Here is a 72089-nt window from a genome sequence, read left to right as displayed (position 1 = left end):
CTTGTTCACACGTCTTTTGTTTTATACTCTATCGGACCGATCACCAAACACGTCCAGTACTGATGCGTGTTCGGCACAGAATGAATAGATCGATTGATATCTGAAACACTATCGATAAAATAAGTATTGAACTTAGAAGCGATTGCTTGTTCTGATCGTTCTTCTGTGCCATTAAAGGTTATGGACCGCGATTTGCAAACGCCAGGTTTCAACAATGACTTTAATATTTTCCATAACTCTTTGCTGTTATTTTTATGATGTTCAATTTTCCTCTGTATATATTCGCTCCGTGTTTTGATCAGAGTTTGAGAATATATATTACGCGCCATCGTATAGTTACGCCAGTGATCATTACTATTTGTTCTACAAAACTTTTTATACCATCCATCTCCCTTACGTTTAAGACGTAAAAGATCCAAAGTGTACCACTTGTTGGAGTTCTGCACAACAACAAGCTTTTGTTCCACTAACTGATTAGTACACGTTTTTAAGACTTTATTGAGAACATCGGTTTTATGACCAAGGCACCCCGATAATGGGAAATCCACGTTTCTCGCGACAAGATCCGAAACCTTTCGTTTCGAGTAATTTTTCCAACACTTTAGTTTAACTAAATTATCATCACTGTTTATACTCTGATTTACAGTAATAACAAGAGTCTCATGATCGGTTATTTTCAATTCAGAATTTACTGCAGCGCGAACAGAATCAAAGTTTGTATAAACATGATCAAATAAAGTTTTACTGTGTCTAGAAATACGCGTATATTCAGTAACAACTTGTTTTAAATTGCAAAACTCTATTAATCTCTTCAAATGGCTCGAATTAAAGCTATCACGCCAGTTTATGTTAAAGTCACCAGCAATCACGTTAAATTTGCGGCTATCCACAAATAACTCAAACCAGTTTTCTAGTATTTGCAAAAATCGCTGATCACTAGAACTAGGGGAATGATAAACTACACCATAGTTACCAACCTTCATGCCTCGGTCCACTGTTATGCCCAAAAACCAATTTCCTTCAATTGCTTCATTGAAACAAACATTGAATTGTACTGATTCTTTGACATAAATAGCAACCCCTCCAGTATGTCTAGAATGTGACAAACAGGCAGCAATATTGTATCCCGGAATAGAATATTGATCAAATGCATCGATATCTACTATGTGTGTTTCTGACAAAAAACTAAAAATGGACGACTCAACTCTACAATCTGACGTAAAGCTACGTAGTTTGTAGAGAGACCAGCAATATTCAAATATATAATATCTAAGCTACACACATTCCTGGAACCTGATTGCTATTTATTGAAATGCAGGCTGCCTTTTTTTGATCATACAATTTTTTATAAACTAGGCACTCTGAACTAGATGCCGCATGGTTAACGTCGAGATTCTTTTTACGATCTTTATTGTATTTAGAACAATTTACGCATTTCAATACAGTGGATGTGCATTCCGAAGTTCTATGATGCTCACTACACAAAGAGCACGTTTCATGGTTTTGCAATCTGTACTCTTGTGGTCGAATTCTCCACATTTGAAGCATCTAAGGACATTTATCGCTGGAACTATAGGGCACCGATCCCACCCAACATTTACTTTTTTCGCGGATAATAAACAGTCATAAATCTTTTCATCGACTTCTATCACAACGTTGTACTTGTTATACGTGAAACGTGGATTTTCATACGTACGCAAGACTTTGACATCTCCAATTGCAATGTCTTCATTTAGACTTTTCAAAAAGTCAATGAAGACATCTGAGGAATATTGATCGCTCATGCCCAACACTTTTAACCTTGGCACCGGAGGTGTGGGAACAACAGCTGTATAGCTTTCACCCAGATTACCTTCAATGCCATTTTTCACAACCTCCACATTTTCTTTTGTTGCACACTCAACAATAACAGAGCCGTCTTTCCCGGTTTTAAAGTTACTAATCTTGTGTGTTTTAGGATTTAATTTTGATTTTAAAAATTTCATTTAACTTTCGTTTTTTAATCTTTTTAGCTGAATTACGGCTGAGATCAGCCGGTTCAGATATCACACTATTCATCGCAACTAAATCCCTATCACGTTTATTTTCAAAAAATGACAGAGTCATATAATTCATTTTTTCATGTATTAATTTTTCAAAATCGGCAACTCTTTCCTTCAGAGTACCATTTACATTTAATCTCATTTCTTCCATCCCGATCTTGAACGCGTTGTCTATCTGAGCAGCATGTTGTTTTGCAAATCTGTAAAAGAGGCAGAAATTTTGTTAATCTCGTCTCTTATTACTTTGACATCCAAAACCGATACATTCTGCTCATCACAACACTGAACCGATAGACAATTATCACACTTGAACAGAAGATTGTCATTCGCATTGATCAACTTAATAGCCGCATTACCGATGCCTACACAGCGAGAGTGAAATCTCTGTTTGCAGTTACAACAGTAAACGACATCGTTGATCACAACCGTTTGACTACACTTTGCACATTCCATTTTACCTACACAGTGGATGCTGTACGGCGACACAACACTATCGGCAGAGACAATTGAAAAAGAAAAAAACAATGCCGACGGCAGCCAGCCGTGGCGGAAAGCAAATAAAATTGCAAAATTTATTCAAAATAAGCAGCAGATATTACTGCACTTCTACTTATCCTGATGAAGATCTTTCTATAGTACACTTCAGACACTAAATATTCTATGTGCACACACAATTTCACACGTAAAAATTCGAAAATTTCACAGCACGTTATAAACAAACTATGATGCTCGTCATTACGCACACTTTTTTGATTTGGTATTAATAAATCACAGTCATTCATGTAGTGATTTGTTAACTCATGCTGATTTTGATTCTGATCTTCTTGTAACTTTTTTCATATCCCGTGAAACTGTTTTAAATTCCACTAGGTTTGTGTTCAATTATCACAGGGCCGATTGGGATCGATATCGTACCACGATCAAAGAAAGCTTAAAATTGTGATATTGTTTTACAAAATAGTGCTGACATTGACGAGGCATTAAATGATTTGTGCAGTTTAATTCTCAATGCCCGGAACTTATCAGTTCCTAAGACTAGAGTGAAATATAATACACCAATTATTGACAACGAGTTTCAACTTCTTATACGTTTGAAGAACATACGGAGACGTCATTATTAATAAACTCGTGATCCTGCTTTGAAAGTTATTTTTAAAGATTTACAAATGAAAATCGAACATAGATTCACATTCTTGCGCATGATTGATTTCGCTCTTTTGTTCTTTGAACGCTCATTAGGCTATATTTTGTCAAGGAGACAGAATTCGAACAAGTCATATATGAAGCACATGTAGAGACACTCAATCTTTACAATTTGTCTGAACATTGTCATGTTAAAATTGCTATAGTTCCATAGCAATAGTTGTTTTATTTTCGTAGGTACCAAAAGAGCAGCTCTTCCGGTTTTTCAAGCTTGGCCTGACTTTTGCGCTGTACCTATGGCAATTTCAACGATACAATGTACGAATTCTGCCTCCTTGACAAAGTACATGCTAATGAGCATTCAAAGAGCGAAAGAGCGAAACCAAGCATGCAGTCTTGCGAAATGAAAATTTCATGAGCGAAGTTGAACAACTAAAACCATATTCCAAACCTTTCTGGAAGCTTTCGAAGGTTCTTGAGAAACCTTCAAAGCCCTATCCAGTCCTCAAAGATGGTGACCACATATTTCTCACGGATGAACAAAAAGCTCAAAAACTTGCTCAGCAGTTCAAGAGTGTTCATAGTTTCAATTTGAACGTAATGAAGTCCTATTGAAAATGAAGTATTACAAAAGTATGATCAGATCACCACTCAAGAATTTCTTTCTGAAGAGGTACTAGAAACAAATTTGGATTAAATACGAACTATTATCGAGAACTTTAAAAACATGAAAGCACCAGGAGATGATGGGATTTCATATATCCTCCTCAAAAGACTTCCTGAAAGCTCTTTAAATATCTTGGTGAGAATTATTAACAGATGCTTTGAATTAGCATATTTTCCCTCAAAATGGAAAAAGGCCAAAGTCACTCCAATTTCAAAACCTGAAAAAATCCAGCTGAAGCATTAAGTTATCGTCCAATTAGTTTACGCTCCTCTATAAGCAAACTTTTTGAAAGAGTGATTCTTAGTAGACTGATGACAAATATCAATGAAAATTCAATTTTTGCAAATGAGCAGTTCGGAATTCGCCACGGGCATTCGAATGCTCATCAGTTACTTAGAGTAACTAATATGATTCGTCCTTATAAATCTGAAGGTTATTCCACAGGAGCTGCTCTTCTAGACATAGAAAAAGCATTCGACAGTGTTTGGCATAAAGGTTTGATAGCTAAAATGTCCAATTTTCGTTTTACTCTTTACACCACAAAAATGATTCAAAGTTACTTGACTGACCGCACTCTTCAGCAATGTTATATGCAGTCCCCATCTGGACGTGTTATTGTACAACCAGAAAGAAGATGCTTCAAAGAATTCAGAATAAGCCTTTGAAAATGATATTGAAGCGTCCTCGCTGGTTTGGCACGAATGAACTACACAGGCTTACTAATGTGGTAACATTAGAAAATATGTCAAACCAAATTATCAGCAAGTTCCGACAAAAATCGTTGCAACCCTCAAACACAACGATAAGCTCACTTTATAGTCAGTAGGATAGGTGTAAGATTAGATTAAGGTTTTTTTTAAATTCTTTTTTTTTCTTGATAAGTAGGTTTACAATTTTCATACAATTATATTCACTTAACTGTGGAAGGAATTACAATCTTTAATGAAATTAAAATAAAATATATGTAATAGTGTTGATATGTCACCGTTTGTGGCAGAACACACAATATAAATTCTGAATAAATATTAGCAAATAATTAATTCATTACTAAACATCTCCTCCTATTAAAAAAAAAACACTGTCATAGAGGGACGCTCTTGGATGTCATCAAAAAAGTGTCATCGCTCGGTACTTTTTTCCCCAAGTATCGATCGCAGAACTTTACGCTCAAAACCTCCGAGGACTCGTCGATCAATTTCCTTTAACGTCCATGCTTCATGTACGTAAAGGGCCACCGGGAGTATCAGCGTCCTATACAGCGCTAGTTTTGTGCGAGCTTGCAAACTACGGGACCTTAGCTGGTTACCTAGTTCGTAAAAGGCCCTGTTCGCAGTTGCAACTCGTCGTTTCACTTTACGGCTCATATCGCTAAATTAAAAGTACCTGCCGGAAATTGCGTCGTTCATAAAGAAATATCATACCACAAGGTCGAAGACGCGATGTCCTGGCCGAATCTGGTGTCAATCCACTACTCGAAGCGATCGTTGGAGGAGATGGAACGGCTAGCGTAAGATCTGCTCCAAAAATAATGTTTTTTTCCGGTTAACTGCCAGGAAGTTGCTCACAAAGGCGTAGAATTTTTTGCAAGTCAAGTTAATATAATAACCTTCCATGGGAAATTCAGCAAACGCAATTTTGTAGTTTAGTTTTTGTTATCGTCATCCAAAAAAAGGCACCAACGTGAGTAATTGGATTGTGGCTGATTTAACTGTGAAAAATTTATTCAATGCCCAAATGGCTCCAGCAAGTTTGTTGCATAAACGGGGTGAGTTTACCAGTTTCTCAAGGGTCTATTCATTCGCAAGTCACCTTCAATTTGATCGAGCCATCGTGCACGCTCCGCTCCTCTATACCTAATGTCGGCATGGTTGCTGAAGAGTAGCGATTTCACAGGGTTGTGGTCCTGAATGCCCACGAAGTAACCAGGTCACCGCAGCGTATTGACTTTTGTCAGGTGTGAAATGGGGTTATCTTCAAGCAGTGCGTTCGCCTTCGCCATTCTCCGTCATGCATCTGTATTCCTGGGTAGATAGTCCGCAGCACCTTCCGTTTTAAAACCGCGTTGAAGTTTTCCAGGAAGGCTGTTATCTCGACTCCGTAGAGGATTACTGGTCTTATCACGATTTTGTACAGCGTCAAATTCATACGTCGTCGCATTAGTTTTGATCGAAGCATCTTCCAAAGTTAAAAGCAAGCACGATTACTTGTCTGCTTGCGTCTTTGGATCTCTATGGTGGTGTTATTATCGGTGGTTACCAATGACTTCAAATACACGAGCTCGTGGACCACCACAGGCTCATCGTCGTCTACAGAGACTTGCGTTGGGAGATTGATGTGGTTCTCCCTGGAGCCTCTCGCTCGCATGTATTTCATTTTCGTTGACATTTTCAGCCACCGATTTGTCTGGCTTCGGTTTCCAGTCGGGCGTAAGATTCCTCCGCCTATGAAATGTTTCGTATTATGGTGTTGAAGTCTTCCCCGAAGTCCAGAAGCTGAACCGCTCTTCTACAAATCGAGCCTCTCATGTGGATGCCCACCTTCAGGATCACGAATGATGTTGAATAGCGAACAAAAAGTCCAATACCTTGTCTTAACCCTCTGCGAGATTCAAAGGGAGCTAAGAGTATTCTTGAAACACGCATGTAGCACATTAATTGCGCCATGACGGCCTTGCTCAAACCCGTCAGTTTATTCGGGAATACATTGTCGTGAATGTTATCCTCCCAAATCTTCGAAATGATCCGTGCAGCACACTATCCAGCGGTTATTTAACATACTTAAAAAGCTCGCTTGGCAAGCGGTCCTTGCCGGCGACTTTGATCCCTCCGCTTTCCGATCTCACAACGAATTGCATGAATATCTAAGGGCTGGTACTCGGTCATCTCCTGCTGGTGCTCCTAGTTCCGTTTCTGCTTGTTGTATCGTTATTCAGGTGTCCATCGAAGTACTCCTTTCACCTCCCGACCACTTCGCTGGTATTCGTGAGAAGGTTCCCATTGGCGTCGTTGCACATGTTGGCACATAGCCACTGCGAGACTGATTAACCTTTTTATAAAATTTCCGCGTTTCGCGGGCCGAGACAGCTGCTTGACCTCCTCACGATCCTCTTGCTAGTCAAAATTAAAACGCAGTTAATAAATTAGTTTATACTAGCTGACCCGGCAAACTTCGTCCCGCCTATTTTAGTGTTTAATTTAATAATTTTAAACATTTCAAATTTATTGATTCCTTGCGATTGGATTATATCGTTTAAAAATAGTTGGTTTTATCGGAATGGCAACATCCTCAACTTTTGGCTTTTGTACATGACCTCTATTCCGGATTTATATTGGGTGCATTTCAGTTATTTTCGTTGTTTTCCAGAAACTGTCATCTTCTGATTCAAAATGGTGTCCAGGGTCAATGCTTGGCTTCTTCACATCATTTCGATTACGGACTTATCCATATGTAGTAGTATTCGGTTATTTGCGGAAGTATTTCCAGAAGTTGCCATTTTTCAATTCAAACTGTTGTTTAAGGTAAATTTATAGCTCCTTGCATCATTCTGGGTCCGGTGATCCGGAACCGTAAGTCGCCATCTTGGATTTAAAAATGGCATTTCGAGACAATTTCTGGCCCCTGAGCGTCATTCTGGTTTGAGAAAAACCCATATTGGGTGTTATTTGGTCATTTTCGGCTGTTTTCCAGAAACCGGATGTCACCATCTTCGAATTCAAAATGGTGTCTGTGGTCGATTCTAGCTCCTGTGTATCATTCTGGTTCCGAAGATACTCATTTTGTATGGAAATCGGCCATTTTTGGTTGTTTTTTAGAAACTGGAAGTTGCCATATTACAATTTATAATGGTGTCTGAGGTCAATTTTCAGCTTAATTCTCGTTCCAGAGATATTCATATTGGGTAGTATTTGGTCACTTTAGGCAGTTTTACGGACACCGGAAGTCGCCATCTTGGATTTCAAAACAATTTCGGCCCTCCGTGCGTCAATCTGGTTAAAGAAACGCCTCTATTGAGTGGTATTTGATCATTTTAGGCTGTTTTCCAGACACCGGAAGTCGCCATCTTACAATTCAAAATATTGTCTGAGGTCGATTTTTGGCTTCAGTGCATCATAACAATCCCGGAAATACCTATATGGCGTCGTATACAAATTACGTCACGCTAAAAACCTAGATTTCAGACCCCCTCCCCCCTATGTAACGATAAGTAACGTTAGATATGACTCTCCCCCCCCCTTAAGTTACGTAACGCTGGACAACCTGTCCCCTCCTCCAAATTTGCAATTCTGAGCAAACATCTCAGTTACGTAACGGGCTCAACTACCCCTTCCTCCCCCAATGTAACAATTACTAACGCAGACTTATCCCCCCTCCCCCCCTTCATGCGTTACGTAATTTGTGTACGACGCCTATTGGGTGGTATTTGGTCATTTTCGGCTGTTTTCCAGACACCGGAAATCGCCATCTTACAATTCAAAATGTTGTCTGAGGTCGATTTTTGGCTTCAGTGCGTCATAACAATTCCGGAAATACCCATATTAGGTGGTATTTGGTCATTTGCTGCTGTTTTTCGAAAACCGGAAGTCGCCATCTTGGATTTCAAAATGGCATTTGGGAACAATTTCTGGCCTCCGTGCGTCAATCTGATTAAAGAAACGCTCATATTGACTGGTATTTGATCATTTTAGGCTGTTTTCCAGACACCGGAAGTTACCATCTTACAATTCGAAATGTTGTCTGAGATCGATTTGTGGCTTCAGTGCATCATAACAATTCCGGAAATACCCATATTGGGTGGTATTTGGTCATGTGCCGCTGTTTTTCAGAAACCGGAAGTCGCCATCTTGGATTTCAGAATGGTATTAGGAGACAATTTTTGGCCTCTGAGCGTCAATCTAGTTGAAGAAACATTTATATTGGGTGGTATTTGGTCATTTTCGGCTGTTTTCCAGACACCGGAAGTCGCCATCTTACAATTCAAATTATTGTTTGAGGTCGATTTGTGGCTTCAGTTTATCATAACAATCCCAGAAATACTCATGTTTGGTGGTATAAGGTCATTTGCCGCTATTTTTCAGAAACGGGAAGTCGCCATCTTGGATTTCGAAATGGTATTTGGAGACATGCCAGAAGAAGGAAGGGTGTCGAAACATTATGGACATGTTTGTTACACCTAATAACATTCACCTGCTAAATTTGATTATATTTGCTTGATTGGTTCTCGAGATGTGCGTAATTTGAGTTTCATTTGTATGGGACCCCTCCCGTATAGAAGAGAGAGGGGTGTCAAACCATTATATTTGTTACCCCTAAAAACAATCACCTGCCAAATTTGGCTCCATTTAGTTGGTTTGTTCTCGAGATAAGCAGAAATTTGTGTTTCATTTGTTATGAACTCCTCCCTCACAGAAGAGGGAGGGGAGTCGAACCACTATGGACATATTTGTTACCTCTAAAAACATTCACATACCAAATTTGGTTGTATTTGGATAACTGGTTCTCGAGCTGCGCGAAATTCGTATTTTATTTGTATGGGACCCCTCCCTTGTAGAAGAGGGAGGGGTGTCAAACCATTATGGATATATTTGTTACCCCTAAAAACTTCTACCTACCAAATTTGGTTCTATTTATTTGGTTAGTTCTCGAGATGTGCAGAAGTTTGTGTTTCATTTGTATGGGACCCCTCCCTTCCAGAAGAGGGAAGGGTGTCGAACCAACATGGACATATTTGTTACTCCTAAAAACATCCACATGCCAAATTTAGTTCCATTTGCTTGGTTAGTTTTCGAGATGTGCAGAAATTTGTGTTTCATTTGTATGGGACCCCTCCCTTGCAGAAGGGGTAGGGGTCTCGAACTATCTTAGTCACCTTTCCCGGCCCCTAAAACCCATATATACAAAATTTCACGCCGATCGGTTCAGTAGTTTCCAAGCCTATATGAATCAGACAGACAGACAGACAAACAGAGCTGCATTTTTATATGTTTAGATATTGAAATCGCAAGATTCCACTATGAATCAATACTGAAATATATTTCGCAACAAATTTATTTTTCTTGGTTTTCGATTCTCTACAGGAAAACTTTTCGTTCAAGTAATTATTCATCCAACCCAAAATTACCAGGAACAGTCACTTTGTTCCTAATTAGGCGTTCAAAGTTGAAAGCAATTACTCTGAACTAGATAATCAATCACAACGCAAGGGTTACTGGAAGTGCGTGTGTGTGTTTGTTGTCAAATTACCATAAATAGCTAGCATCGCATGTTCATTAGCCAAACCGTTTCTAGAATGTGCTCATTCAGGTTCTTCCCGATGCTCGTGGAAATCCCGCCGGATTCCCGGACTAAATAAAGATAACACTTTTCCTCTTCACGGCCCATATAATCGCAACGATGACGACCACGACGTCGACGGCGAGAAAGATGAGGCAAGAGGAAGGCAATAGTAGGTACGATTCCGCTCGCGTAGGCAGCCGAAGATTTATAGACGTTAATTTACCTTCCAATAAATCACACTCTGCCAGGCAACATGTCATCTCTCGGTGTATTCGCTCCCCTTTCCCGACTCCGGAGGGTCTTCCTCGAGCGCAACATTCAGCATTCCATTTGCAAGAGATGCTATTTGAACTAAACTCTTCCAGCATTAGTTAGTCTCGGGCCCTCCTTGCTCTGCGGAGTGTTCCTCACCTTACACGACAAACCAAACCTCTGAGGAGACGAGCAAAGAAAAACGAACATATTTTATAATTTATCTGTCCGAAAAAAAAGGAAGCATCCCCGGAATGAATGTCAACAACGCTAGAACCGGCGTGGTTAGTTGGATTCTTCAAATTTTCCATCAACAGCCACCCACCTTTTCCGACTGGGTTGTGTGTGTGTGGGGGGGGGGAGGTTTTGTGCGAAGCTGTTTTCCATCGCATCCATCCTGTGCGAGAGCAGATTACTTTTCTCATTTTTTTACTTACTTTCTTATGGTCTGCTGCCTGTTGTTTCTTAAAATCCCTTGGCAGTATTTTTATTTCACATCGCACCCAATATTGTAAGCTCGGCTTGAAATAAAAGGCAAACGGACAGACGGCGTGTCGAGCAACTTCTGTTCTCCCGTACATCATTACGAATGTCATAAATTTGAAACGAGATAGCCAAGCTGTGAGTGATAGAGGGGGTAGGGGGGAGGGGATGTTGCGAATCGTTTGCGGTGGCTACGGTGGAGGTTACTGACCTTTACTTGGATTTGATGCAAAAATAAACTGAAATTTCCAAAACTTTTCAGTCGCTCGGAATTAACGGGGAGATTCTGGAAAACAATTGAAACGGAGAAAGTTTTTAATCCGGTTCTGCAAAACGAAACCATCCAACAGGCAGCACTCTACCCTAGAACTGGACGGAAAAGAAGTCCTTCGCACCCGAAGACCCATCCTGAAACGGCCAACGAAAAAATTATCATTTTCATTTATGCTCATCGTTTTGCAGTGTGTTCTTTTTTCTGTTCGCCATCATCGTGTCGCTCGGAAAGCCAACGAAGAGATGTTTTCTTTCTTTCTTTTTTTCCGTTGTAATTCTGTGCTTCTTCACCGTTCATAGCGAGCTGCCTCAGCGGTGCTGGCAAATAAAAGTGCTTGTCAGGCAGGACTGCAACATGTCCATGTTCATGACTCCGGTACAGGTCCAAGGCACGGAACACGGTGGTGGGACGAAACACGCGCTCGCGTTCCATCACAGGAGCGGCATTGCGTGGGGTGGAAAAACCGACCGCAAGCGGAATAGCGCAACATGAAAAACGAGAGGAGGAAATAAATTTTCATTTTGGGGTTTGTAAACAGCAGGTACAGCAGCGGCGTGGCAGCATTGTTAAGTGATAGCGTTCGCCTGGTTTGTTGTTGTTGTTTTTTTTTTTTGCATATGCGCCCTTTGATGCGGTTAAAATTTTCGGTCGGATCCCCACACGGTCGGACGAATTGCCGTAAGTTCAGCAACCGTTACGAAATTGCTAAATGGTTGGGCCGATCCGGGAGCGAGGTTGGGAGGTAATATTGCTCCTCACGCTCCGTCGTTTACTAGACTCTCGGGTTTCCAACGACAGGAACCATATCGTTCGCATTAGCACATATTGTGTCTAGAATTTCATCGCAATCATCGCCAGAGACCATAACCATCGTCACCGCCATCCGCCACCCACCGCCCGCCGTTATTGCCATCTCCTTTTGCGGTTTTCATCATTTCGATGCTCACCTCATAAATGCTAAAATTGTAACGTGACGCACTGTGGGATTCAGAAGTTTTGTGGTTTTACATCGTGGTTGAAGTTGTTTACCCTAGCACAGTCAGGCTGCCCTCCGCTGTTCGCCCCAGTTCTGAAGACAAGCAGTCGAAAATGTCCCACCGTGGTACGAAGAAAGTACCCACCACTTTGAGCGTCGCGTTCCTTGGCACGTGGTGTTCAGTTTCGAATTGAAATATTTTCACTGCGACAAACAGCATAGCACCACTTGGCCATCGGCTGCTCATAAAAACTTATGACAACTTCACACATCTGACTGCGTTCCTGTGGTGTTATTGTACAATCCGCTAGTGACTGCGAGAGAGACAGAATAAGATACTTAGGGTGGCCAGATGAAGCTTAGTAACTTTTTGAAAATTTTAGTTGTAAACCCGGTTACCCTAGGATTCCGTTGACTGAGTAGAAGACAATTGCAGCGAGCGTCAGAGATGCGTGACGTGACGTTCCGAACCAGGACATATCTCAGGGTCTGTTGACAGCGAAGCGACGACGGATACTGCGGATGAAATTAGCACCGCGATGGGCTGATGATCTTTACGATGTACTCGAGTACCGCAGCGGCCAGTTCGGTGGAAATGAAGCGCATTCCCGTGACCTGTGGGTGCGCTATTTTTGATTTTTAAATGTCTCATTCCGGATGTTTTGGCAAAAATTTTAGCAACGGTGACGGTTTCAAAATTAAATGAAAATAATCATGAAATAATACTAACATATTATTTTAATTTCAAAATACCGCGGTTATTTACCTTATATTAGAAACAGAATGGTTCCACCTCTCGTAGAGTGGTGAATTTTCACTGTTAAGCAGTATAAATAAAAAACAGCTGGAAAAGTTCGAGAAAGAGTGAAAACAGGTGAAAGATAGGTTACCCAGAATAAAACTAATTCAGATGTCAGTTTTTCTTGCGGTAGTGATTCAAACTGACAACACTAAAAACAGGTTTGAAGAAACTTTTGTCAACTGTGAGTATTGGAAAAGACAGCCTTTATTGCAGGTCGAAGAGCAGATTAAGATTAAAATAAATTTGGTTCAGCTTTGTTCACTAATGTGAGTTCTAAAAATATGCGCCAAACAAAAATTACAAGCCAAGATAATCGTTAATAGAAGAGAAAAAGCAAAAAAACATCGAGTGAAACTTATGTGCATCTTAAACTTAGGGTTGTGATTCGGCAACACTACAGGTACTTACTTACTTACTTTTAAGGCGACAGACCGATTATCGATCCAGTGCCGAATCCAGAATACGTCGCCATGTCCCACGGTCTTGGGCTGCTATCCTCCAATCGCCCTTAACACCAATTTCGCGTGCATCCTCATCGACAGCACACATCCAACGAGTGCGGGGTCTACCCCGAAGTCGATGACCTCCATCGGGATTCCTGCTAAATATAGTCTTCGCTTGACGCTCATCCGGCATTCTCGCTACATGCCCAGCCCACTGAAGCCTGCCGTGTTTTATCCGCTTGACTATATCCAGTGATTTGTATGCCTGATACACTTCATGGTTCATGCGTCTGCGCCAAACACCATTTTCTAGTTTGCCGCCAAGGATTGAACGCAAAGGCCTACGCACAAAAACACCAAGAGCTTTCATGATTCATGGCCGTAGAGAGCCACCGGAAGAATCAGTGTTTTATAGAGTGCAAATTTAGTACGAATTTGCAGACTGCGGGATCTTAGTTGGTTACGTAGTCTGTAAAAGGCCCTGTTTGCGGCTGCTATCCGCCTCTTTATCTCACGGCTAACCTCGTTGTCACATGTCACTAATGTTCCCAGGTAAATAAATTCGTCGACAACTTCAAATGTTTCCCCATCTAGCACCACCGCAGCACCAACCTCCGAAGGACTACCACGCACTATGTCAGCCACCATGTATTTCGTTTTGGCAGATTTCATGACAAGCCCTAATCTCACAGCTTCCCTCCTGAGAGGTCCGAAGGCCAACTAACCATCTAACGTCACGAACGAGTCCGATATCTCACCGGCTATCCTGACGCTTGATGTAGAATCTTCAAGTGTGGCACGTATCAGCCTGATCAGCTTTGTTGGGAAGCCATGTTTGATCATAATCTGCCATAACTCATTTCTCTTAACTGTATCGTACGCTGCCCTGAAGTCTATGAACAGATGGTGCGTCTGCAAGTTGAATTCTCGAAATTTATCGAGGATTTGTCGCAAGGTGAACATTTGGTCCGTCGTGGAGCGTCCCCCTCGAAAAGCGCATTGGTACTCGCCAACAAAGGTCTCTTGCAACGGCCTCAGTCTGTGGAACAGGATGCGGGAGAGAATTTTGTACACGGTATTGAGAAGAGTTATGCCCCGATAATTGCTACAGTCCAGGCGATGACCTTTTTTGTAGATCGGGCTTATGAGACCCTCCAACCAGTCCGAGGGCAATTCTTCATCAGACCACACTCACAGCATAATCCGAAGGGTGGCACGATACAGCTGTTCGCTCCCGACTTTGAAGAGTTCGGCGGGAATGCCGTCCTTCCCGGCTGCCTTGCAGTTTTTCAGCTCTTTCACTGCTTTCTTCACCTCGTCCATGGATGGTGGATCCACTGCTTGACCATCATTCTCAATAGTCATCCTGCTCCTTTCGACTCCACTGTTTCCCTCACCGTTCAACAGCACACTGAAGTGTTCCTTCCAACGCCTGGTCACCTCTGTTTTATCGGTTATCAGGTTCCCCTCCCTATCGTTGCACATGACAGGGGCTGACACGTTTCGATTCCTGATTCCGTTGACCTTCTTGTAGAAGCTCCTCGCATCGTGCCTGGAGAAGCAACCTTCCGCCTCCACAAGAATACGCTGCTGTCGTTTCTTCCGGCGATGGTGTCTCTTTTCAGCGGCTCTAGCATCTCGATATCTACCCATGCTCCGACGAGTCACAGCCGTGGCCAACATGTGACCCCTGGCGCGGTTCTTCTCCTCCGTCACTCGCTGGCACTCAGCGTCAAACCACTCATTGGACGCAGCTGCCGCAGTAACTGGTCACCAGTCCCCATAAGCACTGAGGATAATTGTATGTCTCAGTCGAAATATATATTTGTGCGGACTGAATTTCAATATTTATCTCTCAAATTTCTAGTAGAGTCTAACGGAAACCGATAATTATTTTTTTTGATATCTTAACTGAAACAAAACTTATGAAAAATGCAATAGTGAAACAATTACTTAAAATGGTGATAATGACCAAATGATTTAAATGACACAAATTTTTAAGACGGCAAAATGTTGAGAATGTTGTCAAAAATGTTTAAAATTTAAATATGTACAGATTATAACATATGACAAGAAAAATGTAAAGAAATATGAACAAAAATTTATATACGTCAGAAACGATAGATACGTCATGAATGCAAAAATGTTGAAGTTATCACAAATTATAAAAACAAGCCAAATACATTATTAAAAAAAAATTTAAAATAAATCAAATAACTAATATACTGCCAGTACCCGCATAACTGTCCCATATTGATTTTGGTCACTTTTGAGTTATCATCGGGAATTGACTTAATTGTTATCATATTTTCTGGGAAAAAAAATAAAATTTATACTTTTGTATGGAAAAACATGGCAAAAATACCTAGTTGTTTTTGTCCCATATTGAAAGTACTGCTGGTTGCTTGCTGAATTTATATGTGATGGGACAAAATATGCGAGTACTTTTTAAATGTACCCGCATATTTTGTCCCATTTGTCTATTTTTTCAATTTATATAACGTAAAACCAATTTCATCCATGTTTTTTTGTTCTCAACGATAAACTTGTGCTGCCATGAAACTGTTATGGTCATTGGTTCTGGATGTAATTGCTGGAAATTCGAAAATTTACGGATAATATTGAATCGCCGTTTTCTCAACTTGTTGTTTTTCATTATGGGACAGTTATCCGGGTACCGGCAGTATACACTGTGCCAAAAAATTTTGAATTTTTTTTAAATATCTTCATGAAAGCGTCAAAAGAGAATAAACAAAAATCAAAATGGTGCAAAAATAGAAGGAAATGTAACAAGAGGGTAAAAAAACATGCAGAAAAAATGACCAATTGACGAAAATGGACATGCTAAAAACCGCAAATGCGATGATGGTTTTTAAAAGTGACAAAAGTTACCAAAATGCAAATATGACTAATTACGTAAGAATAAATGACAAGAAAATTTAATAAAAAATGGCAAAATGACAGTAAGTAAAAATGCTCGTAACGAAAAAATTGATATAAATGACATAAATTACAGAAATGAGATGTAGATGAAATAGTAAAACAAAAGTGCAAAAGTGAGTAAGAAGCCATTTCAATTATATGTTTCGTGAGAGGAGAAAATAATAAATATGACAAAAAGAGAAAACTAAGAAACAGACGAAAATAACAAAAAGCAAAGCCTTGGCTACATTCCGATTCGAAATTCGACCTTCTGTTTATTATACACAGACTTTGCAGACAACTGTTGAGTGTACAGAACAATGGCGGGGCTAGCGCTACGATCATACTGACACTAACAGTCTCTCCCGAGCCGCGTCTCGAACTTACGACAACTGCCCAACAAGCCAGTACCTACCTACCAGCATCGTACCTCGAAACCAGCTGGGAGACCAGACAAAAATAACAAGAATAACAAAAATGACAGAAATAATGAGAGTGAGTGAATCTTACTAACAATGATTTAACCAGAATGACGAATATGATAAAAATAACTAGAAAAATTTGGAAAGTTTATATACAGATAAGACACGACTGCAACATCAAGCTAAAATTAAAACAGCCTGTCTTATGTCAATGTTTTTCTTAAAATAGTTTATTTTATCTAAAGCTAATCTTGAGCAAAAAAGGGATCGTAGAACTATAAATGAATGATGCAAATATCATAGATAGTTCTGAGTTGAACTCTGTGGTTAGGTACATAGGCGTAGCCAGAGGGGGGCAGGGGAGGGCAGGGGAGGGCCGTTGCCCCCCCCCTAAATGTTGACATTGGTGCAAAATTTTGTTTTCAATAACTCTAGTAGCACAAATTGACATCTTTAGCCCATAGAAACAACTGTGTAAAGTATCAGCCAGATCAAAAATAATTGATTGAAATGCTTGCGCTATGTTGCGTGTAATTGCACAGGTTTTTCAGTTGATCCACCAAGGATATTGCAGCGACAAAAGTACGGGGCAAATCCACCTGCATCAACTGGCTTGGAGTATTGGAACCGAGCTGTGACAATTCCTTACCTTGATTCTCTTGTAATCTCACTGGAAACACGGTTCGATGAAGATAGTGCACCTGCCTACGCGTTGTACTTGCTGCATCCCGCTAGCGTAATACGCATGTCGTTGGAAGAGTTCAAGCGCAAAACCGAAAATTTCGTAATTTTTTATGAAGTTGACAATTTTGTTGGAGAGGTGGAAGTTTTGTATTAACATTGCAGCAGTATGAGAGCAGACCGTAAGAACTTGGAAGTGTTGGATCTTAAAGATCTGCTAGCTAAAACCCGTTCTTTCTTCCCTGCGACTGAGAAAGCAGTTAAAATTTCACTTGCTCTACCATGGAAACATGCACGATTGAACGCTCGTTCAGCACATTACTCATCGGCAGATGGTCAACAACAATCTTGAAAAGACACATGAACCGCTTCCGGGACGTTTGACGTTTGATCCCGAAGATTTTATTGAGAATCTTGACTGTGTCTTCAATCTTCAAGTCCTTGGGAAGCTTTGACAGGATGTAGTTGAGATAGCGGCTGTGCGAATGGGTGTCCAGCTTCCGGAGAAGTAAAGGTACCTTCGCCGCATTATTCAGTTGGCCTGCATCGTTCTCGAAGAGGTCCTGATAGCGGTTAAACAACAACGTCCGAACGTAACTCCGTTTTCTTCGTCGAAGACAAACTCGATGATGTTCGAAAAGAGGGACTCCAAAATCTGCTCCGAGGTTTTGATACTGACGCTGCTGCTGCTGGACCGCTATCCGCTGTAAAATTTGGGTCATCTTGTGAATCATATCTTAAATTCCCGGTTGCAGCTGCTGATCAACTCTATCTTCTGCCATGTTTGTGGATTCTTGAGATCCTCGTCGCCAAAATGATATGTCCGAAGGTTTGAATGAACTTAAGAGTTTTTAGTAAAGAACATCTATTTATATTCACGGTTGGACAAAGAATAATCAAATTTTCCACTCTGATGTCAAGGACAACTGGTTGCCTTGATGTAACAATCACTAAAGACTAGTATTTATTTCTATTTTTCAAAACACATACAGTCGCATTTACGCGGGGAATACGTGCCGCGTAAAAAAACGCGTGAATTCCGGAATCCGCGTAGAAAAAACGCGTTAATTTCGAAATCCGCGTAAAAACCGCGTAAATTCCAGAATCCACGTAAAAAAAGCCGCGTGAAAAACCCGCGTAAAAAGCGATCTTAGTGTACCATTTTTTTACTTCTAAAATTTTGAAGAGCTTGCCCCCCCCCCTATTTGAAATTCTGGCTACGCCCATGGTTAGGTATGTGACTAGTCCTGTGCGCCGCTGCGCCACGCTTTTCATTAGATATTGTAAAATTTGATTATAGTAGGCCTGACACTAAAAAAAATTAAAAAAAACGTGATTTTTTGTAGAAAAGTAGATTAATAGTTTAGTTGCCGCAGATTGCCACGGTTGTGACTACATTCAAAATTTAGGTAAAAACGTAAGCTTTCAAATGCATACTACCCGCTGTAGCGCAAAACTACGCAAATTGTCACTTTAGTGAAAAAAGCGACAGCAGATTTTTTAGTTTTTATTTTTAAAATTGAAATTTCATCCAGAATTGATTTTAATCATAACCATGATACCCCCTCAAGGGAAATTTATGATATCGTACTCAATCCGTAAGGATAAAATATAAATTTGGGCAAAAATCATAAAATTTTTTCAATGAAAAGTTATAAAACAAGTGTTAAACAAAAAAACAGCAAACAAATCTTTAAGAAATTTCAATTATGTCAAACTTTATCACTGAGCGGGGGCTTAGTGTGGTTGGTAACGTCTCCGCCAACCACGCTCGACGCCTGGGTTCGAATCCCACCGCCGACATAGGTGTCGATGGTTGTGAGGTGGCGTGATCCACTCACAACCAACCCAACTGGTCTAGATTCAATCCTAGCCGACACCGGGAGATTTTCTGAGGCGAAAAATCTCTTGGATCACGCCTTCCATCGCATGAGGAAGTAAAGCCGTTGGCGCCGGTCCGTTGATAAACGGGTCGTGAGTTAGGGTCCTGGGTGTGGAGTCGCCTTCCTGGGCGTCGGTGATTGGCCACAACAGTGGCGGAACTAGACCGACGGAAAATAAGCGAGAATAAAAAAAAAATAACTTTATCACTTTCTGCAAATTTGAAATAATATAAAAAACATTCAGCCCTTTCCAATTTATGATCATGAAATTCGCACAGTAAATTCATACCATCAAACTCCGGCTAACAATAGTCCGTTTGGAGATTGCTTTTGCTTCGCACTCGTTTGCATACAAAAGTAAAGCACACATTTTGCTTTATGAGAAAAAGCAAAGAACAGTCGTCGCCCTCCGCATTTTTTCGTATTCATTTAGAACGTTGTGTCATTCCAGTGTCTTGGTTTTCAAATTCATAAATTCGTTGAATTTTATTATGGAGCCTTCAACTTCAGCGGCACCACCTAATTCAATGTCTAGTAAGTTGTCAATTCATGGTGTTATACATGTATTTAAATGCCCTCTTTCAACCATAGAAACCGGATTAGGAAGATAACATATATATATAAAACAATTAAACATCGAAAATCACTAGAAGAAATGAAAATTGCAGCGAAAGACATTTTTCCTACTGATAAGTAATTTAAGCTGATTTAAGCGATCACAGCGGAAGATGATGATGACTTTTTTAATTTGTAATTAGTTTGTATTACTTATGTTGTTTTAATTTATTTAAAAAAAAAATATTATATATATATATATATATATATATATATATATATATATATATATATATATATATATATATATATATATATATATATATATATATATATATATATATATATATATATATATATATATATATATATATATATATATATATATATATATATATATATATATATATATATATATATATATATATATATATATATATATATATATATATATATATATATATATATATATATATTTAGGTAAAATTTGTTTAGTTCGAGGGGTCGTCCATAAATTACGTATTTTTTCAATGGGGAGGACGCCCGGTGGCACTACTTGTGGTCAAAGATCATATAATTCTATAAAAAAAGCAAAAAAATGTGCCAAAAAATATTAAAAATTTGATTTCGTGCTTTATTGACGGTCCCAAACAAAAAATGGATGCCAAATTCGTGTTTAGCGCCCCAAATTTATGTAAATACCGAGTTTTTGTCGCATTTATCGACAATTTTTTTGCTTGGCCAGCCTTTGTATGGAGTCGCCCCACTGTGCGATGATTTGATCGGCGCATAGCACTATATGTGACTTTTTTAATTATTTTTTTTTTTCAGTTTAAATGTGATGTCACACTCAAGCTAACCCCCCTCCGTCATATGTCACAAAATGTAACAATAATTGAAATAATTCCGAAAATATTGTATTAGTTGGTATTTGGCCATTTTTAGTCTTTTTCTAAAAACCGGAAATCACCATTTCGGGTTTCAAGAAGGTTTTTAGAGTGGTTTGCCGGTCTCTGGGCGTCATTTCGGTTAATACCAAAAATACCAACATTGAATAGTATTTGTTTATTTTATTGTTTTTTTGGCCACTGGAAGCCCCGGTGAAAATAATTCCGAAGGGACCATTTTGCGGGAATATCACCAAATTACCTCAAACCATTCGAGTGGCCTGTGGAAGTTAATTTGTGAACTTTGAACCGAGATTTGTAGGATTCTGTTGAAATACTCATAGAAATCCTCTGTCTCGGAACATACCCCGGAAAACGGATTTCCGAGAGAGAGAGAGAGAGAGAGAGAGAGAGAGCACTACCTTTCACGGAAGAATTATGTGCTTCGACTCTCGACGACAGGTGGGGGAAGTTACGTACGCCGCAACCGCGGCAGTAGGTGTCCGACGAAATTACTGAAAGAGCTTGAAAAACTTTCTAAGCATCGCCACAAGAGAGAACGCGGCCAAACACCGACGAGCTCGAAATGAGTTGACCACGATTCTGAGGAGGACGAATCGCCAGCAGGAGGACAGAGATCGTGAAGAGCTGGAACAACTGTTTCGGGCTAACGATACGCGCAAGTTTTTCGAGAAGGTGAACCAATCCCGTTAAGGCTACACACCGAGTCCAGATATGTGGTGGGACGTGGAGGGAAACCTGATCACCAGCAAGCGCGAGGTGGTTGACAGGTGGCAGCAGTTCTTTGAAGGGTACCTGAATAGCGGAGCAACAGAAGGAGGCGGAAGGAAAGTTATCCTTGGGGTGCCTAGGAATGACAGTAGTGTTCCAGTTCCCGATATCTTGGAGATCAAACGGGAAATTGGGTCACTCAAGAATAATAGAGCCGCCGGCATGGACAGGCTACCGGCAGAGCTCTATAAACATGGAAAAGAGGTACTAGCAACGGCACTCTACTGGGTAATCTCTAGGATTTGGGAGGAAGAGAGACTCCCGAAGGAATGGATAACGGTGATCAACGCTGCCTACAAAGTTCTCTTCCAGATTCTAGTCGGCCGTCTATTTCCTTTAGCGAAAGAATTCTCAGGGCAGTACCAAGCGGGCTTCACACAAGCACGCGCTGCTACGGATCAAATTTTCACTCTCTGGCAGATTCTTCAGAAATGCCGGGAGTTTAACGTGCCCACACATCATGTTTTCGGGGATTCAAGGCAGCGTATGATACAGTCGATCGAGACCAGCTTTGGTAAATAATGCACTACTGCGGTTTTGAGCATGAGCATGAGCATGATTGACCGCCCGTGGTTGCTACTCCGTTATTGCCAGATCAGCTGTAATTACACAGAGAACCAATGGGTGATGTTTGGGACTAACATTCATCCTCAATGTGTAAAAACTGGTGATCTTATCTTTATGTTAGGCAATACCAGCGCCGGCCGCATCCGAATGCAGGTCGAAGAAGGAGTGTGTAAGGGAATATGTTGACGTGATACTCGCTTTATTGGAAGCCGAGAACACCTCTGCACTTCCACGAGAAATCACTGGGATGTTGGAGAAAAGGGTAGGGTTTGCAGCAGATTTCGTTTTGGTAAACGATGCGCTGAATTCGGGTACCGGGTTCATAGCAAATATCAAACCTACAAGTTCATATTAACCTCCGCGAAAATTATTACGCGATTCGAACTCGTTCTGTTTGATATACCACCGAAAAAAGGGCACGCGAGAATACCGGAACTGCGATTAAATTAATACAGACTAAAATATTCGCACATTCCCTCAACAAATCATCATGCAACTACCGAAGAGAGTCTTCCATTGGTGTATCTCAGCCGACTACACAATGTTACGAGAGCTACGAAAGTTCTATCCACGTTAACGTCTCGACACTTCTATTGTTTCCTCCAAGAGGTTATACCGAAAACTACATCGCGTTGATAATCTATCTGTAGAAAACACGAACTCATGGAAGGTATCGACGTGACATTCGGACATCTGTTTATGAAGTCCTTATACAACTACCGAAACGTATCTCCCATTGATTTATCTCAGCTGACTACACGATTTTACGAAAACTACTGGAGTTGAGTCCACGTTAACGTCTCGCCACTTCTATCGTTTCTTCGTGAAGGACCCTCTTTATACCGAAAATTATAACGGTAGATATTCGGTCACCCGGAGATATGGCTTTCTGCTTAACAGGTCGACTAACGACATTCGTCTGTTCTTAAAAAGCGATTTCCTGACTTTAAGGCAGAACCGAAGCATCATGCACGACCGCTCTATTCCTTTCTACCGATGTGGACGCGTATGGACGCGGCGTTTCACGTCGATTTTCTTTTGTTTGTCTACGCAAGAGTCGCCTTTCAAATACAAAAATTGGCGAAATTCCATGCATCCAAAGCCCTAATAATTTGAAAAATGCAGGTACACATATTTGCCAAAACGTAGTCTCAAATTTGCGAACAAAACGCCAAACTAGCAATAATTATAAAATAATATTCAAAACGACTATTCAAAAGCTAGAAAAATCGAAAAATAGTTAGCATCGATTCTGCTTAGTAGCAAAACTTACATTTCAAACTCTCATAATCCATGTGCATGTTTACCAAAACAACTTTAGCTATTTTGTTTAGTCACTGTTAACAAATTATGATCCAATGGGGGTCTCTATCACTAACGCTATTTTGTGTAGAACAATACGCGTGAAGCCGGGTATTCAAACTCTACTTCTAACCGTGGTTTAGTTTCGACTCCATGAATTTTATCCCAAAATGGCTACTTCTAAATATTAAATGCACGCGAACACGAATAGACTGCTTGTTTACTATCCCATTGATCGAATCCTCCAGCATTTAAAGAAAAATATGATAAAATATAAAAGGAACGCTCTCACCTATGTCATCCGGATCAGATTGGGAATAAGTTTAGGCTGTTGCCTGTCCTTACTTTTTCTCACACAATATTTAACCGACACTGTGGTTGATTAGGCGGAAGTTTCACAACCGATCTCAACTTCTAACAAACACTTGAATTGAGCTGGCTCCTGGCTGCAGCTGAAATTGAGGCCGCACCAAAAAGCACCCTTGTCCAGCGCACTAAACTAAACTAACATACACAATTTTCTTCCTCTTTCCTGGTGCTGATAGACCAGAATTGTCACAGTTAGTTGCTTATTAGTCACTTGAAGTCTGAATTCACAATTTCCGGGCTGATTTTTGCTCGACTAGCAACTTTACCTTTGATTTGATTCAGTTTACGATTACATTTATGAAACACTATCCGAGAACAATAAATTTAAGTATATTCAACGAGCAAATTGTGACACAGCGAAAAATTGCGTCCGTTCGCGTTCGTGGTTTACTTCGATCTCTCAAATAATGCACTACTGCGGTTTTCCGGATAAACTGACACGACTTGTTAAAGCTACCTAAGACCGACTGGTGTGTTACAAGTGCGTGTTGGGGACACTCTCGAATCCCTTCGAAGCAAAGGGTTGAGATTAGGAGATAAATTATCCTGCACGCTGTTCAACATTAACTTGAGGGTGTAATGCGACGAGCGGGTAATGAAACGAGAGGCACGATTTTCAGCAAACGTTATCAACTCATAATCTTCGCAGCCGACCTGCACATTATTAGGAAAAACACAACGATGGCTGAGACAATCTACACCAGACTAAAAGTGCAGCCTTGAAAAGTTGGACTAGAAATAAATGTGTCGAAAACTAGGTATATCAAGGGAAGAGGCTCGAAAGAAACCAATATTCGCCTCCCACGGACGGTGATCATGAACGGCGATGAACTCGAAGTGGTAGAAGAGTTCGTATGCTTGGGATCGCTGGTGAACGCCGACAATAACACAAGTAAGGAGTTCCAACGACGTATTCAAGTTGAAAATTGAGCTTACTTTGCCCTGTTCAAAACCCTAATTAGACCCGTAGTTTTCTATGGACTCGAAATCGTGCGCGGCTCACGGAAGACATATGCGCACTGGCCGTATTTGAACGAAAAGTGTTGCGGACAATATTTGGTGGAGTCCAAACCGAAAGCAGGAAGTGACGTAGGCGTTTGAATCACGAGTTGCAGGCACTATTTGAAGAGATTCCCATTGTGAACCTAACGAAGGTCTGTAGGCTACGATGGGCCTGGCATATCGCGAGGATGTGTGGTAAAATCGTTTCTCTTCAAGGACCCCACCGGCACCAGAAATATAGGGGCCCAACGTGCTAGATGGCTTGACCAGGTTGAAGCGGATCTGCGAGTATAGAGACGTCTAGGAAATTGGCGACGAGTATTCCAGGACCGAGTAGAATGGAGGGAAATTCTTGATACGGCACGAGCCACTACGGCTCTAGGCTGCTGAAGTAAGTCAGTAAGTAGGGAGAAAGATAATTCTTTTGGGGAACCGCTGACTAGAATAGAAAGTAGATAAGTTATTGAATTTCTACTGAAAACTATGAAAATCGAATTAAGAAAATCTATAACGAGCGTCTTAGCAGAGTGATTGAGAAATCAAAGAAATAGTTATCGGTTTCCGTTATACTCTACTAATTTTTATTTATTTTTTTTTTTTTGGAAATAAATATTGAAATTCAGTCCGCAAATATATATTTCGACTGTGACGTACAGTCTTCCTCAGTGCTTATGTGGACTGGTCCACATAAGCACTGAGGAAGACTGTACGTCACAGTCGAAATATATATTTGCGGACTGAATTTCAATATTTATTTCCAAAAAAAAAAAATAAAATAAAATAAAAATTAGTAGAGTATAACGGAAACCGATAACTATTTCTTTGATTTCTATGAAAATCGGATGAAAATTGCAAAAGTTACAAGAATTCTAATTTGTGGATACATACCGGCAAATGGGCCGCGAAGTTCATCAAAGAATGCTGCGAAGCTCTTGATGAATTTTACAGGTAATTAAGATCCCTTTCTCAATATCTCTGTGAAAGTGGATTTGCTACTCTTCTGCGTATTAGGATCAAAACGTGAAACAAATTCGGCTTGCAGGACGACATGTGACTAGAAAACACAGTCTCGTATTACAAGCTTGTATCTGAAACTCTTTTGGGGGGCCTCGAAGCTTTCTGTGCTTCGCAAACGGAACCGCAGGGCTCTTTGTGTTAACGAAAAGGGGCCGCGGAGCCAAGAAGGTTGGGAACCACTACCCTGGATAATCCCTGTGAAATTTATGTGTTCGTCCGAGCGTTCCCAATTCTGAGAATCCTTTGAAGTGAAAGCTTTCTAATCCGACGGATTCTCATAACACGATGCTCATTCAAGAATCTCGATCGTATAGGCTGGGCAGTCTTGGGAATTCTTCTTCAAAATTCCTTATCGAGGACGCCCACGATTCCAAAGTGAGGAATCCTAGGGGAATCTATGCAAAACTTATGTATTCGTCAACTGTTTTTGCCCTATTCTGGTCCGACTGGTGTTATACAGACATCACCAGTGTCATTTTTGTTTAGTGGCATGAGAAAAAAACTGTTTTTTCACCGGCCTATCGATGGCAAGAGTAAAATTTCGTAGCGACCTCTGTGTAACTTCTCGTTGTCGAATAAAACAAAACACGAACTTTATGCATAATAATAATATAATATAAAAGATATATTTGATAAGTCACGATGAGACATCACTAACCCCCGGTGGAAACTATGGTCATATGCTGAATGGGAAGGTGGATCGTACGCGGCTGTAGGGGCACCGTACAACAGCGTCTGACTCGGAGCGGGCGGCTGAATTACGAAACGCGGTGCCTCGCCAGCTATATCAAATCCTGTACTGCTCAATACCACTTTTGTAATCTGCTAAATGCACGGGCTAAGGTGGAGTAATTTTCTTCAGCACGTATTGCAAAACACTAAACACGTAAGGGAAGACATTCTCCACAAGAATATCCTAGACTACAACCTTAGAATTTGCTTTTTCAACAACGACCTTAAAATCGGGGTAAGTAATGGATGGACGTCTCCGCCACTCTCCATGCAGCATAGAAGCTGTCTGCGGTCATAAATGTGTGCCCATATTCAAAATACTTGAGAAAAATATGACAACTCCTACACAGAGCGGTTGAGAGTTAGACTTGTATGGTATTATTTTCTTACTCGATGGTCTAAATAATCGCATAACCCTTAGTCTCTACCTCATTTTTCATTGTAATTTTCAGATGAGACTGATATGCGATTATGGGCAGTGCACACAAAATCAAACCGATGTAAGTTATTCGTTTTACCAGGTTACCTTGTTATAGGTTCTAATTTTAAAACTACGAATTTTGAAACTACGATGAAGTTTTTCTTGTAGGATGTAAAATGCGAAAGATTTTGCTTCTGTTACCTACCAATCTGTCAACGGCGTGAAACTCGACTGCTAGAAACTCTTGAATCTGATGAGATGACTCTTCACTCTAGTCAAAAACTGTCAAAAAACACTTTCCAAAAAGTATTGAAAAATGAAGTGTCAGAAATTTATCAAAAATGACTTTCGGCGCAATCGATCATCTATCGCACTGAAAGTCATTTCCGTTCGAAACAAAACAAATTCTTCCGGTTCAAAAAGGAGCGGCTACTCATCAATGAATCTCCAACCACGGATATCAATGCTGCAGGTAACGATGACTTCGGGATTCCATTGTACTGTTGTTCCGATGCCGATTGATCCCGAAGACAGACGCGGTCCTTACAAAAGCAACTCGTTACGCTTTCCGTACAGATGGGTTCTAGCAATTGATTCGTTCCAACCATTCACAGATGAAGAGGAACAGACAGGTAACAAGTTTATGAGAAAAGTCAGACACCGCCACGGATGCGTTAGAAGCAAACTGTCGGTCAAATAGATACTGGGATCCTGTCCGGGGGAAGATTTCTTATACCTGTAAGTTGTAATTTTTTCCTCTAGTTTACCTGTTCACTTTTTAAAAATATTGCCCTACAGTTGTGTACTTTTGAATGAATTTCACTGGGACAAATTTATGACTTGCAATAAAATTTGTTTTTGTTGGCTGATATTTACGAAACTGCCTCTCTTCACAACGGGTAGGTTTACTCTTACTAAGGGGAGCGTGAAAGTTCCCATATCTTCGATAGGTTGGCCTAGATCCTAACAGAAATTGCTTGAGGTAAGCTGCTTCGACTTTTACACATTCAATGAACAGGAAGCTTTTATTTACGCAAGTTATACATTATGGTGTGAAATTATGCGTTCTCACCTTACTGAGCTAACGAACAATACATTTCCTGCTTCCGCTTCAACCATCTGCTGTTGACTTGCTGGCACAAGAAAAGCGTTCTTACCTAACTCCCGGCATAATCTTACATTCGTGATTGAAAAGCTGAGTGATGAATAGAAACGAAAATATTAATTTAAATCAAACGGTTCATCTGATAATAATCCATCGTTCATGCAGTCGCGAAATGATAAGCAACCTACTAGAAAATTACCAACACGCCAAAAGTGATCACTCAATCTGGCAGATGAATAAGCGCCGATAAGCCTAATTTTGGCCGCGTCTAGCCAATTTAGAAGCTTTCCGATAATCGAGGCACTCCATTTTGTGCCCGTGAGTGGCAGCAATTTTCCAACTGGCGAAGTCGCGCTCCACTCTAAATTGGATTATTGTCTGGCAGTGGAGGCTTTCTTCGGAAACTGGAGCGTGCTGCTCTTCCTAAGCAGCAATCCGTTATTGATGACAGATAATCCTACTAATACTGCGCTCCTCAGTGCTGCTGCTGCATCATAACTCACGCTCAAACGGACGACGGCGGTGCGGCCATTCATCTTCCGAATAAGGACACTCGTCGCTCGTTGTCGATTCGAAGCAGCAGAGCTGATTACGCATTAATTATCATTAATTTCACTCAACGCTGTCGGGCGGAATCTCCCAAAGGATCCAATGCTCGATGATCTATGTTCTACAGCTGGCCTACCCTTGCAGGGAGAAGCACGTCTTCCGTTCGGTCCCTTCCTGCTTTCCCGGCCGCACTCAACGAATTATGAATCGATACATCGGAAAACAATCAGATCATTACCTGCTGGATGACCAAACGCTCGCATAACGGCCGGGCAGGTAGGCCGGGTCCCGAACCGGACCCATCTGAACGGAGGCTAATCCAATAATCTTGTTTCTAATCATGAAATATGGTGCCTCACTTCGGTCAGCATAAATCACTCCCCGGTCAGGCTGCGAAAAGCGGTCATCCCAGGTTTGTTGCAAGGTTAAGATTTCTGGACTCCTCCTCGCTGCTGCCGAAACGCCAGTAAATCTGGCCGCGCCGTGATGATTTATCTCTCATTAATATGCCAAGAGGCTAGGTTTCTGGTTCGGATTTCGGCCCTCACCTTCCTCACGAGCGCTATGAATGGGGTAATAATTGTTGCGACAAATATTCGCCTTCCTTTGACGGTCATCCATTGTGTGGTACCGAGGCGAATTACCGAACGCCAGGGAACAAATGATGGACAAAATGCCGTCCATTGTTTGCTCTTCTGCTTACGGGATTGGGGGCCGAGGGAAAGAGTGTAGGCGGTGGCCACATTGTGATTGCTATCGGTTCAGTTGGATTAATTGGTTGTACCGGGAAGGGAAAGGCTGCTAATTTATGACCGGAGATGATGACGGTGAAGCGGTTCGAATAGTAGGTAATAATATCGGTATGGAGATTGCCGTGATTCCTCCAGCCGTCATATATTTTGTACTTTTCGAATTTGTCAAGCAAATCTTAATGCAATAACCGTGTGGTGTGGTGTAGTAGACTGTAAAATTTTTAAAGAGTCAGTGATGCTTTGCTGGGTACTAAAAATGCTGATCGCCTGTAAAAAATAATTATTTAGATATCAGATCACTTTCGAAGAAGCATTTTTCCGTTCAAGTATTGAAATAAATAGTCAATTTAGGAAATTTATAAACCAAGATTTTCTTTATGCACCGTAGTAACCCTAGGTCTAGGTATTCAATGGTTTTTTGAGCTGAACTTCTCTTGTCAGTTCTCTTATCAGTAATTTCTATGGAAAGTGAAGCACAATCAAAATTCATAGAAGGAGTTATTACAAGAAATACACCTCATGATACTTTCTCGGGAATACGAATTCATAAAGTTGAGTTGCTTTAGGATTCCCTGCCATTCGAGGCATCAAGTGTTATGCAATATATTCAGATAGAGTTGAATACGTTTGTCGGTCGGTAATATAATGTTCTATACTATTTTACGAAGAGATTGGGAGAAGTTAGAAATAAGAAAAATGTCAATAAAACGAGGAAAAGCAAAAATTAAAAATTAGATCACGTGAAAAATTGAACCAGCAGAATAAACACAAACGAAAAAAGAAAAGAAGCAGGAATAATTTCAGCAGAAAATCAAAAATCGTGAACATCAGAGCTACTTTTCAGATTGATTTTGAAACTCTGTGGCAGGTTTATAAGGGTAGATCTTCAATTATACCATGCAGTATTTGATAAAAAAAATTGGAAATATATTTGATTTTTAGACTGTTGTATATGTTTATATGAATGTTAATGTACTAGTCTACGCCTGCTGGCGAAATATAAATAAAAAAATGTGAATATTCACGTTCAATTTTCCCGAAAAAGATTGTTTTTTTCTCCCATAACATAATGATGCTGTAATCTGCTGGCCAGATTCATCCGGGATGTTTTGCAAGAGGCCACTACTTCCGACGGCGGATCGAAAATCTGTCTTTTGTGGTTCTACGTATATAAGGGGTGAATGTACCTAAAAAATTATTTATTCTTCATGAAAATACATTCATTTCTACCGAAAAAATATTGGCAACCATTTGAGGAAGGTCTGTAATGTAACGTCGACTTTTCGAATGCCTCTAAAGTTATTTTTGTACCAAAGAATTTGAAATTTTTAAGAAAATTTCGATTTGACGACGCTGTAATCAAAATTTGCTACAAACGTAAAACCATCCATCAGCGAGGGCCCATCATGGTGCGAAATTTAGACAAAAAACGAAGTCTTTTTTTCACTCCATATTCCACTACCTTGTTGCAAATTTTTATTGTAGCGATTTGCAGGAAATTTTATACAGTCGGAACCAACCGATTTTTGTTTTTAAAATGGTTCACCGTGTACCTTTTGACAAAATGTTTGTGTAGTTCAGTAGGAACTGTACAATGCGTTTGCGTCATGCTTCTTGTTTCGAGGCTATTTTGAACTGAATAAGGCATGCATAAACGAAACGGAAATCTAAACAGCTAAATCCGAAGGCCTGAAGACTCTCACAAAAATGACGTTTATGGTACTTTATGGTCAGTAAGAATAGACGCCAAAGGATCGTATGGTACTAGGCCACGAGTTGTACCCAGTGTACAAATATGCTGAAACAGGTAAGAATATGAAACGCGGCAGGTTAGGCTGGGCCTGACATAAGTGCGCTATCGCAATAGACGCACGAGCTGTTGGCATTCGTGTAGTCATTTACTATTCGTTCACCATTCGACTTTTCGGAGGACTGTTACCAGTAAAGAAATCGGCCAAAAGCGGAACTGGAAGTAATGATTTTTCTTAATATGTTATATGTATTTCATGTTCACAAAATGATCATGTTCACAAAGCAAAAATATCATTACGGTTGGGCGAGCAACATTTAGTTTCTAGCGCGAATCGAAAAACGGCAACATCATCAAAACGGTAACAACAACACATGTACGGGAATGTACAAAAGGCCGGGTACGTCGATATTATATTTTTTACATTTTTCCAGGAGAATTCACAGCATTTTAGTCCACATTCAAAGTTCATATGCAAATCTTAACTGTTCAACAGTTTTGTAGTTTCCTATTTGCTTAGATCGATAGCGGCGCCGGCTACGTCCTTATGGTCAAGTTACAATCGTTGTTTCCAGAGACCTAGTTCACCTTTGCATCTCTAATGAATGTTACGAAAGGATACTTTTGCTACCGTGGTAGGTAAGTCACGGTTCTCCATACTTTTACCCTTCGCTCTACGCTAATCACTCTACGGTTCTTCTTTTCCGAGCTTCTTCAGTTACTCCGGTCTGGTATCGGCAACTATAACTACCTTAAGAGGTGTTTTTGTTGACGTGAGGAAAGAGTCAAACTGGGAAAATGGATGGAGCCTGAGAAAAAGCCCCCTCTGACTCCAAACGGTTCGATTCTACTAAAACTTAAGGTCATGACCAATCACTGGCCTGCACCACCGCAACTTCTTGCAGGTCCAGGACTTATGTCGTCTCTCAAAGCACTTAAAGCAAACGTCTGGTTGCTGGGGTATACACAGAGGGCATACTGACCAGTCGACCTTGGGCTTGTCTTCCTTTAGTACCAGGTTCCTGGGTCTCCGCTGGACTCTTTCGGAGGCGCGACCACCTCCACTCCACACTTCGCTTTGAGGGCTTCTGCAACGTCGCATCCCTCGGTTATTTCGTCCAGGTTTTTGAGCTGGAGCGTTACCTCCAGGGTATTGCCTCTATTTTTCGCATCCTTTCCGAGCTCCGAACCTAAATCCTTGAGCTGGGTCTCACTTCACATTTACTTCAAGACACAAGAATAGTTAGATCCGTCTGTCTTGAGTATGAGAGCGTCCCTTCTGTTCCGGGTCTTTTTGGCATTTGACGGTTGTTTTGTCGCCACTCCGTCTTGACGCTTCCTATCTTCCTGGCGCTCTTCCCTTACCATGGTAACCCATGGGTTTTCCGCAGTCGCCTGTCGGTGTGTTAGCTTGCGAGGCTAACTCCACCAACCACTTTTTTACATTATTAGGGGTCGCTTGCCCCGGGGACTGCCTCGTTTCCTTAGGGAACTACCCCGTAGAATAGATCGCTGCGAATGAAGGGGCAAAGGTCTGATCCTGTTTTTATTCAGTTGCTCTTCTATTCGGAGGCTTTAGCCCGAACAACCAGTTCGGCGTATTCCTGTTGAGCTTCGTCAATGGTTTTCCGAGGCATGAGGAGGCTATGCTTCAGATCCCTGGTGATATTGCTCCTATTCACCGCGAATTTGATGATTCCAACGAGCCTTTCGGACAGCGCTGTTGCCCTTGGCAAGGGATCGTCAATTGTTATGTCCGGTGTGGATACTGGCGTGTTAGCTTTTACGCCACCGGGTTTCACTGCATCCGTCTTTGTCTTTTTCTGCGGAAACCACTGGATGCCACCTCGCGCAAAAAAATTTGGTATTTCCTCCACGCCCGTCACTTGTTTCTTTTTGTTTGAGGAATTCATCTTGTTTGATGGGTCCCGCTAGCATTGTCTATGGTGTATTAGTCGCCTATGCGGTTCCATGACCCTGAGTGGGTGGGTGGTTAGGTGGGTATCCAGCCGAGTAGTCGAGTAGTGGGCTGACGCCAAGTCCGGCCAAAACACCGCGTCTTTGTCCTTATGGTATTTCTTGATGAACGACGTAATTTCCAGCGGCACTTCGTGCTATGAATTTTCCGTACACGGCCAGTCCGGAGTGAAACAAGAGCAGCTTTGACATCCCCTTCTCGCTGATTGTCAGCCACAGCAGCACCTTCTTGTGGAGTTGGATATGTGAAATAAATTTAACCTCGGTGTCTCGTTGGGGATGTGAAATACGAAGTGCCCTGCCAGTCGTTGCCAGCGAGGAAGAGACAGATCTCGTCGTTTTCACCACCGGCACGTCGGGGTTTGCCGGGAAAATCGATTTGACCATCTTATTCAGGCGCTGGCGCTGCGTCATTGCCTGCATCTCCGAGACTAGAGGAAGGGGCTGCTGCTTCCTGGCATATATATCCATGGTTGCCTCTTTTCTCTCGGTCTTCCTCTTCAGCATCCTACACACTTATATTAAATCACCGAATTCGTCTTTTTTCACCGACTTTTCAACAGCTGAGCGCTCGGTAAAACGTTCGGTGATATAAACCACTACCGATCGATCAGTAATCAAATTTTTGTTGCTTTCTGTCATTATTACCTACCTAATTTGTGAAAACGGCAAATGCAATTAGTTGCCAAAACCACCGGTCAAATCTGTAAGTAGTGTAAGACAATACCAAACGATTTGTGATATTTGTTATTTGTTCACTTTTAATTATTTAAGTAAACCAGAAATATGATGTAACATTGTTTTGATAAAAAAATATTTTTATTCAAATATTATAAAAAATTTTACCTATTAAAAATGAAAAGAAAAAAAATCAAAAATCGACGCTCGCCGCACCGAATTTTTCAGGGTGTAAATCAATTAACCTTTATGCAAGTTGTGCTCATAGTTTCATTGCCGAAGATCTTCCGGGTGTGTCCATTAACAAGGCGGTGTAAACTATTTACGTAGCATGCAACAGATGCTCGGAAGCAGAGTCCAATTATGTGATGGTTTGATGCCTAAAATATTTACAAATTTTGTAATTATATACTTACGAATAATTTGTACTATGCGATCATCTTTCAGCTGAAGCTGTTGGAGAAAGTCCTCTATTTTTACGTAGGAACTTCAATGTTCAAATGGAACCGAGAATGTGACTTGACAACCAGAACGAGAACAACGAATAGAAAAAATTTGACAGCTCTATAGTTGGTCCAGTAGTTTTCTACCAATACTCGGTAAAAGTTTAATTTACCGAACAGTTCAGTAGAAAATATAGCAGTATTCAGTAAAATCATTTGCTGTATACAGAAAATATGTAAAGTTATATCAATTTTACAAACTACTTTGTATTTTCTCAAACTTACCGATCGAAATTGTAATAATGATTACCGAAAATTTATTATCTGATTGAGTGTGTATGTAGCTTTTTGTCACTAACGGTCGTCGGCCGTACGAAACTGGGCTTTCACTCAATGCTCTCCCATAGTGCCAAGATGCCGAAACGGGCGTATCCGGTGTTCACGAATTGCCGCACGATGTCCTTTTTCGACGCGACGGGGTACGGTTCTTTGAACGCGCGCACTTAAGAACAAAGTAGCTTCATTGTTTCCGTTATTACGGTCTGAGTTCGACTGATAAAACTGTCATTTTTTTCTGCTGATTCATAGGTTAATTCTATTGATGCTGCACGCAAAGTTTCGTTAGTGCGTGTAAAGGTAAACCCATGAAAAATCGGCAGTTTCTGTACATTTTTTTACCGCAAACGTTATAACGCCCCTATCCGCTTGAGTCAAGAAAGGAAATCTGGTCCCAAGACTTACTCCGCGAGCTTTTGGGGACCTTACGGGCATCAGTCCCAATGGGCGAATTAGTGCAGTTTGGATGATGGAAGCGGCACTACTCGCTCGGTCGGAGATGCTTTCGGGTACTTGTTGCTTTTGCTAGGAGTCGAGTGCCTGATGTCCGACACTCACCACACTCACCACCCCTAGGTAATCTCCCAATTTTGGCCCGGGACTGTCGGGTACTGTCAATAGTCCACACATGTTGCATGGCCTCGGCGGTCGTCATGTCTGGAGCCGGAAATCGATACCCATAGTCCATTTTCACCATTTTCAAATCCAAAATAGTGACTCCAGTTTCTGGAAAGCGAAAATCGTCCATAAATCAGAGCCTTATAAAGTCATTTTCAATTGGATCCTCAAGTCATGCTTGTCTTTTCTCCTCAGAATACCTATAGAGTGCAGGAGAACATCTTGCACTGCGAAAACAACTGCTCTCACACTAAAGAGCAAATCAATATTAATGCTAGGAGAGAGCGACAAACGATTTTTATCTGCTGTGCTTCCTGAAAGCACTGCGATGAAATCTGAACTCTCTCTCTTGCGAGACAATGAACTAAGGTGTACTTTCTCACACGTGTGGACATCACGCACAATAATTACACTGCAAAGCTCGCCAGTGGACACTGTTGTGTACTTCTGCGTTTTCTCTGTAGAGTGATTCACTCCTCTTGTTTCTATCAGATGTGGGGTGAGCTGGAAGTGTGTTTGTCTCTCTGTAAGCTGGTTGAGACACTTTGGAGTGGAGAAAGAAGCAGTGTGGTGAAAGCATTTGCTACACGCAGGCACATACTGGAAGGGAAGTGCGCGGTGAATTTTTTCTCCTCTCCTTTCACATACTGAGGAGAATGACAAGCATGCCTAAAGCTATACAAGTTTTTATTTATATCATTTAAAAAAAAGGCTTTTTCTGAGCAAAACGAGAAACCTACTCAAAATGTGTAAATGAGAGTTCACCCATGTACGATATATTGTCGAACTGCCATTTAACACAATTCGAGCAGTTTCTTTTTTCTTCGAAAGACAACGACTCTCTCATTGAAAAACATCTACTTCATTTTCGAGCACGTTGAGAGTCAAATAAAATTTATTCGAAAGCTCTTGCTTTGATTTTGACAGTTGAAAAAGCGCTTGAAAGAGAAAGAAATGATTTTCAATTGAAAGCGAATAATAACAGTGTCACTATCACGATTGTCAATTGGCATTGCAACTGTCAATTGAAAATGACAATGAACGCAGATGGAGACTGGGGGCTTTCATACAGTACTTCACGTTAATGAAGGGAAGAAGAAGTTAAGAAAATCGTGACGATATGAAACGGAGGACGCCAATATCAGTTTCACAACGTGGAGTGGCTTCGGAGCGCCGTTGTCAACGGCAAAAAAAAAACTGAAATATTGACCGGAAGTTGCATGAGTTAGTTATTGAATGCCATTATCGTTTCAACTGTTTCTGACGGTGTAAGAAAACTAACATCAAATGACATGATACGGTGCTAATTTAAAATGACACGCTGAAGGAAAAGATAGTGTCATAATATGCGTCAGTGCCTTCGTGAATTGAGACAATCAACAGTTTATTTTAAAACGACGCGATGAACACCAGATGAAGCTGCTATCAAATCAGTTTGACAGCGAAAGTGTTCATCGTGGTTCGATGCCAGTAGCCGAAAGGGATTAAATGAAAGTGAAACTGTTTGAATCGAAATGACTGCGCGAAACATTCAATTTCGTTGTTATGTTTCGAAAATGTAGAGACTTGCTCTCAATATTAGTGTTAAAGTTTTATTAACCTATGTTTGTGATGCAGACTGGCTGGACAAGATGTTTCCCAATGGAAGTTTTCTAAAAATCACTCGAGTTGTTACATTAAACGAAATAATTTGGCGGGTTGTCCACTATAGAAAAGGAGTCCACAATATGTACATTTACCCTACTAGAACAACACGGAGAATGATAAAAAATGCATGTCTGGTAGAGTTTAGAACAAACGACGAGTTTTACGTGCACATTGTAGCAACCTGGAACCACATGCAAGACATGCCAATACCTGAGATGGAGAAACGAATACTACACTAAAAATTGATCGAAACAGATGACACGCACATTCGTCGTTCTTTGTTGCGTGTAACTGTCTTTCTGCTGTAACCCGAGCATGACTCGAACTAAGTTTTTAGTAACATCAGAATGCTAAATGTGCAAATTTGTCTGTAAAACACAGATTTTTCGAGTCAGTTTCTTAAGATCTTTAAGTTTATATGTATTTACGCAGACTTGCACAGAGTTGCAATAACTTTACAATTTGATATCTCACTATTTTGTGAAACGAAAATCAACATTCAACCGTGATGAGGTGTATAGTTAGAAATTGTAACCAAACGACATTTTTTTTATACCCAAGTCATTATTACGTAGGAGGTATTTCAAAAAGAGTTTATTAACTTTCGAATCTCGTAGCTTACCAAAGGACAGAAATATTATGTTTCAAAAAATAATATTTTTAATTTCATTGCGTATATGGATGTTATCATAATGAGTATTTTTGAAATAAGTCCATGGTCAAGAAAAATGCAATCATACTTTCACAGAAATCACTGATGACGTTAACGCTGCAACTACAAAATTGTCGCTACATAAATTAGAAGTAGGTTAAGCAATTCCTCAAATTTTAAAAGAAAGCCGGCATGGACCGTAAACCCAGAGAGCGCAAGTTTAATAATCGAAATACGCTGGCAGGATTATTACTGAAAGTTTATGAAATTTATTATTTTACGTAAAAATAAACCAAAATATTTTGTGTAACAACACTGAATACAAAAAATGCTTGCGTCGAATATATTTTCAAGTAAGGCGATACTTCCAAGTTATTACAATACCTGCTTCTGAAAGATGCTTTTTTTCTCCTGGTTCAAAATGACAACTCATTCTGGTTCATTTGACACTCCCACAGCTTCGTATCCGTTTCTCCCTCCCAGACCATGATGATGCTAAAACACCTCGGCTTCAAAAGTTAAAAATCAAATTCTCATAATGCACGAAAATTTAATTACACGTACCCGACCAGTTGAGAATTTTCCAAACCCGTACTCGACCCGAACTCGAGGCCTTGGTTTTTGAATTACCCGTACCCGACCCGAAACCGAAAAATATTTTTAGGCGTTACCCGAAACCCGACCCGAACCCCTCGGGTACGGGCCGGGTACGGGTATCGGGTAAAAATACCCGTACCCGACCATCTCTATTACAAACCAGATGTTCACCTTGAGACAAATCCTCGATAAATTTCCTGAATTCAACCTGCAATTTGTTCATAGACTTTAGGGCAGCGTACGGCTCAGTTATGGGAAATGAGTTATGGTGGCCCTCTACGACCATGGAGCATGGACACTGAAAGAGGCTGATCGGCGAGCTTCTGGAGTTTTTAACGTACAATCTATATTGTGTTCGATCCTTGGTGGCAAACTGGAATATGATGTTTGGCGTTTGGGAACCATCAACTGTACCAGGCTTATAAATCGGCGGATACAATCAAGCGGCTAAAATACGGCAGCCTTCAGCTATAATGCAGCAAGAACCACTAGCAAAAGCTATATTCAGTAAGAGCCCCGATAGATGCCGTTGACTTCGGAGTAGACCCCGTTGGATGTACGCTTTCGACGGGATGACCGCGTGATAGGCATGAGAGGCGACTGAAGGGTAGTAGTTCAACACCGAGTGATATGGCGACCAGAAATTCGAAATCTGTGTACGATGCCATTTTTAAATCTAAGATGGCGTTTTCCGGTGCCGGTAAAGATAAGGTTAAGGAAAAAATTATGGTCGCTGAGATGCAAGTCTGGAGGATTGATTTGTCGCCTCTGCGGGTTTGCATGTGAAACCACAGAACATTTGATCTGCCAATGCAGTACATTAATACAGCGAGTCTTTGAGAGAGAAGAAGACTTCGGAGAGACTTTGGAAAAGGAATTTAGAAACATTCGAGGTCTGGTCAGTAAATACTAATGAGGTAATACATTTCATAAATTTTCCTTAATCTGTGGCACTTTTTAACGTTTCGTCATCCTTAGAGTTCCGTCCCATTAACATGCTGCACACACACTAGAGAAAATATTAGAACCAGTTATAAAAGGCCAGCTGATGGATTATTTAAATAGTAATAATTAGCTAATCCCAGAGTGATCAGGTAATGGAGAGGGTTACTGTTGGGAGTCTGCTTTGAATCTGGTGTTAGTAAAATGGAAAGGAAAAATCGAGGCTAAAGAAACTATTTTTGCGGTGTTTTTTTGGAGCGCTTTCGTATCGTAGGGACAGCACACAAACAGTTTGAAAGCTATGTATGTGCTAGAGCTCAGAAGACTCGTTTAAGAGATTTTGATCCGGATTTCATTGTTTTTACATTTGGTGTATCGCTAGGAAGTATTCTAGGGCTCATTTTATTTATTTAATTTAATGAGCGAGTTTTAGTGTTCTGTGATATTATTTTTTTCGCTGATGGCATTGTTTTGTTCATTGCAGTGAAGCAATCGCTTGATGTTGTGGCACTTCTAAACCAAGATTTACATTATCTAGCGAATCGGTTTAATTTCAAGCAACTAAAGAGGAACATTAGAAAGACGAAGTACTTGAAAATATCTTCAGCCAACTCCAGACTAGACTCAAATACTGGAATTGATGGTGAGACGATTGATCGCTTACATGAAATGAAGTATCTTGGAGTAATCATTGATGAAAGGTTAACTTTAAAATCTCACATTGATAATGCCATCAGAAATTGTCAAAAATACGATGTCTTGTGCCGGTTAAAGAACGAATTGAGTGTTGGTAATAAAATTCAGTTGTATAAGTCAAGGTTTCTGCTCATCCATCTTATTTCCGGCAAACAATACATAAATATTGAGATTGTAACGATTACAAAATCAAATTTTGCTGCTAATATTGAAATGTAATAAATACACTTTCTCGAGTTTCATGCTGGACGCATAGCTTTCTGTGAAGCAAACAAAGAGTATACGTTTTGACAATGGTGTTTTTACATAAAATTTTCAATAATATGTTGCTTCGATATTTGTGTGACCGAATTGATAGAGGAAGTGGTTTGAGTAGGTTCAACACTAGGAACGCGGAAGATACCAAAAAACCAAATTCTCTTTTTGGAAGCTCACAGAACTCTCGTTGTTATGTTTATTGATGAGGGATTTTTTGTTTGAGATTCAAATGGTGAGTTGGTGCTTGCTGTATTCTGCACTTCTGTTATTAGCAATATCACTATTGAGAGGGTTAATGACATGATTATAATGATTCGTGCTTGTGTGTATTCCCTTCCTTTTTATGTTTACTACTCCGACCCTCACTGCCTTCGGCCAATATAATCGCCAATCACAATTCCCTTGAATGACCCTCTGATAACATTTTTTGTAGGACGGACTAGTTTTTGTCAACAGGTATTTATCGAGGTTTGGTAGATTCAACGCAGATGAAGGGTTAGTGGGAGCCTGAGAATAAACCCATGCTTGAGTCCGTTGACATCGAATGGCCTATATTCTACTACGACTTGAACTTATTACTACCCGCTTTTCAAAGCGGATTCTGTAACACTGCACCTACGAAGCCCGTGCATTGTCTACCTGAAAATACATGAATTCAAATGGATCTGAAATAACATGGCTGGTCCGATTATGATGCATTTTTTGTTCCGACCATGATACAAATTCTGTGATCAGATAAAACCGTATATTTGAATGGATTCACGTCGCATTTGCTATGAATTTTTCAGTAAACTAGATAGACACAGATAAATTCGATAAACATAATTTGGTTTTGGTTATACACTCAGGTCTTTTTCACCCGGTTGATTGAGCCGCGTTAAACAAATCCGTGTATAAATCTGTGTATAATGAAAACAGTCTAAGCTGTTCCGATCATGATATCTCACTCCTAGTTTCTGGAAAGCTATATGAAACTGTGGAAAACTTTCATAGAGCGTCCAGTATTTCGGACTTACGAAGATGTTTAAAAATCACAATCCGACGACAATTCAAAATTCGAGATGGCGGATCTCGGTTACTGGAAATCTGCAAAAATCGACTACATACTCTAGAATCGAGAGGACATCCAAAGATCAAATATCAATGTTCAATGACATATTTGGACATCAGTTATTGGCTTGTAAACCATTCTTCGGCAGCAGTGGAAATATTTCCTCAACCCGAGCGTCTTTCCACCAAGATGGTACGGCTTAAAACAGCGTCTGATCTCCATGTGAAGAGCAGCTAGTCAACGTCATGGTGTCAACGTGACTCTAATCAGACACGATGACACGATGGTTCCCCGGCGAGACAAGAGGCTGGAAAAGGCCCAACGAGCCGCTCCGCAGAACATGCTACATCCTGAATTGGAACTCGAACTCCTGTTTAAAATACACATGCTTCGCGGCCAAATGTTGAGTGTACAGTACAATTGCGGGGTTACCGCTCGGATCCTATTGACACTAACAGCCACTTTCGAGCCGAGACTCGACCTACCGGTGACTAGGCCAGCATCGTACTTCGAAACCTGTTGGGAAATTCCGCCAAGGTGGTTACCAAGCGTATACCGAAAAATAAAAAAACCCAACTTCGAAATTGTAGCGGTGCTTGAATTTTGCTGGTCGAACTACCTTTCACCGGAGCTGTGGCACCACCAACGTGTTGAGAACCCGGTTTCATAATGATCAGTACTTACGGAAGAGTAGCTTGGCGCAGCAACTCAAGAAGATGGCTGGAGGAACATTCAATCAGCAATAGATAGTACTTCGACGAGCACCTTTGCGGCGATGTATCAGGGGCGTTCACGTGCGGATGACGACAGAATTCTAGCTCTTGACCTCCTAGAAATGAAGGAGAGATCAGCTGGCTGAACAAAAACAAAGCAGTTGGAGTTTATCAACCCCTCCACAAGCTGTTGTAACATGGTCGCGAGGCACTCGCTAAGGCGTAACACTAGGTTATTGCCAGGATTTGGAACAAGGAGGTAGTACCGGGGGAGTGGATGAAAGGTACCGTGAGCCCCATCTTCAAAAAGCACGATATTCATGAAATCTGTTCGTATCTTTGGCTTCACCGATGTCATTGATATTGTAGCACGAAGCCTTGAGAAGATGCAAGACGTACATCAGACTCGAGGTTAAATCCGGGCGGATAGGACTGGTTATAAATGCATCTAAGACTAATTAAACGAGAGCAAGAAAGTCCGAGAAAGACGGTGGTAGACGAACTCGAGTACCTGAGCTCACTGGTACCAGCAGAGAAACGGATAAACCACGAATTGCATCTGCTGCTGGAAGAACCACTCAGCGTCCAAACGGCGAAAACCGATAGACTACGGTGGGCTGGACATGTCTTAAGGATGTCGGATGACAACCCGGTGAAAATGGTTTTTGATACAGGTCGTTATTACTGGAACGAGGCGACGAGGTTAGCGAGCAAGATGGTTCGATCAAGTGGATGACGAGCTGTGAGGTCTCCGCAGACGACATGGTTGGCGAGCTGCAGCCATGGATCGAATTGAATGGAGAAGACTTCTTCGAACAAAAAGGGACGCTTCGACCTGGAGCTGACCGGTAAGGTCAGTATATTTAAACCAGATGGTGACTTCCGGCTTCACGAATGTTGGATAAAATTGAAAAGCTTTCTAACATTGCCATTTCAACATTTTAAAAGCTTCTTCTGATATTCGAGACATCTGCAGATCGATCACATATATCCCCAATATGCGTCATTTTTGATACGGAATAACGACCAGAGACCAAATTTCGATGTACGATACAGATATCAGTTGTACGATGGCATTTTGAAATATGATATGGCGTCTTCCGGTTTCTAGAAAGCTACAATAATTATTGGCAGCAGGCTGTTACCATGACTGTGATTTAAAGACTTCCGTGCAAACATTTTTAGAAAAGCATTGTAAAACGGTCGATTTTGCAGTCGCTTTAGCATTTATTTAGCATTTATCATTTCAAAAATATTCTGTAATATCACTTCTAACATTTCTATTAGAAATATTCATGCTCAAGTTTTGGTACAATTTCTAGCCATTATTTGATTGAAATCCATCTGACAAATTTTTGAATACTTTCTCCAGTACAAGTATAGTTACACAAGACAATTATTACTGGTGAACATCTCGATATTGCGGTGGTTTTCGCTAGATGAGACGGTCACACTGAACGCCATGTAAAACGTCAATTAACTCTGACAACACTAATTTTTATAGTCCGTACCTACTATCTATTTTCCGATTTCTCTCTCGCCCATCCTTCAAGCTATTAGAATCGTCAGCATGCCAATTTAATCCGGATTCTGTACTGCCTTGATTAGAATATAGATCATTCCAACAGTGTAGAGAAAAAAAACCTATTGCATTCCTCAACCAACCGAAAGGCTTCGGAATGCTTAATATATCACCTTTCACAAAAAAGCGCGTGTGAAGTGCGTTCCCGACAAAGAAGCTCGAGCCGTGAAACAGATTGCATTCGTGCCGTTTCACCGCCGCATTTCCATAATGACAAAGCGAAAAGTGCACCTCACAGCAGCTCGGATGGTCGCCCTAGATGAGTTTATTCATTAAATGCGAACCGAAACGTACGCTGCACACCACCGTCGTCGTTGTCGTCTTCGTCGTCGCCCTGCTGCTCAGCGGGAAGAACCGAGCGCACTCGCGCGCTTCCTATCAAATGTCATTCATGCTCATGCCATTAACATCAACCGGGAAGAAAACTACGAAGACGGGGGCAATGTTGCGCCTATTTATAGTCGACCGCCTGGAATGTAACTCTTTCTCTCAGCGAAAAACGCACGCAGATTGCCTCACGTTCACGACGATGCTCGCCTGCTTCTTGGTCCGATTTGGGACCCGTTTTCTAATTGCGAAACAGAACCGGGCGGTGGCAGCGCGTTTCGCGCCTAGCCTGGTGTTGCGCGGAGCTGACAAATTACGTTCGAAATGAGGGTTTTCAGGAGTAACGGGGGTACCACGTTTAGGCGGGCAATTATCGTAAACTTTCGGCCGGTGCAAGACTAGCATTTTATTGGGATATTTTGTGCCACGTTTGGTGCGAGGTTTGCGTGCCACCACCGCCGTCCGACTAGGAGCGCTGCGCTTAGGTCATTTTGGTTTAAACATAGATGCAAAGATCGAGCACCAGGCATGTTTATTGCACCCAGTAGAACTTGACGACACAAATGAATGGTTTGAATGACGGTATGCTTCACTTGTCAAAATATGTCTTCGTGAAGAAGGAAATTAAGAATGTTTGTGGTACCTCAGAATATTCGCGGTAATCACAGAATATTCGCATAATTTATATTGTTGGGTAGCTTCCTAAAATCCTAAAGTATTATCCAGTCCAAGAAACCGCATTTTGGGCACTTCACCGGTATGATAGGAACAATAAAATAGTAAATTAGATACGGATTTCTCTACTCACCAGCTGCAGCAAATTCTCCCTGAATCAATTCAATCTTTTGTGTCAGATATCTTTGAATTAAACTGACAACCATTGTTTTTTATCGACGCTCGCCCGAGATGCTCGAACGTCAAATTGGCTCTCACAAAAAAATATCAAAGTTAAGGTTGTCGTTTCTCAGAACCAAAGAGCTAAAAGCGGATAACATTTCCTTCTCTTGTGAACAAACAAAGCACAAAGATTGCATCAACAAAAAGGAAGAAAAAAGCTGACAGATTTTCCGTGCCCACGGATTCCCGAAAAAACTCGATCCGAAGCTAGACACAAAGTCTGGCCCGGACTCCGGAGAATTTGCCTCGGATGCATCCAGCAATAGCGTGTAATTGTTGCAATGTGTCCTTCAAAGTTTTCATGACTAACCGGGATAGGGAGAGAGACAGAGAGTAAAGAAGAAAAAAAACTAGACAAACAAAGCGATAAAATTGTTCCTCTCTAGCCATTCACAAACGACGATAGTCACGGAAGGCTCAAAGGCCGGCTGCCGGTCCCGGTTCCAGTCGTTGTCGTTGTTCGTTCGTTTCGAGCGATGAATAAAGCCCCATTGTAAATAGTTATTATAATGTGTAATAAAACTATTTTGTTTACATCCTTTTGTGCAGCAAACGAAGGCATGGGAGAGGACAAACTTTCCTATAGTCGAGTCCTTTGCCAGGAAATTGGTGTACAGAGTGATCCGGTGTAAAGCGGGACAGCCACTCGTAATCGAAATTTTGTACCCCGGACAGGAAACTCATTTTGGCCGCCACACCCCTAATCCTGACTCGCACAATATCCGTTTGATAAATGTTCTGCACGGAACGTTGAATGGAAAAATGGGACAAAGCCAAAATCCTCGCCGTCCTCGGTTCACGCATTCGGTTCCGGAACGGTTGCACGGGGATTGCCTTGCTGGTCAACCGAGAAAACGTGCATAGAAAATTTTTTTCTCTCCTCCTGTAGAGCTCCATTGTCCATGCCGGGGCATCAATAGTACGGTGCAATGGATAGATAAATTTATGATCGCTTTTTATTGCACACTCAGCATCCATCGGGCGGTTAAAATTGCAGGTAATCGAGAACAGCAGCAGCAGCATCCGAGGCAATAAAGGAGAGAAATTATGCTAGTCGGTTTTTGTTTTCTACAGTTTTGCGTCTTGCATATACGTGCAGTCAGAAGTTGACAGTGAGCCAGAAAGAAACGCCCTCCCGGAGCGAGTGATTGGTGTCATGATCGGGGAAATTTATTATTATTGCCATTATTTGCCGAACTATTCGATCGCGCTGCAGGCAGCCAATCGATTAAGTTCGAAAATGTGACACTTTGGCATAGGTATGCGTTTTGTTTGGAGAGTTGGCACTGGGAATAATGGTCTGCTTTCGGAGGCCTCTAATCTTGCACAATAGAGAGACAGGCATTGTGGTGCTGCACATAATGGCTAGCGTGGTTTGAAAGTGATTTTTTCTCTGCTCGGGTTCGTGTGGGAAAGTTCACAGCTTTACTTTGATGTAGGTTGAGCAGAGCTGCAAGCACTTGTCTGTGCTGTTGTCAGGCATTTGCACATAATCAGACAATAAAATCTAATGTACAATTATCCTTGCACTAGAAATATTATTAGTTTAATACAACTAAAGCGAAAACCGGCTCAACGTTCTAACGTTCAGAATGAGACGTTGAGTCCGAGCTCCGATCAAAAATCAAAATGTCTTCCAAGAAACCTGAACAGAAATTCATCTATCATTCAATATTCCCAATAGTTTGGGGGATACATTCTAAAAGATATTCCATCAATACTTTAAAAGTTAAAAAATGATCTTGAAGAATATTTACAGGCTTTTAGCGGCAAAATTTTCGGTATAAATTTTTGTCTGTAAATGGTTCACACCCGACGAGTGGGGAACTAGTTCGCAACGCAATTGTCTGAGTTTATCGATCGTATCGCGAACAATATGAACGAGAATCATTGTCTTTGTAAAAGAGCACTTTTTTCTTCGTCATATGCGACCGCGTCGTCTTAATTTCAATGTTCAATCAATGTAACAATACTCAATATTGCTAATTGATTGTTTTACCATGCTCAAGGTACTCAATGAATAATATGCCTTGCGATACCCAACAAACACAGGCCATCACTTAACCGGCTGTTTGTCTGGATTTTTATTGGGCTTGGGCTGGTTTTTTATTGCCAAGCCGGGATGTGTGATGTGTCTCGCTTTTTTTTTGAATTTCCAGCAGTCACATCTAGGCTAGCGACGTAATGCTGTTTCTCATAGGCATCGAGTATATTTAATGTTTCAAGCGCAACGTGAGGTTAGCTTCAGAAAAAAACTCGTGTTCCCTTTTTCTGATGAGTTAATTGTTTGTTTCAATTCATTTTTTCGACGTGTCATAAATTTGCCTCAGATTAATTTATTCATTTTGTTTCAATATAGTATAACAACACTTTTAATGTGTTTTTCGTAACCTTCGTTTTTTTTTGTATTAAAAAACTAAGGACTTAGGCTGTGGTAAATATGAGCCGAGATACCTTAAATGTGTCCCAATGTTTCATATTGTATTTTATGTGAAGTTTGATATTTTTATGATAGCGAGTAGGGCGCTTCTTTATTATCAAACCGGCAAGTACGAAGTATTTCGGATTAATTGTAGTTTGGTTTGGCTGCCAAAAAATATTTGTTTTGCTTTTTTTTTAGACATATTTATGAATTTGTAATACATCACATAGTTATAGTAATATTTTGTTATGGAAGATGGTGAACCAATAATTTAAAACGTAAAATCAGCGATTTAAATTACTAGCGGAACTGCTTCATTATTCATCTCAGCCCGTATATTCATCTCATACAACATGAAAACACAATTGAAAACAGGAAAAAACGCATATGTTCTTCTAGAACCAATCTGCCAATCCATGGAATGGATTCTTCTTAGTTCACTTTAGATTCCTCATAAAGTATAATCCCCAAAAACTCACTTAAAAGCACTTAATTTGATATTATAGTCGAGCATCTACACTCAAAAACTCAAATTTAATTCAATCACCTACCTCAGGAAACAAAATCCGCGCATTGTTTTATACGGCTACAACGGGACTTGTTCAGCAGCCAACCAAAGGTTTTGATCACTAGCGGACCACTTTTTATTTTATTCACTGAACAAAATAACTCACTACACTAAGAATACTTTAATCTTTAAAATGTTCACCTCAAATTTCTTAAAACAAGCTAGAATTAGCAGAAATATACGAGAGGAATTTCTACGATTCCTAAATTTCAACTGTATGTATTTTCATCTATTTTCACTGCGTTGAAGAAAATCAAAAGTTGCCAAATCAGTTTCTATTAATACGAAATAATCATACTGAAAATGTTGAATTATTCCGACATAATTGAAATAAATCGACAACACTGCAGTGGTTACCTAGCTTACCAATTTTGCACGTAAACAACTATAGCGGATATCTAGGTTACCTACTACGACGGGCTGCATCTACCTTTATTCTTGATAATGTGATTCATTCATGATTAACAGTGTGATGAATATGGGGGCGTCGTGAGATGAATAATTGAGCAGTGATTCAAGTTTTGAGATGGATATTGAAGCGTTGTGAAAAATTGTTTATTTTACAAAATTCAGGATAAATCTAGCTAATTTTACTAAATATGCAATGCTGAATGATTCCATGAGAGCACGTAAGCATATTTAGATTATTTGTGCAATGATTTCGTGAAAATTTGGTGTTTAATCCGTGAATTCTTCGTGAATATCGGCTTAATGAGATGAATAATGGAGCAGTTCCCATACAAGCAATCTATACGTGGAAACTACTGTACCAATCGGCGTGAAAATTTAAAATTTGAATTTTGAAAGAAGGGCTCGCATACAAATTTAACACAAACTTCTGCGTAACTTGAAAACTAATTAAGCAAATGGAACCAAATTTGACAAGGTGAGGTTTTTGGAAGCAAGCAATATGTCAATGGTAACTTGACACCCCTCCCTCCTGCGGAAGGGAAGGCTCTCATGTGAATAAAATACGAATTTCGCTGCTAGCTCGTGGGTTAGGTACTCTTTTTGCCTGTAGTAGTAGTAGTAGTAGTAGTAGTAGTAGTAGTAGTAGTAGTAGTAGTAGTAGTAGTAGTAGTAGTAGTAGTAGTAGTAGTAGTAGTAGTAGTAGTAGTAGTAGTAGTAGTAGTAGTAGTAGTAGTAGTAGTAGTAGTAGTAGTAGTAGTAGTAGTAGTAGTAGTAGTAGTAGTAGTAGTAGTAGTAGTAGTAGTAGTAGTAGTAGTAGTAGTAGTAGTAGTAGTAGTAGTAGTAGTAGTAGTAGTAGTAGTAGTAGTAGTAGTAGTAGTAGTAGTAGTAGTAGTAGTAGTAGTAGTAGTAGTAGTAGTAGTAGTAGTAGTAGTAGTAGTAGTAGTAGTAGTAGTAGTAGTAGTAGTAGTAGTAGTAGTAGTAGTAGTAGTAGTAGTAGTAGTAGTAGTAGTAGTAGTAGTAGTAGTAGTAGTAGTAGTAGTAGTAGTAGTAGTAGTAGTAGTAGTAGTAGTAGTAGTAGTAGTAGTAGTAGTAGTAGTAGTAGTAGTAGTAGTAGTAGTAGTAGTAGTAGTAGTAGTAGTAGTAGTAGTAGTAGTAGTAGTAGTAGTAGTAGTAGTAGTAGTAGTAGTAGTAGTAGTAGTAGTAGTAGTAGTAGTAGTAGTAGTAGTAGTAGTAGTAGTAGTAGTAGTAGTAGTAGTAGTAGTAGTAGTAGTAGTAGTAGTAGTAGTAGTAGTAGTAGTAGTAGTAGTAGTAGTAGTAGTAGTAGTAGTAGTAGTAGTAGTAGTAGTAGTAGTAGTAGTAGTAGTAGTAGTAGTAGTAGTAGTAGTAGTAGTAGTAGTAGTAGTAGTAGTAGTAGTAGTAGTAGTAGTAGTAGTAGTAGTAGTAGTAGTAGTAGTAGTAGTAGTAGTAGTAGTAGTAGTAGTAGTAGTAGTAGTAGTAGTAGTAGTAGTAGTAGTAGTAGTAGTAGTAGTAGTAGTAGTAGTAGTAGTAGTAGTAGTAGTAGTAGTAGTAGTAGTAGTAGTAGTAGTAGTAGTAGTAGTAGTAGTAGTAGTAGTAGTAGTAGTAGTAGTAGTAGTAGTAGTAGTAGTAGTAGTAGTAGTAGTAGTAGTAGTAGTAGTAGTAGTAGTAGTAGTAGTAGTAGTTTGTAATTTAATTAAATGGAAACATAACTCCTTATCAATACAGGTCGGACTCGATTATCCGGAGACTCCATTATCCGGAAACTCGATTATCCGGAATTCGATTATCCGGAATTTTAGACTCAATTATCCGGAATTTTTTTTTTTTGGTGTCCGTTTTCAATTTTTATTCCGAAATTTTACCTTTACCATCCCTTATGGCATATTTGATACCATTTAGGTCACTTCCGGCATGTTTGGGACATGTTCAAATTAAGTGAAAATAATCAATGTCCAATTCATTTTTTTTCGGTTCTCAAGATTTTACCCTTTTTCGCCTCAGAAATAACTTCTGGTTACGCCGCTGCATCATACAAATAAAATAAAGAAAAGAAATATTATTATATGTTCGTTATTCGCAAAATTTCAGCAGTTTTTGTATGATTCGATTATCCGGAATGAAAAATTTTTTGATGTTCCGGATAATCGAGTCCGACCTGTATTCAACTACAGGGCAAGTTGAATAAAAAAAGGGGAGAGAGGGAGAAAGAGGGAAAAAGGGAAAGAGAGAGAGAGAGTGAGTCAGAAAAGGGGAAAGAGAGAGAGGATAAAGAGAGAGAGAATAAAGAGAGAGAGGGAGAGAAAGCAAGAGAAAAAGAGAGGCCAGAGGGGAGAGAGGTAAAGAGAGATAGAGAGAAAGGAAAGAGAGAGAGAGTGAGAGAGAGATTACCTCCTAATTATCTCCAATTATGCAATTATGCGTTACATACATACAGAGAACATATATATGTAGAGGCTAGAGTGTCCCAAAAAATACTAGGGAACTAATGAGTCCCCAGATTGGTATGGTAGTTAGTGAAAAAATACAGGGTAAAATTTTCTACCCACCAGCACGGATGAAAATAATAAGCAAGTCAATTCTAAATAGTGATATTATTAATAAAAGAAGTGTGTGTTACAGCAGAAATGTGAGGGTGCCATTAGAGATGGTTGGGTTTCGGGTTTTCATACCCGAACCCGTCGGGTTCGGGTTTAAAATCTTTTGAAAGTGTCGGGTATGGGTCGGGTTCGGTTTTGGTGAAAAACCGGATTTGAAAACCCGCGACCGGACTAAGAAGTCTATAAAATCTTGGGTTCGGGTCGGTTTCGGTTTCCCGATTTCGGGTTCGAGTCGGGTTCGGGTTGCATGGAAATAAAATTTTTGGGTTTGATCCGAAAAAAAGTTTCGGGTTTGGGTTCAACCGAAACAAAAATTCCTAAAGTGAACAAATTTTATGCAACGTCTCTTTGAAATCAAAAATGGTTATTTAAATTTTTGCGTATTCTCTGATCATTCGGTAGGGCTTTGATCTCTAATCTCCAGTTTTCAGTACCTATTTCCCAGTCCGCACAAATGACATGTTGGTGACCTTTAAGAGAAGAATCTTTTTCGTATGAAGAATATGTTCTGTAAATGGTCAGGAATGCTGAAAAAGCGTCGAAAAGGCGGGGCTTAGAGCATTTTACAAACTTTTGGCAATTGTCACAAAGTGGTTTGCTAGAAATATTCTACATTTAAATATTTTCAACTTGGTGATATTTATAGGATTAACCAGAAACGGTTCTATTTTTTTAAATTGTCACCGCGAGTGGTGTTTTCATCAATACATTCATCATTATTTTCCGTGACAAAGTTCCAAAATAAAATATTTTATTCGTGGCCAACTCCCGAACACTGCACTTGTATTTTTTTTATATTTCACCGATGAAATAATCAACTGTGTAGGTACATATAAACAATAACATAAAACAAGTTGAAATTGCAATGAATGCTAAGAGCTATTTTCACATGAAATCCCATTTTCGTTGTGAAAGTAAATCGCCTACCCCTTAAAATTTTTATGCGCCTACAGAAAAATAAGGTTTTAGATAGCATTCGTAAAATTTTGAATATATTAGGAACACGAAAAATTAAATTTGTTGCTCTTTTTGCGCAAATGTTTGTTCATATGTGAGTCTTGCTATAATCTAGTTACAAAATATATGGACATTTTCGATGAAAACGTCCAAATCATATTATGGTTTAATTTTATATTATATACGTTAACCGATTTTAGCAATCATCGTCTCCATTTTAGTGAGCCATTGAATTCTAGGTGTTCGTCACCAATTATTCTTGGTGACTTCCGTAAAAAAAACATGCATACTTCTTGATAACGATTATAGATCCTTTCTGCATTCGTAAAAAAATCAAATCATGAGAGGTCTCTTGTGAGAAAATTGTAATAGAAAGTTAGTTTAAGCGAATACATATGTGACTTTATTAAAATGAAGTAATCCTTTCTTTGTTACTGGATTGAAAAGGGATGATTATTCAAACTGCGCCGAAATTTTGAAAAAGATCACATATTCTTTTTTAACAACATTTGTCATATATATATTTCGTTAAAAAATTCACGGTGACTAAATAGTAAAATTTGTCCGATGAAGCCCGATGTTTACTTTTACTGACATTTGTTTAAACCAAAAAAGACGACTACCAAAATCACTGTGACCATGTTTATAACTTATATTTTTTTTTAAATATCGCATATTCTTTTGAACAAAACTTCTGACATATATTTTCTCATGAGAGTCACAGTGACTAATTAAGGAAACTATTGCTATGAAAGTCACCATGAATTTACCAGAGAAATTTACCCGTACCTCTTAATGACTTGGTGACTATTCTAAGCCAAATGCCACTCGTACTTTAAATTATCACCGTGACTACTCAGTGGGGAGAACACTTTTGTTTCTAAAGAAAAATAATTTCGTATGTGACTCTTCAGAGAAAAATAAATATATTGTAGTTCAATCATCACAGCGACAAAAAAATGTTTTGACAAAATTTTGTTTTTAAATCATTCCTCTAGTGTCTTTCTTCAGAAAATTCGCACAATATTTTTCTAGCAAAGTAATAGTTACTCGATTTCAAAAATTGTTTCCATATTATTTTCAAAACATTCAGGTGACAATTGTAACAAAAAAGCATTTTTTCATTTGTGATTCTCGTGCGGATTGGGTTACTAGCAGAGTCGGATTTATGGGGGGGCCCAGGGGGCCCGGGCCCCGGGCCCCCACATTTTTAGGGCCCCCACAAATCGACAAAAAGATATTTTCTCTTTAAAAATGAGATTTAATCAAAAGTTCGATTTACAGTAAGAAAATTTGAACAGACCATTTCAATAACAGACCATTTCACTTTCCTTCAGTGTTATTTTTTCGCGAGCGCCAATATCACAACTACATCCATAAGAGTTCACCTTGGATTCTCTTGGAACGACACACATTAACACACCATTCGAATCGAACCAGCGCGCATTAAACGCCTAGAGTATTTTGCGCAGTCTTTCTCAAATTGTGTGCAAATTTTTGCCTGTGGATCGTATTTTTTTCAAATTGCGGTAGTTTTTTTTTCAGGTATCAAGAAAAAAATTTGAAGATGAAACTTATTAAAATAGGTTGCGTGCGACTGTGAAGAATGAAAGGCAGTCAAACTTATCATTATTAAGTTTCGAGTACGAGTATACTGAAGATGTTTAATGTTGATTATTTAATTAATAAGTTTTCTGCAAAAAAACTCGTGAAGCATAGTTTACAGTTCCAATTTGACAAGTGAAAGAGCGTAAATTTTCGCTTGTGGAATCTGTCGTGAAAACCCGTTTGTGGAACACGCAGGTATTTCACCACCCTGCAGTTTATAGTTTAAGTGAAGCGAAACTCACGAGTTTACACTCCGAGCGAAGTGAAAATTGGCTGCAACTGACAGAATAGAAACTCACTAGCGCTTGCATGCGTGAAAGAAATAAACCCAAGTGGAAAAGATGAGATCCACAACCATAGATTTCGCTGGATCGAATTTGTTTACAGTTCCAAGCGAAGTGAAATTTTTGCAGGTTGCATTTTTCACGAGCGTGAAAAAATGAACATGTTGTATGAGATTTTCACTTCGTTTGGAACTCTAAATAGGGCTTAAGAAAAAATTCTAACAAATTTTTGGTAATTTTTCAATAGCAAATAAATGCTTTTAACTCGTACGATAAAAAACAGTTTTGTTTTATTTTGGGGCCCCCACTATAACTGGGACCCGGGCCCCCACAATCGTAAATCCGGCCCTGGTTACTAGTGTAATGATTTTTATTTAGTCTGAAAGCTGTTATTTTACTTTACTTTACTTTACTTTTACTTTACTTTTTTGGCTAACGGACCATTCACCGGTCTAGGGCCGAACGAATTAGAGATGTTCAGCTTCTTCTGTCTTGGGCAGCCGTTCTCCAGTCTCCCCGTACACCAGCAGATCGTGCATCTTCTTCCACCGCGCACATCCACCGCGTGCGAGGCCTACCACGGAGTCGACGGCCTCTTCCTGGTTCTCTACTCTAGATAGTTTTGGCGGCTCTCTCGTCAGGCATCCTGGCTACATGTCCAGCCCACTGAAGCCTGCCCCGTTGTATTACCTTCACTATATCAGCATGTTTGTATACCTGGTACAACTCGTGGTTCATGCGTCTGCGCCACACTCAATCTTCTAGTTTATCGCCAAATATCGATCGCAGAACTTTACGCTCAAAAACTCCGAGCACTCGTCGATCAGCTTCCTTCAGCGTCCATGCTTCATGTCCGTAAAGGGCCACCGGGAGTATCAGCGTCCTATACAGCGCTAGTTTTGTGCGAGTATGCAAACTACGGGACCTTAGCTGGTTACGCAGATCGTAGAAATCCCTGTTCGCGGCTGCAACTCGTCGTTCCACTTCACGGCTCATATCGTTGTCACATGTCACAAGCGTACCAAGATAAACGAATTCGTCAACCACTTCAAATCGTTCCCCTATCTCCACCTCAGCACCAACACCACGGGGACTCCCACGCTCTCTGCCAGCTACCATGTACTTCGTTTTGGCAGAGTTAATGACAAGTCCCAATCTCGCTGCTTCTCTCTTAAAAGGTACGAAGGCCTCCTCCACGGCCTTACGGTTGATACCGATGATATCGATGTCGTCCGCAAAGCCAAGAAGCATGTGAGATTTTGTGATGATCGTGTTGTTTCTTTCGACGTTTGCTCTTCGTACTGCACCCTCAAGAGCGATGTTAAACAGTAGGTTGGAGAGCGCATCCCCCTGCTTCAGTCCATCCAACGTTACGAACGCGGCTGATGTCTCGCCAGCTATCCGCACGCACGATTTTGATTCCTCCAGTGTCATACGACTCAGCTTTATTAGTTTCGTAGGGAAACCGTGTTCCAGCATGATCTGCCACAGCTCGTTTGTTTTCACTGAGTCGTATGCCGCCCTGAAGTCCACAAACAGATGGTGAGTCGGTAAATTGTACTCAGGGTGAAGATTTGATCCGTCGTGGAACGCCCTTGTCGAAAACCAGCCTGGTATTCGCCAACAAAGGATTCCGTTAACGGTCTCAATCTGAAGAACAGGATACGGGAGAGCACTTCATATGCGTAGTTGAGCAACGTTATGCCTCGATAGTTGCCACAATCCAATCAATGACCCTTCTTATAGATAGGGCATATGAGGCCTTCCAACCAGTCGTTCGGCACTTGTTCGTCTGCCCAGATCCTTAGTAATATCTGGTGTATCGCATAGTACAGCCGCTCGCTTCCCGCTTTTAGAAGTTCGGCCGGGATACCTTTCTTCCCAGCGGCCTTGCCGTTTTTCAGCTCACTAATCACCTTTCTCACCTCCTCCTGTGTTGGTGGCTCCACAGCTTGTTCGTCACTCATAATCATCATCCTGTTCCTGCTCTGCTCATCCGGCTCCTCACCGTTCAATAGCGCCTGAAAATGCTCCTTTCACCTGGCTGCAACCGTCGGTTTATCAGTAAGCAGGTTGCCGTCCTTGTCATTACACATGACCGGCACCGGGAAATTCTTGCTTCTGACTCTGTTGACAGTTCTATAGAATCTTCGCACGTCGTTTTGAGCATAGCTCCTCGTACTCGCGCTTCTTCCGACGGTGGGTTCTATTTTCAGCAGCTCTTGCCACCCTGTACCTCTCTCTGTTCTGACGCGTAGCCGCAGTGAGCATGCGGCTCCTGGCACGGTTCTTCTCATCTGTCGCTCTCTGGTACTCGGCATCGAACCAGCCGTTAGGCTGTCTTCCACGCGTCGTACCTACCACCTCTCTCGCAGTCGTTTCGATGGCGCCGTGAATACTGCTCCACAGCCCATTTATGTCTTCCACTCCTTCCTCCTGCTGTTCTGCGATCCGTTGATCTAGCTCTCTGGCGTATTCTGCTGCCACGCCATCAGCTTTCAACCGCTGAATGTTGAAACGCGTCGTCCTCTCTGTGCGAGATTTCAGCACGTTCGACAACCGTGCGCGGATCTTACAAACGACGAGATAATGGTCAGAGTCAATGTTTGGTCCCTGAAAAGACCTAACATCAGTAACTTCCGAATAGTGCCGACCGTCAATCAGTACGTGATCTATTTGGAAGCAGGCTTCCCCATTTGGATGCCTCCAGGTGTGTTTCCAAATATTCAAACGTGGAAAATAGGAGCTACATATGGCCATTCCTCTGGCCGCGGCAAAGTTTATCAGCCTCAGGCCGTTTTCATTGGTTGACGAGTGGAGGCTATGTCTTCCAATGACCGGACGGAAGAATTCCTTCCTCCCAACCTGTGCGTTTGCGTCTCAGATGAGGACTTTTACGTCGTGTTTTGGGCACTCGTCATAGATTCGCTCAAGCTTGTCATAGAACTCATCTTCGACTTCATCGGATTTGTCGTTTGTCGGTGCGTAGGTGTTGATTAAACTGTAGTTGAAGAATTTGCCCTTAATCCTCAACACGCATATACGGTCATCTACGGGCCTCCACCGGATGACTCTTGTTTTCTGATTTCCCAGCACTACGAAACCGACGCCCCGTTCCGCTGCTTTGCCGCCACTGTAGTAGATGTGGTACTTGAAAGAAGTGCGTGCAATAGGGTCTACTGCACGGAATTCCCTTTCTCCAGAATTTGGCCACCGAACCTCCTGAATCGCTGCGATTTCGACTCCCTGCCGCTGTAGTTCTCGACCAAGCAAGCCAGCCCGCGCCGGTTCATTGAGAGATCGGACGTTCCAAGTACACAATTTCCAATCGTTTACCTTAATCTTTTTCCGTGTTCGTAGCCTAGGTCTTTGCCGATTGATCCGTTCCGTATTTCTGAATTCGTTGTTCGTGGTTGATGAAAGGTTTCGATATGCTACCTTACCAGGGTCGCGATACCTACATCCTGCTGATGGGGCTGCCATCTTAGGTGTAGCTGGCGGGATACAGCATTCCATAATTCAGCCGCCCGCTCCGGGTCAGACGCTGTTGTACGCCGCCCCTATCGGGATACAGCCGCGTACGACCCCCTTCCCAGTCAGCATACGACCATAGTTTCCACTGGGGTTGGTTACCCGATCTCCGCTAAGGTTACTCGTATTCCGGTCGGCACCACGTGGAGGTTGGGATAGGAGTTGCTGGATAGAGGTGAATGGCCACATTAGAGTCTCAAGTTACACGGGTCCAGCCATATGCCAACTGTTATCTTACTTTACTCGGGTACAATTGAGACTAGAACTTCTAACCTCTGTTATCTAATCTCTAGTCTCCATTACCGAGTTTCTAGTTTCTAGTCTTTATTACCTAGTCTCTAGCCTCTAGAGGTAGCTTCGTAGCATCAAGGTTACAGCATCCGTATTGACAAGCGGATGATCGTGGCCTCTAAACTTAACTTCATAGAATCAGGCCATTCGATGTCAAAAAGTACTTAAGCATAAATTTGTTCTCAGGCTCTCTCACAACTTACGCTTCCTTTACGCTGAATTCTACAATTCTTCTAACAAACTAATACTCTAAACTCTTATAATAAAATTGGCCAGAAGGACGTCCAACGCAACTTTTCCATGGAATTATGATTGGCGATATTTGGCAGGAGGCTAGGTATAGTAGAGCAGTAAGCGCGTAAAAGGAAGGGTAAAACCAGCCTTTCTCATTCAAACTGGTTATTTGTAAAAATAGATTGACATGAATGCCAAAATCCAATAAAGGTTTATTCACTCTTTGGGTTCTAAAATATTGATGTTGCAATTGGAATATAAAATATGAAATTTGACGTAATGTTAGTGCTTAAGAAATAGCGAAATAAAAGAAATGACTCTTTATTTCGAACAATTTAATCATGAGCGATACCGAGGACGTTCAAATAGTACGATACCACATGATGTAAATGATGTTGAGGCCATATATATTGATCAAAGCAGGTATAGTTTTAAATTGTATTTGAATTTCTTTTCTTTACAAAACTTTTGAACCACATATCAAATTGATATGGAGTTTGTTATTTGTAAATTTGAGAGATGACTCGTTTGTATGACACTAGTTATGTTCAAATAAGTCGTGTAATACTTGAAATAACATACTTTCGTTGTTTTTTTAAACAATCTAATACATAACGGTTGCTTAAGTTCTATTATAATCAAATGAAATGAGAACGTATAGGGCAGCCAAACTTCGAAATCACGTGTTCAATCATAACTCATCAGTTAATCCTTAACTAGCCCGTTCATCTGATATCAATATTGTTCAGATCGGATGTGTAGTTTCATTTCGATACATTACAGACGAAGTTGCAGTCCGATTACAGCAAAATTCAATAGGGTGTTATGAGGCAGCTAGACCTTTCATTTGACACTGATTTTGTAGAAATCGGTTCAACCATCTCTGAGAAAATTGAGTGAGTTTATGTAGTCTTCGGAATATGTTTCTTTTCGTAGCTGAATTTCACATTTTTCAACATAACAGGCAAAGCAATAATCCGTTTGCAAAAAAAATCATGAGGGTCTTATGGGACAATAAGACCTTCCATATGCCACTGGTTTTATGAAAATCGGTCCAGCCATCTCTGAGAAACATGAGTGAGATTAAACACTCTCCAGAACACGTTTCTTTCTATTACTTCTGAACCACAAGTTCAATCTTCATTAAATTCAAAAGTTAAGGGTTTTTTAGGTAGCGCGTTCATTCGAAATTAATTTTGTTCAAATCGGTTGCGTAGTTTCTGAGATATTGATGTTTCGTGATTTTTACATTTTGATACATAACCTCTAAACTAAAAATCCGATTACAATAAAATTCAATAGAGTCTTATGGGGCAACTAGACCTTTCATTTGCAATTAATTTCATTGGAATCGGTTCAGCCATCTCTGAGAAAATCGAGTGAGATTGGGAGAGCGTTACACACACACATACACACACATACCAACACACACACATACAGAAAATGCTCAGCTCGTCGAACTGAGTCGAGTGATATACGACATTCGACCCCTTTGAGTACTTTTATACCTTTAGTTTTTGCAGTGATTGCTATACCTTTCTAGGAGAAAGGCAAAAATGATATTACACATAAGCACGGATAAAAAATAAGCATGTCTCGCAATAGCGGTATTGCTAATAATAGTTTTTAGTTTCTAACCACTAATCCCTAATGTTTAATCGCTTGTGTCTAATGTCTAATCTCTGTCTCTGATATATAGTTCATAGACTCTGGTCTTAGACTCCAGTGTTCAGTTTCTAGGTTATAGACATATGTTTTTAGGCTCTTGTTTCCAGTCTTTAATCGTGATTTTGTAGTTTCCAGTTTATAATTTCTAGAATTTATCTTCAGTATCTATTTTTTTTGTCTCTAATTCAAAGATTCTTGTTTCAATTTCTGGACTCTAGATTCTTGTTTCTAGTCTCTTTAGGTGTTTCTCTCCCCCAGTCTCCAATATCTGGTAACTAAACTCTACTCATTAATCTCTTGGCTCTATTGTCAAGTCGCTAGTTTGTATTCTCTTTTCAGAGGTTCCTGGTCTCTAACTTCGAATCTCCAATCTCTAGTTTCTTTAAAATCCAGTCTCTAATTTCTAGTCTTTAGTTTTCAGTTTTTCTGTCTCTAGTCTAGTTTGCAATTTATAAAAGTTTAAATTTCTTCCAGCAAAACAAAAGCAGTAGTTTTCTGATAATGGCTGTATTTCGGGCGCGAGTCGATGTAAATTTCGTCCAAGCTGACGGTAAAAGGGTCGCCGTAAGACCGTAGAAAAAGTAGTTTTCGCTCCAGCGACTAATTAGAAAGCGAAAGCGGACTATACTCGATGGTTCTATCCTATGGTTTTATTCGTCCTATCTCTTGACTGTTTACAATGATTTCCGTTCTGTGTTTCATCCGTCCGTTGAAACCAACAACCACTAGTTCGGCATCGATTGCACCGCAATTTTTCGTGACCGCTTGTTTGAAGCTCTTCGAAAGCGTTCTGAATACTACGGCTTGGACTCCGTCCGAATCGGGGATATTTTCGAAGATACTCCTGAGACCACAATTTCGGAAACAGGTGATGCAATAAGACAACCGGTGAGCGGTGAAGTTCATCAGGCTCAGGAATAGAGACAAAGAGTAAGTGCCCTGGGGTCAGAATAGAGAGGTCATTAGGAGAATCAGAAATGGGAACGAGTGGACTTGAGCAACGACCGACCGTTAGGAGCTGGTCCATTGTAAAAGCTTTTTCTACCATGATGCGATGAAAATGGTATATAAACGGCTTCGTTTCGGTTTCCCAAATGGCTACGGAGTGTGGAGAGCCGGCCGAAATGAAGTGGAGGTTGATGCCATTGTCTACACAACAGAGGCACCATTCCACCGACTAGAACTGCCGCAGATACTCCTTCCGAAGCAGACGCAGCTCGCTATCTACTCCTTGAGCTTGAGCTTGAGTTTGACACTCCGATGAAACCGGTTGCATGGTCGCAGAGAAAGTTAAGAGACCGACTGCGACGAAGCTTTCGACGGCATTTATGCATGCGGCGGACAACGGGTTAGCGACCTTTTCGAGATGCAAGGTCTCTATTACCAAGCAAACGAACTACACGACGTACAACTTAGCGGGCGACATACCGCTGGAGGTCTACGGCGAGTCGATCGGAGAAGCGGAGTTGAAGGTCGCGTACGCAAGACAAACTAGTTCGGATAATGTGCGAAGATCCGAATATCTGGAGTGTGTATCGTGCAGCCGCGTCTTAGATAATCTTGGAGTTACAACGTGCTTCCAAGTGGTTAGCAATGAGGTATATAAGTAAAGAGAAAGCACAAAAAACCTTCCCGGCGTAATACTTTCCTTCTTTTTCCTGTCTGGACTCATCACTGCGACCAGAAACCTTATGATCTTTTGTGATAACGCCCAGGGGTTTTCTGTTTTTCGCACTTCTATCACTAGCATTATCACTATTGAGAGTAAGTGACATGATTATTATAATTCGTGCTTGGGTGGATGTTTTTCCACCCTTCTTCTTCACGCTCACTCCAAGCTTCGCTTTCACAACCTGAACCAGTAGGCGACGAAGCATGTCAGCTTGACTAATTCCAAAAACTCGCTAAAAATGGTGACGTTGTCTTGCAGTAGATTCATTCTCCTCCTTCATTTCCGATTCGATTGGCATCGAAACTGCACACTTTGATCAAAGCTCTACGAGAAAGGGGAGATACTCTGGTTCATGTCACCACAGATTAGATCTGGATCCAGGAATACGACCTTGATTCGATCCAGTGCAGCGCGATTGTGTAGTTGGCACAAAACGTGACTGGTCCAGTGACGCTAGGTCCAGTCAGCAGGCAGTGGACTAGTTGACTCCCGAGAAGAGCTGCCCATAGATTCAAGCGTGTAATTGACTGTCCACGTAGAGGTGAGACACGAGATTTTGACATAAGTAGATGTGAATGATCTACTCCATTCAAGTTCATCCGCTAATACGATACGCTACGCAGTATCGGAGTAGTGAGTACTAACGATGGGTGCACTTGTTCCACAAGATCCTTCTTAGAACTTGTTTCTACTGCTTGCGAAAGATCGAGTCCTAAATCTGCTGATGCCTTCCAGAGTTCTCCTGGGACGGGGCTGAGGAGTGTCTTGCAGTTTAAAGTACATATTAATTATTATCTACATTAACTGCTTGTTAAGACCAGCAGTTTTTTACATAAATCTTCTTGAAAAGATACGTTTGATAGAGCAAAATCATGATTATTGAAAATAAAACACATTCATTTAAAAACAGTCAAAAACTTAGCTATATAGCATGGAAAGTTCCGAAGAAACTGTATTCGTAGTATAAGTACAAAGTGGAGAAGAAAACCTATAAATGTCAATAGAATAAAAATTTAAAAAAAGACTGCTCTTGTCATTTTCAATTTAGCTGGTTAGTTAAAAACTAATTAATATAATAATTAGTTGAAAAAAGCTTGTTTTTGTTCTATTTTGATAACTTTTTGTAAATTCGAAAAGATTTCACTAAACATGTCGAAATAAAACTCCTCGCGGTATACTCGAAAGCTCTTTTAAACGCAATCAGTTACAACGGTTGTTCGCACAAAAGTGACGCTCACTTGTTGAGTCCTGTTCCTTCCGAAAAGTTTTGGCGCGGAAGATTATCGCTCATAGTTTGACAGTTTGGAAGTGTTGCTAGCGTACTGGAAGCAACCGAAGTAACGGAATTTCACCCATTGAAGAAGATATAGTTGGAATCGTATACACTCTTCTAATTAACTACCAGAAATAGGAAATATAGCACTACATATTTAGATTTTTATATAATTATAGCGTTTCAACATTTGAGAAATGATATATTTTCTTCTCTGTCGAAAATAGTTCCTTAGCGTGATAAATTGCAGTGTTTCAACTCCGTTTGTTCAACCATCAAGCAACATTACTGAACCCCCAGTTTTCGTCTCCACGAATGTTTTCTCCCCCAGTTCCGTTTGTTTCCCATCCACGGAAACTTTTACTAGCCACACTCATAACATCACTCAAAGGAAACAAACTTCCAGACACTAAATGGAGCGCCAAAAAGTCCATTCATGACTCCAAAATATACCGCTGGCGGCGAATGATGATTCTGTGTGTACACCGCTACGGTCGTGTTTGTGTACCTCAACTCAACTCAACACACTCTACGATCCTATCCAACAATGATTGCTATTTTCTCCACCTACGCGCGCTAGAATTCCTTCTTTCAATCCGTTCAGCAGGATTGGGATTGAATGGGGAAAGGAGAGGCAGGCTAGCTGTTGGCAAGTCTGGTTGGGAATGAAAAATTCAAACCCGACTGCTGCCAGTCGTCTCGCGCTCTGGCTCTTTGATGAACTTTCGCCCAAAGCATCCAGGATATTCGGCAGGCAGAAGCCCACTTGTCGAGTTTTTGCACGGGGCGACAACAACGGTGACGACGGTGTAGACTTTCAGGCTTGGAATTTCATCAATTTTAAAGAATGTCCCTTTCTTCCTCTCTGTGCTCTGTGCTGTGCTGTGCTGGGATTATCTCCCTGGATTTGGAGTTCGATGGAGGAATTTTCAATCATTTCACCGCATGCCAACCAGGCAGGTTTGCATACATTCGGCGGTCGATCGGTTTTGTTCTGTTCGGTTCACCACCGGAGGAGGATGAAACAGCACAAACTGGTTCCCGCTCGTTACTCCGCGCTAGACATTCCGGGCTTCAATACATAAAATTTTGGTGTGGTGCTTGGCAAATATTTGCATCCAGCTTCATTGAACAGGAGCACAGCTTGAAAGCACATTTTTCCCCCATCTGCAGAAACCGGCAGTCAGCCACGATGTGATTGACCGTCCCACGAGTCAGCTTCGAAGCCAACGGGATTTGAGCGACGCTCACTCGTAAAACTTTATCAGAAGTTTACCAAGTCGACCAACCGCGTTTGATTCTTTATGGTGATTGTATATTGTGGGTACTTTCGTTCCACCACCCGGGCGCCGGTCAGTCATCGACATTGCACCGTGAATACCTGCGTGTATTCGGACGAAGGACAATGACTCTTCTGCTAGGTAGTTAACCAACTTTACGAGTCCCTTGCCGGGAATGTTTTAGTTCATTTCATCCCTCGGTGGAAATCTGGACAACGCTTTTTTGCCGCATGTCGATAGCTGTTTTACTGCTGCCCCCGATGACGGTTCGGAACTGGCAAAGGAACAGGCAGGCTGCCAGCCACAAAGTGGACTTTTTGGAGCAATCGGATCGGTCAACCGAGCTATGGGGAACGCAATGCTCTCCGGTTTGGCTGTGTGTGAGTTGGGTTTAAGTGGAAGTGATTTTTTCTCGTTTTCCTCCCTCACTCGGGGTGAAGGTTTGCTCCCGCACTGAGAGAGGGGAAAAGGATATTGGAAACGAAATGTTATTTCTAATAAAGTTCAAAGTTTTGCTTTCTGTTTCTTTTTTTCACGTCAGTCGTCATATGTTTTCGGTTCTAGGGGGAAAAAATGTTGATGGAACGAAAAGAGCAGAACGAATGGGGGAATAAACTGCTTCGTCATCAGCAAGCCTGACTGCTAATGGAAAGTACGCTCGATTCTCGGAAGTTCTTTTACCAAACGGTAATTAGATTGAGCTTTGTTTGGATTACTTAGTGGACAACAGGAATGCCCGAGCGAACAGGGAAAAATCATAATGAGAAGCGTTTCCACTTCAAGAATTAATGAGGTTAATAATTCAACAATACACATCCTTTAAGAGAAAAAACAACGTCATTCTAACCACAAAAGGAAGATATCTATCATAAAATAAATGACGTTAGTCTGGAACAAAATGAAGACGCTATGACCGAAGTGGGCACAATTAAAAGAGTGCACTTGTGAAACAAAAGTTTGAAAATCTAAAAACCGGAGGAGAACAATCAGAATGAAGAGTGAAGAGTGAAGAGTTAAAAATGAAGAGTGAAGAGTGATGAGGGAAGAGTGAAGAGTGAAGAGTGAAGAGTGAAGAGTGAAGAGTGAAGAGTGAAGAGTGAAGAATGAAGAGTGAAGAGTGAAGAGTGAAGAGTGAAGAATGAAGAGTGAAGAGTGAAGAATGAGGAGTGAAAAGTGGAAAGTGAACAGTGAAGAGTGAAGAATGAAGAGTGAAGAGTGATGAGTGAAGAATGAGGAGTGAAGAGTGAAAAGTGAAGAGTAAAGAGTGAAGAGTGAAGGGTGAAAAGTGAAGAGTGAAGAGTGAAGAATGAAGAGTGAAGAGTGAAGAGTGAAGAGTGAAGAGTGAAGAGTGAAGAGTGAAGTGTGAAGAGTAAAGAGTGAAGAGTTAAAAGTGAAGAGTAAATAGTGAACAGTGAACAGTGAACAGTGAACAGTAAACAGTGAACAGTGAACAATTCACAGTGAATAGTGAACAGTTAACAGTGAATAGTGAACAGTGCACAGTGAATGGTGAAGAGTGAATTGTGAAGAGTGAATAGTTAAGAGTGAATAGTGAAGAGTGAAGAGTGGAGAGTGAAGAGTGAAAAGTGATAAGTGAACACTAAATAGTTAAGAATGAAGAGTAAAGAGTAAAAATGAAGAGTGAAGAGTGACAAGTGAAGACAAGTGAAGTTCTCGGAAATTCAACCAAATATTTTATTTCGAAACAAGAAATTGCAGATGCGTAATAAACTTTTCGAGACAAATGCGAATTTCCTCAAATAAAAATTAAAATAAAATATTTCATTTGTCACTCTTGCTCATTTATCCGCTTCTTCCATGGCATTTCGAGTGAAAATATCAGTACGTAGAAGCACATAAACTCCACTTGGTTAATTCATTTTACACAAAACTTCTGAGAAAATATCAAGAGTGCAGAGGAAAAAGAAAATTTACTGCATAATTCGATTTTCACACGCACGCAAATAGAATTGCGAAACCGTTTTTTTGTTTCATTTTCCTGTTGTCTTTGCTCTGTCGTCGGTAGATTTTTTTTCTTTATTTCGCATAATATAGAACGGGTACGGTGCATTATGCACCCAAAACTGATCAGCATAAAAATGATTCCCAAAGCGAAGGACTTTGAAGACGACGAGGATTTGAATTTCCTTTTTTTTCTCTGCATTGCTAAGATGAGCATGGATGAGAAGAAAATATCTACCGAATGAACAGAGGAAAGACTCCTCTGTTCAATTTTTCGTCCTTCCTATCCGATCAGCCGGAGACCCCCCGCGCGGCGTGCAAATGAAAGCAAATGAATAAATCATTTTGCGAGGGGAACGCTTCAAGCTAGATATATATTTGCAACTCTCGAGTAAGGGGAAAAACACTTTCTCTAAGATTTATACCGAAAGAATGGAACGAACCAAAACTGTTCCTAAGAATGCTGGAGACAAAGTCTTACACGTTTCCCACGGTAAAACTGCAAAACTTTGGCAGGTATCTGCCGGTCTGTAGGCCCATCAAAAGTCAGCAGACAATGTGTCGCCAGAAGAATAAAAGACTATGCTTTGATCTTGCGTCACGCAAACAAAAAATCTTATTTCACAAAGCATGCACTCTCTGCTCAAGTTGAACAGGATGTTTGTCAAGTGGGAAGGAAACAGGCAAATTTTAGGATTTACATTTCAGCATGGTTGCGATGTGATTGATGCCTTTTTCTTTTATGCAGATAATAGAAAAATATCTAAGTGGTAAATTTGAAAGATTGGAATGATTCTAGAATAAAAAACTTGACTAAACGAAGTCATTTCTCCGTCTGTGTAGGTAAATTTATTTTCTTTAATTGAACTAATTTCTACCTCCCAGTTTGCTCTGCGGGTGGAACAATGTCAACTTGAATGGCACTGGAATCAACCGTCAGAGGCCACGCTGCCATCGGCAGCAATCGCTTCTGCAAACTATTTCCATTTTCCTCCCTTCGCGCTAACCTACCTGCCTACTGCTACTAGAAGTTCTTCAGCGAGAGCGAAAAAAAAACCGAAGAAAAGCCAATTGTGATGGAAAATTTATCTCCAAGCGCTGAGGCAGCCAGCTTGCGAAGACAAGTGAATAATTGTAGGATTTTTTCCAACCTTCTTCCCCCTTAGCGCGCTTCCTCCAGAGAGTTCCTATTCGGTAACGCGTTTCAGCCTTTTCGCTGATGTATCTAGGGAGTTGACTTCTTCCCCCTGTTTACTGTTCGAAAGATTCGAACTGTAATGAAATTACCAAAAGTTTTACTAATGCATTCCATTCATTTGCATATCGGAGCGAACACTATAATTACGCGGAAAGATTGCAAGTCATTCAGCGCCTGGAGACGAGCACCTTTTGGTTTTGTTTGGTGGGTGGCTTTTGGGGTGCTGAGCGATTGTCAGTTTTACCAATTCCATGGTGTTAATGTGCATCATTTGTATTAATAACTAAGAGCAGTGGAATTATTACAGAAAAGATGGAAGAATAATAAAAAAGTCGTAAAATGTGACTTTTTTAGATTTGAGCAATTTTTTTGCACTATTTTAGGGTACAACCCCTAAAATTCCAAATTTTCGTAGAGATTTATCAGAACAGAAATTTATTTTCCAATTAAAATTAATTTTCGTTTTGATCAGCCGAATAACCAACTTTTCTAATTTTATTGATTTTACTGAGTTGTTGAATCTACTCTCCAAAGGTTATGAGTACAGCGAGCACCTTGGTTGCCGAGTAACCAGTCAACAACGGAAGAAAATCTTCATCAAACTATTTGAAATGAATAAAATCGAATCCCGAAGTTCAAATGAATCGAGCTAAAGAGTGTCCCACATAGAACTAAAACACAAAAAAACGCTGTAAAAAATTACTAATTGGGTATTTGCTTCTGGAGATTTGGGTTGAAGTAGTTTACAGTGTATTGTTTACACTATATTTTTATCGCTGCTATTTTTTCGTAAATTTGAAAAATGGCGTCACCCGAAAAGCAAAGTCCTGAATTGATTTTGCGCAAGCACCTGGAATATCCTGAAATCCACTTGGCAGCTTCTATGGCTACTGGTCTCCACCGCCCATCACAAGTTTGATGTTTCGGAGTCAGTACTAAAGCAAATACTTTCAAAGTTTGCCCAGAAATACAAGATTTGGTAAGCGTTCTGCTCATATAGCAACCGTAGTGCACCGCCTGCGACTACCGGGACTGTAAACGAGCAGATCCACTTCAAGGAGTGTCTACGGAAATGCCTGCTTCCTCTGTTGAAGCAACACGAGAGCCCTACTGGCCGGATCTAGCTTTGTGACACTACCCAAATTCTGCCCTGGACTCAAATTGTACCCAAGGTCATGTACCAACAAACGCACTGGAGCTGGGGCCTACGAAAAAACTGGACTGTTATGGAGTAGACACTACGAAAGCATCTCAAGGAGGCTGCAACTGCAGCCAGATGTTGTACTAAACCTAATAAGTGGAGCTATGCGTAAGGTGCGAGCCTACGATTATGGTAATGGAGTTGAATGAATCAAATAGGGTATCGAACGTCTTCGTCAGTGGATTTCTTCGGCCCCCTTTTGCATAAGATTGCTGTAGAAAAACTGACGAAGAAAACCACTGACGAAGACGTTCTATACCCTATGCCAAAGGCTCACTAATGGGATATATTTTATTGTTTGAAAGTTTGAAAAGGATCCGTCAACCAGGTAATTTTGTACAACGTTGTTTATTGATATTGTTGAAGTAAATATATTTTTCAAGTCTGATGCGTGGAATGCCATGATTTCGGGACTCTGTAAATTGTCAATAAACGCACGTTACTTATTCCACGTCTACAAACTAAGAAGTTTGCCTCTTCTTTCTACTCTACTACTCTCTACTACTAAAAGTGTGTTTGCGGGACGCGGCCACGAGCATGAGTTGCAATGGTGGAGACCTCGGGAAACAATGTGACACAAAAGCGTGGAACTCTGAGGACCAGCGAACGTGGGCGATAACAGTGATCGACATAAGCGAAAAAAATGTTGCCCTGAAGCTTAAAATAGTTGCCTTAGAAAGATTATAGCATTTAAATCATTCCTGGGAATTTTGGTGCTCTAGTGTATGCAGAAATGCGTCAAACTCGCTCGCCGGATGCGTTGCCATGTAGGTCTCTGAAAACGTTACCTTTACTAAGGGCACCAAAATTCACACGAATGGTTTCATTTTTTGTCAGTTTAAGTCCCACGGTAAACCCTGTGTTCACCAGGTTAATCGGTCTGTTCCACGAAACCGACCGTAAAGCAAACGAGGCAGTCCAACAGAGATACTACCGGTAGCGGAGTGAAACGTGCAAGAAGTACAAAAAGCGCTCTAGAAAGACGCGGAAGGATAAGAGGAGCAAGGGTGACACACTCATACTAAAGACTGACGATTCTTCTCAGAAGGTCTTGAGTGTCATGAAGGAAGACGCCCAGCTAAAAGATCTGGGCTAGGATTTTCGGACCATTCGTCGTTCTCAGACCAACGAATTACTCCTAGAGTTTCGCAGAGATGTGAAAGGGAAGAAAGTTACCTAAAAAGAGGTATCTCAAAAACTTTTAGGAAAGGACGTGCAAAGGAAAGGAAGTTGAACGTTGACAGCCTCAGCAGCGAGCGCTATAGGGACTCTCTGATTAACTGCCTCAGAGTCGGCTTGCTTAAGGGAAACTTTGCGAGTTGCAGGAAAATGCTTGCCAGAGTCACTATGCGTTTGCAATTTTTATTTGCAGCTGCCCACTTCCTTCTTCCTTATCTCTAGCTAACCTTTACAACTTTTCTTCTGTTCCGGGGCCCCGTTTCTCCCTTTAGCACACTGTCCACCTCTCGTTCCGTCCTTCTTCCAGTTCCTGCACCAACCTGTCCTCTTCAGGCGTTGTCTTGCGGCTTTTGCGGCCAAATGGCCACTGATTGACTTCTTCGGCAACCGGCGATGAGTTTAACGTGGATTGTACTAGAAGATTTTTGAATAAAATGTAGCGGGATTCTCGGGAATCTGCATCGTATTTTGGCCCGATTAGCTAAATGGTGACGAGGCAATTGCTAAGAGACCTGTTGTTCACTATAACCACACACTTTTGTACTGTCTCTAAGTCACCTTGTTTACTCGCCTCTAAAATTTTCACAGATCGTGACTGTCACTTTGGAATCTGGTTAACAAGTGAGTGTAGTGGCTACAGTAGGTCATTTTTCCTTGCCCTAAGACCATGTCTGAATTCTCGCGCAAAACTCGTAGCCGCGCTTTACCATCTCCCCATATGTCATCCATATTTTCGCCTGCTCTAGATTTGGTGCTGGTGTCTGGGAAACCGATTAGCTGCGTGATTTAGAGCCGGTCAGTTACAGCGCGGACACAGGGCGACTGAGATACTGGAAGACATCGCACTTTGATGCCAATGTATGACATACTGGTGGATCAACGCGATAGGTGACCACCGCAGTGCGTGCCGTCGTGCGGGACGGAGGATGCAACGCGCACCCAACGATGCGCAAAGAGCGAAGTGCCGTGTAGCATTGAATCCTCTAAGGTAACGCTTAAGTGGGCGATAAAGGCCAGTAAAGGAGCCTGATATTTTATACGCCACTTATAACACGGACTCGTGGGGTGACGCCTACAGGTTTATAATGGCAGAGTAGTCACCAGCGATGTTGAAGTGAGTCATTGATGGATTTTATCCACACAACGAGCGTAATCTCTGGCCTCCGGCTGTTGAGCCACCACAAGTCAGATGAAGCAGTAGGGGTTACGAATGATGAACTCATTAAGATCGCAAACTCCCCGAAGGTAATCAAGGCACCGGGACCAGATGGAATCCCAAACCAGGCCATTGAGATAGCTATAAACGTAGGTTGTTCAGGGGCTCAAGGCGGTCACGCAGAAATACTTAAACGACTGCCTGTTCTCGGACAAGTGGAGGTGACAGAGACTGGTGTTCCTGCCGAAGGCCGGGAAGCCATCAGATGACCTGCTGGACACAGCTGGTAATGTGCTTGAGAGAGTAATTCTCAACAGACTCTCACCCAGAGGTTCACCCAGAGTGAAAGCGGTCTGTCAAGCAATCAGTTTGGCTTCCGTAAAGGTAGGTCGGATGCTATTCTCTCCGTTTGCAAGACTGCGGAGGTAGCACTAGAAGGATGAAGCGTAGCGTGAGTGAGAAACGCGTTCAATAACGCTGATTTGCAACAGGCGTGAGAGTCAAAAAGGCGTCTCAATTACAGCAGATGTACCATCCTGAGGTTCCATCCTGCGTCTGGTATTGTGTAATACCATGTATGACGGTGTGTTGAAAGTTGAGCTTCCTCCGGAGGCGATAACCCCGGCTTTGCAGACGACATAACTCTAGAGGTCAGTGGCGAGTCAACCAATGAGCTCGAGTTGAAGGCCGCCCTATCTATACACGTAGTGGAGAATTTAGTGTGCTCCAAGAAACTGGAGTTAGCGCACCATAAGACAGAGGTCGTTGTAGTGAACAACCGCAAATCGGAGTAAAAGGCGTCGATTAGTGCTGTGCGCCTCGGAGCGATCCTTAGCTATGATGTCAAATAACTTAGCGGTGAACGGCGTGAGCTTTTTGTTAGCGCGACGTCCTCCATACTCAGGTATGGCGTGTCAGTGTTACGTTGGGTACTTCCAGATACCGTGGTAAACTGGAGAGTACCTACAGGCTCATATATCTAAGGGTCGTGTACCGTGCGCGTACCAAACTGTGTCGTAAGAAGCAATATGCGTCCTGGCTGGCATGATGCCTGATCCCATTATCATCAAGACCGGACGTAGACCGGAAATCCTGAGGGTGTGTACCATTTGAAGAAGAGTCTGTATGGCTTGAAACAAGCTCGGCGGGAAAATCTACCAAATGAATTAAAAATGCATAACACGTCGAGATCTGGTGATATATCGAAAAAAAAAGTATTTGGCCGAAAATCGACCTTCTGGGCCGTTTTCTGGGCAACCGAAGTCTTATTAACATGGAATATTTTGGAAATGGATTCTGGAATGACTCACAACTTGTTCCAAACTAGATGTAAATTATTTTGATGTTCATTAGGTATCTTAAGTTCGATTTTTCTTAGGGTGGTTCATTTATTTTTTACTAGGGTGTTTCCAAACATAATAAAAATTTATTTTGAAGTGGTTATTAGAAAAAAATTTGTTGACTATTTGACATCTTATACTTGACGTACCATAAAGATGGACCAACTAGTTTCTGTAAGGATGGTAGCAACTCTGGAAACGATTAAATTTTATGATATTTGAAGGAAAAGAGAAACCTAATCTCTTAACCCTTCGTTAAGCGGGCATTACACGAAGCAAATATTCGCCTAAAATGACGGTAGATATTTGTTTATCCGTGTAATATCAAATTATTTGCTTCAATTATTTGCAAAAATAAGTTTGCTGTTGTATCAGATTTTGAATGTAGACAAAAACTCAAGAACAAATTTGTAAATTTGAGCTGAGTGTACCACAACGCTTCTAAAAACTATGTGGAAAACATAAAATTCAAACGAAAAAGTAACCATCTTTAGCAGTTTTCCATCGACTTGGATGCAAACATATGCAGATGGAACCTGTAACAAATCTTTCCTGAGTCCTGATTCTGTCGTTTGGTGGTAACTTGATGATAGTATCTTGCGCGGAACATATTTAAAAGTTTACAGGAATTTTAGTATGAGTGGTACTCTTTGACTTTATTACTACGTTCCCTGTCACGACTAATTATGATTACAGTTTAGCACTTACCTATCCAAACAACGCCGCAATATCAAAACACACCTGTATTCTGAAGTTTCATGA

Source organism: Wyeomyia smithii, chromosome 1, assembly GCF_029784165.1.
Source record: "Wyeomyia smithii strain HCP4-BCI-WySm-NY-G18 chromosome 1, ASM2978416v1, whole genome shotgun sequence".
Lineage (NCBI taxonomy): Eukaryota > Metazoa > Arthropoda > Insecta > Diptera > Culicidae > Wyeomyia > Wyeomyia smithii.
The sequence above is the reverse complement of the archived record's forward strand: the minus strand, read 5'-3'. Positions refer to the sequence as shown.